Consider the following 72,089-nt stretch of genomic DNA (forward strand, 5'->3'; position numbering starts at 1 on the left):
AATCCAGATTTTTTTGACACTTGGAAAAAAAATCCCCATTTTTGAAGAAAATTCCCGACATTTTGACACTTTGAAAAAATACTGACTTTTTGACACTAAAAAAAAAATCCAGATTTTTTGACACTTAGAAAGAAATCCCAATTTTTTGACTCTTTGAAAAAATCCCCATTTTTGAACAAAAAATTCCCGACATTTTGACACTTCAAAAAAATTCTGACTTTTTGACACTCCGACTTTCAATCAATCAATCAATGTTTATTTATATAGCCCTAAATCACAAGTGTCTCAAAGGGCTGCACAAGCCACAACGGCATCCTCGGTTCAGAGCCCACATTTTGATAAAATCTTGACTTTTTGACAGAATATATTCAGACATTTTGACACTTAGAAAAAATCCAGATTTTTTCACATTTAGAAAAAATCCCAATTTTTTGACTCAAAATATTCCGACATTTTGACAGTAAATATTCCGACATTTTGACAGAAATGTTCCGTCATTTTGACAGAAATGTTCCGACATTGACACTTGGATAAAATCCCGACATTTTGACACTTAGAAAAAAATCCAGATTTTTTGACACTTATAAAAAAAATCCCCATTTTTTGACACTTGGAAAAAAATCCCCATTTTTGAACAAAATTCCCGACATTTTGACACTTTGAAAAAATCCTGACTTTTTGACACTTAAAAAAAATCCAGATTTTTTGACACTTGAAAAAAAATCCCCATTTTTTGACACTTGGAAAAAAATCCCCATTTTTTGACACTTGGAAAAAAAATCCCCATTTTTGAACAAAATTCCCGACATTTTGACACTTCGAAAAAATCCTGACTTTTTGACACTTAAAAAAATCCAGATTTTTTGACACTTAGAAAAAAATCCCCATTTTTTGACACTTGGAAAAAATCCCCATTTTTGAACAAAAAAATCCCGACATTTTGACACTTGAAAAAAAATTCTGACTTTTTGACACTCCGACTTTCAATCAATCAATCAATGTTTATTTATATAGCCCTAAATCACAAGTGTCTCAAAGGGCTGCACAAGCCACAACGACATCCTCGGTCCAGAGCCCACATTTAGATAAAATCTTGACTTTTTGACAGAATATATTCCGACATTTTGACACTTAGAAAAAAATCCAGATTTTTTCACATTTAGAAAAAAATCCCAATTTTTTGACTCAAAATATTCCGACATTTTGACAGTAAATATTCCGACATTTTGACAGAAATGTTCCGACATTTTGACAGAAATGTTCCGACATTGACACTTAGATAAAATCCCGACATTTTGACACTTAGAAAAAAAATCCAGATTTTTTCACATTTAGAAAAAATCCCAACTTTTTGACTCAAAATATTCTGACATTTTGACAGTAAATATTCCGACATTTTGACAGAAATGTTCCGACATTTTGACAGAAATGTTCCGACATTGACACTCAGATAAAATCCCGACATTTTGACACTTAGAAAAAAATCCAGATTTTTTCACATTTAGAAAAAATCCCAATTTTCTGACTCAAAATATTCTGACATTTTGACAGTAAATATTCCGACATTTTGACAGTAAATATTCCGACATTTTGACAGAAATGTTCCGACATTTTGACAGAAATGTTTCGACATTGACACTTAGATAAAATCCCGACATTTTGACACTTAGAAAAAATCCAGATTTTTTCACATTTAGAAAAAATCCCAACTTTTTGACTCAAAATATTCCGACATTTTGACAGAAATGTTCCGACATTTTGACAGAAATGTTCCAACATTGACACTTAGATAAAATGCCGACATTTTGACACTTATAAAAAAATCCAGATTTTTTCACATTTAGAAAAAATCCCAACTTTTTGACCCAAAATATTACGACATTTTGACAGAAATGTTCCGACATTTTGACAGAAATGTTCCGACATTGACACTTAGATAAAATCCCGACATTTTGACACTTATAAAAAATCCAGATTTTTTCACATTTAGAAAAAATCCCAATTTTTTGACTCAAAATATTCCGACATTTTGACAGTAAATATTCCGACATTTTGACAGAAATGTTCCGACATTTTGACAGAAATGTTCCGACATTGACACTTAGATAAAATCCCGACATTTTGACACTTAGAAAAAATCCAGATTTTTTCACATTTAGAAAAAATCCCAATTTTTTGACTCAAAATATTCCGACATTTTGACAGTAAATATTCCGACATTTTGACAGAAATGTTCCGACATTTTGACAGAAATGTTCCGACATTGACACTTAGATAAAATCCCGACATTTTGACACTTCAAAAAAATCCTGACTTTTTGACACTAAAAAAAAAATTTAGATTTTTTTGACACTTGGAAAATATCCCCATTTTTGAACAAAAAATTCCCGACATTTTGACACTTCAAAAAAATTCGGACTTTTTGACACTCCAACTTTCAATCAATCAATCAATGTTTATTTATATAGCCCTAAATCACAAGTGTCTCAAAGGGCTGCACAAGCCACAACGACATCCTCGGTTCAGAGCCCACATTTAGATAAAATCTTGACCTTTTTGACAGAATATATTCCGACATTTTGACACTTAGAAAAAATCCAGATTTTTTCACATTTAGAAAAAATCCCAACTTTTTGACTCAAAATATTCCGACATTTTGACAGTAAATATTCCGACATTTTGACAGAAATGTTCCGACATTTTGACAGAAATGTTCCGACATTGACACTTAGATAAAATCCCGACATTTTGACACTTAGAAAAAATACAGATTTTTTCACATTTAGAAAAAATCCAGATTTTTTCACATTTAGAAAAAAATCCCAATTTTTTGACTCAAAATATTCCGACATTTTGACAGTAAATATTCCGACATTTTGACAGCAATGTTCCGACATTGACACTTAGATAAAATCCCGACATTTTGACACTTCGAAAAAATCCTGACTTTTTGACACTTAAAAAAAAAATCCAGATTTTTTTGACACTTGGAAAAAAATCCCCATTTTTTGACACTTGGAAAATATCCCCATTTTTGAACAAAAAATTCCCGACATTTTGACACTTCAAAAAAATTCTGACTTTTTGACACTCCGACTTTCAATCAATCAATCAATGTTTATTTATATAGCCCTAAATCACAAGTGTCTCAAAGGGCTGCACAAGCCACAACGACATCCTCATTCAGAGCCCACATTTAGATAAAATCTTGACCTTTTTGACAGAATATATTCCGACATTTTGACAGTTAGAAAAAAATCCAGATTTTTTCACATTTAGAAAAAATCCCAACTTTTTGACTAAAAATATTCCGACATTTTGACAGTAAATATTCCGACATTTTGACAGAAATGTTCCGACATTTTGACAGAAATGTTCCGACATTGACACTTAGATAAAATCCCGACATTTTGACACTTAGAAAAAAATCCAGATTTTTTCACATTTAGAAAAAATCCCAATTTTTTGACTCAAAATATTCCGACATTTTGACAGTAAATATTCCGACATTTTGACAGAAATGTTCCGACATTTTGACAGAAATGTTCCGACATTGACACTTAGATAAAATCCCGACATTTTGACACTTCAAAAAAATCCTGACTTTTTGACACTAAAAAAAAAATTCAGATTTTTTGACACTTAGAAAAAAATCCCCATTTTTTGACACTTGGAAAATATCCCCATTTTTGAACAAAAAATTCCCGACATTTTGACACTTCAAAAAAATTCGGACTTTTTGACACTCCAACTTTCAATCAATCAATCAATGTTTATTTATATAGCCCTAAATCACAAGTGTCTCAAAGGGCTGCACAAGCCACAACGACATCCTCGGTTCAGAGCCCACATTTAGATAAAATCTTGACCTTTTTGACAGAATATATTCCGACATTGACACTTAGATAAAATCCCGACATTTTGACACTTAGAAAAAATACAGATTTTTTCACATTTAGAAAAAATCCAGATTTTTTCACATTTAGAAAAAATCCCAATTTTTTGACTCAAAATATTCCGACATTTTGACAGTAAATATTCCGACATTTTGACAGAAATGTTCCGACATTGACACTTAGATAAAATCCCGACATTTTGACACTTCGAAAAAAAATCCTGACTTTTTGACACTTAAAAAAAAATCCAGATTTTTTGACACTTGGAAAAAAATCCCCATTTTTTGACACTTGGAAAAAAATCCCCATTTTTGAACAAAAAATTCCCGACATTTTGACACTTCAAAAAAATTCCGACTTTTTGACACTCCGACTTTCAATCAAACAATCAATGTTTATTTATATAGCCCTAAATCACAAGTGTCTCAAAGGGCTGCACAAGCCACAACGACATCCTCATTCAGAGCCCACATTTAGATAAAATCTTGACCTTTTTGACAGAATATATTCCGACATTTTGACAGTTAGAAAAAAATCCAGATTTTTTCACATTTAGAAAAAATCCCAACTTTTTGACTAAAAATATTCCGACATTTTGACAGTAAATATTCCGACATTTTGACAGAAATGTTCCGACATTTTGACAGAAATGTTCCGACATTGACACTTAGATAAAATCCCGACATTTTGACACTTAGAAAAAAATCCAGATTTTTTCACATTTAGAAAAAATCCCAACTTTTTGACTCAAAATATTCCGACATTTTGACAGTAAATATTCCGACATTTTGACAGAAATGTTCCGACATTTTGACAGAAATGTTCCGACATTGACACTTAGATAAAATTCCGACATTTTGACAGAAATGTTCCGACATTGACACTTAGATAAAATCCCGTCATTTTGACACTTGGAAAAAAATCCCGATTTTTTTTGACAAAAAAAATCCCTGACTTTTTGACACTCAGAAAAAAATCCTGACTTTTTGACACTAGAAAAAAATCCAGACTTTTTGACACTAGGAAACAATCCCCACTTTTTGACAGTTGTAAAAAATCCCCACTTTTTGACACTTAGAAAAAAATCCCGATTTTTTGACACTTAGAAAAAAATCCCGATTTTTTGACACTTATAAAAAAATCCCGATTTTTTGACACTTAGAAAAAAATCCCGATTTTTTTGACACTTAGAAAAAAATCCCGATTTTTTGACACTTGGAAAAAAAATCCAGATTTTTTGACACTTAGAAAAAAATCCAGATTTTTTGACACTTAGAAAAAAATCCAGATATTTTGACACACAATTTTTTTTTCACATTTAGAAAAAAATCCCAACTTTTTGACTCAAAATATTCCGACATTTTGACAGTAAATATTCCGACATTTTGACAGAAATGTTCCGACATTGACACTTAGATAAAATCCCGACATTTTGACGCTTAGAAAAAAAATCCCGATTTTTTCACATTTAGAAAAAATCCCAATTTTTTGACTCAAAATATTCCGACATTTTGACAGTAAATATTCCGACATTTTGACAGAAATGTTCCGACATTTTGACAGAAATGTTCCGACATTTTGACAGAAATGTTCCGACATTGACACTTAGATAAAATCCCGACATTTTGACACTTAGGAAAAAATCCAGATTTTTTCACATTTAGAAAAAATCCCAACTTTTTGACTCAAAATATTCCGACATTTTGACAGAAATGTTCCGACATTTTGACAGAAATGTCCCGACATTGACACTTAGATAAAATCCCGACATTTTGACACTTAGAAAAAATCCAGATTTTTTTGACACTTGGAAAAAATTGGACAACGATAACGGCTTTGGTCACAATAACCGTGATGTGGAACGTTCATCCCGGTCAAGGCCAATAGACGTCACTCAAAGACGTGATAGTGAGGGACGTGGCCAGTTCTGCGACGCTGGTGGGTCGCCCTGGCAGGAAAACCACGGGCCTGTCCCTGGAGAGCATCAGGAAGCCATTGGAGCTAAAGCGCCCGGGAAGGCTACCGGCGTCGAGCCACACAAAAGGAGCAATGGCGGAGGAGTGGAGCTGGACCAGCAACCCCTCGCTAAATTCCTGCACTTTGGCCTGCAGGGGGGGGGAAACATCTCGTATAGGGTACGGCCAAATACACGGACAACGTTGCTTACCGTGATGTTGGGCCGCCGGAGGCCCTGGGCGTCTTTGAGCGAGCACAGGAAGTGGTGGTTGGCGGGCCCCTGCCGCCGCCCGCCGCCGTCTTCCAGCCAGAAGCTGAGCAGGCAGGTGAGGCGGGTGCAGTGACCGCACCCCGCCAGCAGGGCGGCGACCGGCTGCTTGAAAACGGGCACGGCGCTGCCTCCCGGCACCGGAAGCAGCTGGGACTTGAGGGTGCAAACGGGATCTTGATCACTCCACGTGTAAACGGACACCTGGTGGACCAACACAGATTGTAAATTAGGCATGTTAGGGTTTTTTTCTCTGTCAAATTTCTCTCAAGGTCCATAAAGACATGGATGACAGAGTCTGGTGTGGGTGAACTTGACTGGCCTGCGCAGAGTCCTGACCTGAACCCGATAGAACACCTTTGGGGATGAATTAGAACGGAGACTGAGATCCAGGCCTTCTCCACCAACATCAGTGTGTAACCTCACCAATGCGGTTTGGACACAACTACCTACGCAGTGGCCTAGTGGTTAGAGCGTCCGCCCAGAGATCGGTAGGTTGTGAGTTCAAACCCCGGCCGAGTCATACCAAAGACTATAAAAATGGGAGCCATTACCTCCCTGCTTGGCACTCAGCATCAAGGGTTGGAATTGGGGGGGTTAAATCACCAAAAATGATTCCCGGGCGTGGCCACCGCTGCTGCTCACTGCTCCCCTCACCTCCCAGGGGGTGAACAAGGGTGATGGGTCAAATGCAGAGGACAGATTTCACCACATCTAATCATTGGTACTTTATAACTTTAACTTTGGGAAGAATGGTGGAAAATTGCTATAAACACACTCCGCAACCTTGTGGACAGCCCTCCCAGAAGAGTTGAAGCTGTAATAGCTGCAAAAGGTGGACCAAAATCATATTGACTAGGTTACTTTTTTTTTTTTCTCTCAAATTTCTCTCAAGGTCCATAAAGACATGGATGACAGAGTCTGGTGTGGATGGACTTGACTGGCCTGCACAGAGTCCTGACCTGAACCCGATAGAACACCTTTGGGGATGAATTAGAACGGAGACTGAGAGCCAGGCCTTGTATGTGACCTCACTAATGCGGTTTGAGAAGAATGGTGGAAAATTGCTATGAACACACTCCGCAACCTTGTGGACAGCCCTCCCAGAAGAGTTGAAGCTGTAATAGCTGCAAAAGGTGGACCAAAATCATATTGACTAGGTTACGGGTTTTTTTCTCTCTCAAATTTCTCTCAAGGTCCGTAAAGACATGGATGACAGAGTCTGGTGTGGGTGAACTTGACTGGCCTGCACAGAGTCCTGACCTGAACCCGATAGAACACCTTTGGGGATGAATTAGAACGGAGACTGAGAGCCAGGCCTTGTATGTGACCTCACCAATGCGGTTTGGGAAGAATGGTGGAAAATTGCTATAAACACACTCCGCAACCTTGTGGACAGCCCTCAAAGAAGAGTTGAAGCTGTAATAGCTGCAAAAGGTGGACCCACATCATATTGAACATGTTACGTTTTTGTTTTTTTTCCTCAAATTTGAATGAAAATACATGTAGTCGTCAGTTGTTTGTCGGTTTCGGACACGTCCGCCGACGTCTTCAATGTGGCCCACGAGACATCATGATTTTAGTAAGGAATCCTTACTAAAATCAAGACAATGATCAGTAATTCTGCTTTGAAGTCCCCACAGCACAGAATTTATTTACATGACACAAACTGAACAACATTCCTTAGTCATGGTGCAAAAAAAAAAAAATGCGACTAACACAAAAAGTCAACAAACATGGTCACACATAACACAACTTGCTCACTGGACTTTGCGGGTACTACAAAAAAATCCAAAATCATCCATCCAACCATTTTCTACCGCTTTTCCTTTTATCAATCTCATTTAAATCCATTACAAGGGATGATGGGAAAAATGCAAAACACTCTTATTATTGTTTGTGGAGTCAGGTCTTTTGGTTGCTTTGTTGGGTCTGCTCCTGTCTCTGGCCATGCTCCCCACACCCCAGCAGCCACCACAGTGTATATGTTTTTTTTGTTGTCCTTTTACTTTTGTGGCTCTTTTTAATGTCTTTAATGTCCTTTGTGTTCTTTGGTGTTTCCCTCTTATGCAGTCTTTGGTCAGGGAGAAGGTCTCTAAACACGAGTACATTCTACAATAACGACCAGAAGAAGATGCTAGATTGCAAAGATGCCAATTTGGTGCTTGTTGTTTTTCATTTTAAAAAGTCATCAAAAGTCTGTAAACACTTGAAAAAATGTCCACAAAGTACATTGTACTAAAAGCAGCAACAATTTAAAATATGGTAACATGATAAAAAAATAAATATATGTTAATACTAATGAATAAAAACGGATTTGTTTTAAATGTATACATTTTTGAGCCTTTTTAAAGATAATCATATGTTCATAGCATACTATGCAAATTACTCGATGATGTCATTGTGACCACGCCCCCGGCGTGAGAGTCTGGTCTCATCGAGTGGCCAGTACTACTCTAGTATTGATATTTGCAGGGTAAATGCTTAATTAAGGCCAAAAATGTGGTAGAATATGCTTTCAAAAAAAAAATACCTGCAGTATTTGAAGTGCGACGTGGCAAGGGTCGACCGTATCAAACTTTCCCAGTTCTTTTATTTTCTAATAAGAAACATTAATCGCGTTATTTTTGAACCTACCACGGCCCTGACTTTGATGTCTCCACTCAGATCTGACACGGCGTAGATGAGCAGCATGTCGCTATCCTCGAAGCTAACGGGCAGGACGTCGGCGAAGAAGTCCTGAGCAAAGTAATGCAGCATTTTCCACTTCCCGCCAAATTCTGCAGGAGTCACACACAAACAGGAAGTCAGGAGTCCACACACAAACAGGAAGTCAAGAGTCCACACACAAACAGGATGTCAGGAGTCCACACACAAACAGGAAGTGAGGAGTCCACACACAAACAGGAAGTGAGGAGTGCACACACAAACAGGAAGTGAGGAGTGCACACACAAACAGGAAGTGAGGAGTGCACACACAAACAGGAAGTCAGGAGTCCACACACAAACAGGAAGTCAAGAGTGCACACACAAAAACAGGAAGTCAGGGGTCCACACACAAACAGGAAGTCAGGAGTGCACACACAAACAGGAAGTCAGGAGTCACAAACACAAACAGGAAGTCAGGAGTCCACACACAAATAGGAAGTCAGGAGTCACAAACACAAACAGGAAGTCGGGGGTCCCACACAAACAGGAAGTCGGGAGTCCACACACAAACAGGAAGTCGGGAATCCACACACAAACAGGAAGTCAAGAGTCCCACACACAAACAGGAAGTCAGGAGTCCCACCCAAACAGGAAGTCAGGAGTCCCACACAAACAGGAAGTCAGGAGTCCCACACAAACAGGAAGTCGGGAGTTCACACAAACAGGAAGTCAGGAGTCACAAACACAAACAGGAAGTCAGGAATCACAAACACAAACAGGAAGTGGGGAGTCACACACAAACAGGATGTGGGGAGTCACATACAAACAGGAAGTCAGGAGTCCAACACAAACAGGAAGTCAGGAGTCCCACCCAAACAGGAAGTCAGGAGTCCCACCCAAACAGGAAGTCGGGAGTTCACACAAACAGGAAGTCAGGAGTCCACACACAAACAGGAGTCAGGAGTCCAACACAAACAGGAAGTCGGGAGTCCAACACAAACAGGAAGTCGGGAGTCCCACCCAAACAGGAAGTCGGGAGTCCACACCCAAACAGGAAGTCGGGAGTCCACACCCAAACAGGAAGTCGAGAGTCCACACACAAACAGGAAGTCGGGAGTCCACACACAAACAGGAAGTCGGGAGTCCACACACAAACAGGAAGTCAAGAGTCCCACACACAAACAGGAAGTCAGGAGTCCCACACAAACAGGAAGTCAGGAGTCACAAACAGGAAGTCAGGAGTCCACACAAACAGGAAGTCAGGAGTCCACACACAAACAGGAAGTCAGGAGTCACAAACACAAACAGGAAGTCGTGAGTCCCACACAAACAGGAAGTCAGGAGTCAAACACAAACAGGAAGTCAGGAATCACAAACACAAACAGGAAGTGGGGAGTCACACACAAACAGGAAGTCAGGAGTCACAAACAGGAAGTCGGGAGTCCCACACAAACGGGAAGTCAGGAGTCAAAAACAAACAGAAAGTCAGGAGTCCAACACAAACAGGAAGTCGGGAGTCCCACCCAAACAGGAAGTCGGGAGTCCCACCCAAACAGGAAGTCAGGAGTCCAACACAAACAGGAAGTCAGGAGTCCAACACAAACAGGAAGTCAGGAGTCTCACCCAAACAGGAAGTCAGGAGTCCCACCTAAACAGGTAGTCGGGAGTCCCAAACAAACAGGAAGTCAGGAGTCACAAACACAAACAGGAAGTCAGGAGTCCACACACAAACAGGAAGTCAGGAGTCCCACACAAACAGGAAGTCAGGAGCCACAAACACAAACAGGAAGTCAGGAGCCACAAACACAAACAGGAAGTCAGGAGTCACAAACACAAACAGGAGTCAGGAGTCCACACACACAAACAGGAAGTCAGGAGTCCAACACAAACAGGAAGTCAGGAGTCCCACCCAAACAGGAAGTCAGGAGTCCCACCCAAACAGGAAGTCGGGAGTTCACACAAACAGGAAGTCAGGAGTCCACACACAAACAGGAAGTCAGGAGTCTCAAACACAAACAGGAAGTCGAGAGTCCCACACAAACAGGTAGTTGTGAGTCCCACACAAACAGGAAGTCAGGAGTCAAACACAAACAGGAAGTCAGGAGTCAAAAACAAACAGGAAGTCGGGAGTCCCACCCAAACAGGAAGTCGGGAGTCCCACCCAAACAGGAAGTCGGGAGTCCACACACAAACAGGAAGTCGGGAGTCCACACACAAACAGGAAGTCGGGAATCCACACACAAACAGGAAGTCAAGAGTCCCACACACAAACAGGAAGTCGGGAGTCCACACACAAACAGGAAGTCGGGAGTCCACACACAAACAGGATGTCGGGAGTCCACACACAAACAGGAAGTCGGGAATCCACACACAAACAGGAAGTCAAGAGTCCCACACAAACAGGAAGTCAGGAGTTCCACACAAACAGGAAGTCAGGAGTCACAAACACAAACAGGAAGTCAGGAGTCCCACACAAACAGGAAGTCAGGAGTCACAAACACAAACAGGAAGTCGGGAGTCCACACACAAACAGGAAGTCGGGAGTCCACACACAAACAGGAAGTCGGGAATCCACACACAAACAGGAAGTCAGGAGTCACAAACAGGAAGTCGGGAGTCCCACACAAACAGGAAGTCGTGAGTCCCACACAAACAGGAAGTCAGGAGTCAAACACAAACAGGAAGTCAGGAGTCCAACACAAACAGGAAGTCAGGAGTCCAACACAAACAGGAAGTCGGGAGTCCCACCCAAACAGGAAGTCGGGAGTCCACACACAAACAGGAAGTCGTGAGTCCACACACAAACAGGAAGTCGTGAGTCCACACACAAACAGGAAGTCAGGAGTCCCACACAAACAGGAAGTCAGGAGTCCAACACAAACAGGAAGTCAGGAGTCCAACACAAACAGGAAGTCGGGAGTCCCACCCAAACAGGAAGTCGGGAGTCCACACACAAACAGGAAGTCGGGAGTCCCACACAAACAGGAAGTCAAGAGTCCCACACGCAAACAGGAAGTCAGGAGTCCCACACAAACATGAAGTCAGGAGTCCCACACAAACAGGAAGTCAGGAGTCACAAACACAAACAGGAAGTCAGGAGTCACAAACACAAACAGGAAGTCAGGAGTCACAAACACAAACAGGAAGTCAGGAGTCCATACACAAACAGGAAGTCAGGAGTCACAAACACAAACAGGAAGTCAGGAGTCACAAACACAAACAGGAAGTCAGGAGTCACAAACACAAACAGGAAGTCAGGAGTCCACACACAAACAGGAAGTCAGGAGTGCACACACAAACAGGAAGTCAGGAGTCCCACACAAACAGGAAGTCAGGAGCCACAAACACAAACAGGAAGTCAGGAGTCACAAACACAAACAGGAAGTCAGGAGTCACAAACACAAACAGGAGTCAGGAGTCCACACACAAACAGGAAGTCGGGAGTCCCACCCAAACAGGAAGTCGGGAGTCCACACACAAACAGGAAGTCGGGAGTCCACACACAAACAGGAAGTCGGGAACCCACACACAAACAGGAAGTCAAGAGTCCCACACACAAACAGGAAGTCAGGAGTCCCACCCAAACAGGAAGTCGGGAGTCCACACACAAACAGGAAGTCAGGAGTCAAACACAAACAGGAAGTCAGGAGTCCAACACAAACAGGAAGTCGGGAGTCCCACCCAAACAGGAAGTCGGGAGTCCACACACAAACAGGAAGTCGGGAGTCCCACACAAACAGGAAGTCGGGAGTCCCACACAAACAGGAAGTCAGGAGTGCACACACAAACAGGAAGTCGGGAGTCCACACACAAACAGGAAGTCGGGAATCCACACACAAACAGGAATTCAGGAGTCCAACACAAACAGGAAGTCGGGAGTCCCACCCAAACAGGAAGTCAGGAGTCCAACACAAACAGGAAGTCAGGAGTCCAACACAAACAGGAAGTCAGGAGTCCAACACAAACAGGAAGTCGGGAGTCCCACCCAAACAGGAAGTCGGGAGTCCACACACAAACAGGAAGTCGGGAGTCCACACACAAACAGGAAGTCGGGAGTCCACACACAAACAGGAAGTCGGGAGTCCACACACAAACAGGAAGTCGGGAGTCACACAAACAGGAAGTCGGGAGTCCCACACAAACAGGAAGTCAGGAGTCCCACCCAAACAGGAAGTCAGGAGTCAAACACAAACAGGAAGTCAGGAGTCCCACACAAACAGGAAGTCAGGAGTCAAACACAAACAGGAAGTCAGGAGTCCCACCCAAACAGGAAGTCGGGAGTCCACACACAAACAGGAAGTCGGGAGTCCACACACAAACAGGAAGTCAGGAGTCCACACACAAACAGGAAGTCGGGAGTCCACACACAAACAGGAAGTCGGGAGTCACACAAACAGGAAGTCGGGAGTCCCACACGAACAGGAAGTCAGGAGTCCCACCCAAACAGGAAGTCAGGAGTCAAACACAAACAGGAAGTCAGGAGTCCCACACAAACAGGAAGTCAGGAGTCAAACACAAACAGGAAGTCAGGAGTCAAACACAAACAGGAAGTCAGGAGTCCCACCCAAACAGGAAGTCGGGAGTCCCACCCAAACAGGAAGTCGGGAGTCCCACCCAAACAGGAAGTCGGGAGTCCACACACAAACAGGAAGTCGGGAGTCCACACACAAACAGGAAGTCGGGAATCCACACACAAACAGGAAGTCAGGAGTCAAACACAAACAGGAAGTGGGGAGTCACAAACACAAACAGGAAGTGGGGAGTCACGCACACAAAAAGGAAGTCAGGAGTCAAAAACACAAACAGGAAGTCGGGAGTTCCACACAAACAGGAAGTCGTGAGTCCCACACAAACAAGAAGTCGTGAGTCCCACACAAACAGGAAGTCAGGAGTTCCACACAAACAGGAAGTCAGGAGTTCCACACAAACAGGAAGTCAGGAGTCCCACACAAACAGGAAGTCAGGAGTCACAAACACAAACAGGAAGTCAGGAGCCACAAACACAAACAGGAAGTCAGGAGTCACAAACAGGAGTCAGGAGTCACAAACACAAGCAGGAAGTCAGTAGTCCACACACAAACAGGAAGTAGGAAGTCCCACAACAAATGCAAAATAAAGCAACATAGACGACACTTTTTGAGTATTACTTCCAACTTTGCTCACCAATTGAGGACCAAGAGGGCGCCTGCCAAACATCGTTGAGCTGCCAGTAGAGGGCGCCCATGGTGTGACCTTTGCCATCAATGATCTCGCTCCGGCTTCGACGGTAAAAGTCCGTCTGAGTCTTCACGCATTGAGCCTGCATCACCTGCATGCACAACACGCTTTTACCGCCACCTGCAGGACGGGAGTGACTTCCCAACCTGAGTGTTACCTGTGTCAGGTAGAGCGTGTCCTTAAACCTCCTGAGGGGATCAGTGGAGTTGGGCAGGTGGAAGTGTATGGCGGCCTGCTGCAACATCTGCTCGTTGCCATCCGGGTGGTGCTGGCGGTGCAAAGAGAAGCTGCTGCCGTAGCTCCAGTCTTCCGGAACGGAAACCTGCACCATCGCAAACACGTCACTAAAAAAATGATCATTGGTGAACTTTTAAGTTTGTTCAGGACTGCACCCTCACAAGTATAGGACAAATCGAGCCGAGTCATTTTAATAGTCTGACCATATTAAAGCTGCTATTATGTCGCCATCTGGTGGACAACATGAGTAAATCAGGTCAATGACCGTTAACCTCTTACGGCCCAAGCTGTTTGTTTACATGCTTTTTTTATTTCTCTTTGCTATTTGGGTTTATTGGACCCTAATTAGAATAAAAACTAAGAATCATCTTTTGATACGATGTACACAAACGTGTACTTCATGTTTAGTGACATGCTAATTCTTATTTCCCCCCAAATTCCATTGTATGTTATACTCTTCTGACACCACCAGATGGCAGTATAAGTGTCCACATAAGCGGCCATAAGACTCCAATTCAGTAGTGTACACACTTTTGGAAATAAGAGCTAAAAGGTGCTGTCCACGCATGTGGCCACTAAGCCTTTAGAGGTTTTAATTACGCTTAAATTGCGAGCGCAGCATTTATTTATATGACCCAATGCAAACAACCTTCCCTAGTCATAGTGCAAAAAAAAGAAAATGCACCCAAATGTCAAAAGACAAACACAACCTGCTCACCGAACTTTGTGGACATTATAAATGATAAAATATGTCCGTGAACCAGAAGAAATTCAAAATTTAATGCAAACAACCTTCCCTAGTTATAGTACAAAAAAAAATAATAATAAATGCACCCAACACAAAATGTCAAAAGACAAACAGACATAACACAACCTGCTCACCGAACTTTGTGGACATTATAAATGATAAAATATGTCCGTGAACCATAAGAAATTCTAAATGTAATGCAAACAACCTTACCTAATCATAGTACAAAAAAATTAAAAAATAAATGCACCCAACACAAAATGTCAAAAGACAAACAGACATAACAACCTGCTCACCGAGCTTTGTGGACATTATAAATGATAAAATATGTCCGTGAACCATAAGAAATTCAAAATGTAATGCAAACAACCTTCCCTAGTCATAGTACAAAAAACTGAAAAAATAAATGCACCCAACACAAAATGTCAAAAGACAAACAGACATAACACAACCTGCTCACCGAACTTAGTGGACATAATAAATGATAAAATATGTCCGTGAACCATAAGAAATTCTAAATGTAATGCAAACAACCTTCCCTAGTCATAGTACAAAAAAATTTAAAAATAAATGCACCCAACACAAAATGTCAAAAGACAAAAGGACATAACCTGCTCACCGAACTTTGTGGACATAATAAATGATAAAATATGTCCGTGAACCAGAAGAAATTCTAAATGTAATGCAAACAACCTTACCTAATCATAGTACAAAAAAATAAAAAAAATAAATGCACCCAACACAAAATGTCAAAAGACAAAAGGACATAACAACCTGCTCACCGAACTTTGTGGACATAATAAATGATCAAATATGTCCGTGAACCAGAAGAAATTCTAAATGTAATGCAAACAACCTTACCTAATCATAGTACAAAAAAATAAAAAAATAAATGCACCCAACACAAAATGTCAAAAGACAAACAGACATAACACAACCTGCTCACCGAACTTTGTGGACATAATAAATGATAAAATATGTCCGTGAACCATAAGAAATTCTAAATGTAATGCAAACAACCTTCCCTAGTCATAGTGCAAAAAAAAAAAATAATAAAATAAAATAAAATGCACCCAACACAAAATGTCAAAAGACAGACAGACATAATAACCTGCTCACCAAACTTTGTGGACATTATAAATGATAAAATATGTCCGTGAACCATAAGAAATTCAAAATTTAAATCCATTTTAAAAGTTAACGAGATGGAAAAATGGCGTGTAGTTGTAAATTAAATATTCCAAAAAATTAGCCAAGTTATTTTTAGCATGAAGTATACAGTTAGACTACATTATAGGCCTGAGAACCCATTTGGCCCCCATTGACTCCCTTTATAATGGCCATTGTTTACATATTACAAACCTGCTATTTTATGATGACCAAATAAACCCAGGCATATTCTTTTGAAATGAAGATTCCGAAAGCCAAAAAAGGACCCGAAAAGGTCCTGGGTCACATTGGGCAGGCTCATCTGGCTAAGGGCCGGTCAGAGGCCCCTAGAGAATTTGAAGATGAAAGATATCTACCGGCTGCAGTGTGGAGAAAGAAGGCCAGGACTGGAAGCCGTACTCGGAGGCGAAGCGAGTCCGAGGGAACGTGGGCCAGTGCCAGCAGTCGTGGAGGTAGCTGTAAAAGTGGGTGTCGCCATAGTGGGGGTCGTAGGGGTCGGCCGCGACGTAGCCCTCCCTCTCCGACTTGGCCCCGTTGGTGGGACTGGAGACCAGGAAAGGACGACTGGGGTCCTCCTGAGGGACACACCCATCCCCAACATTTCACTCTGACCTGAGGCTCTAATTCGGGATTTTCTTTCCTACCTCTTTGACGATGGCCCTGATGTTGTCCACGTAGAGCGTCACGTAGTCCTTCAGGTACGTGGGCCTCTGCGAGGGCGGGATGTGGAACCAGTCGCCCGCCAGCGCCGCTTCGTTCTCGTTGTTGGCGCTCCAGACGATCACAGACGGGTGAGACTTGAGGCGCCATACCTGGGAATACATGATGTCACTGCTTGGACTGTGCAATTGAGGAGTTGAAAGATAGCCTTTTTTGGGGGTCCAGGGAGCAACGCCCCCCTGAAGTTGAAGAGATTTGACAGTTTTTAAGATGAATGGAAGGCATTGCCTACGTAGAAATTCTGTAATAATGCAACAAAACGAACCAATCTATAAGATGCTATAGTCTAATCTATTATTATAGAACTAAATCTATTAGATGCTATAGTCTAATCTATTATTATAGAACCAATCTATAAGATGCTATAGTCTAATCTATTATTATAGAACCAAATCTATTAGATGCTATAGTCTAATCTATTATTATAGAACTAAATCTATTAGATGCTATAGTCTAATCTATTATTATAGAACCAATCTATAAGATGCTATAGTCTAATCTATTATTATAGAACCAAATCTATTAGATGCTATAGTCTAATCTATTATTATAGAACCAAATCTATTAGATGCTATAGTCCAGGGGTACCCACATTTTTTGACCCGGGGGCCACATTGGGTTACATACACACACACATATACACACATATACATATATATATATATATATATATATATATATATATATATATATGAACCCTAAAGAGTATCTTATTCACCATTTGATTGGCAGCAGTTAACGGGTTATGTTTAAAAGCTCATACCAGCATTCTTCCCTGCTTGGAATTGGGGGTTAAATCACCAAAAATTATTCCCGGGCGCGGTGCCGCTGCTGCCCACTGCTCCCCTCACCTCCCAGGGGGTGATCAAGGGATGGGTCAAATGCAGAGGACAAATTTCACCACACCTAGTGTGTGTGTGACAATCATTGGTACTTTAACTTAATTTTAACTTTACACATACAAACTGTAGCACACAAAAAAGCACATTTAATTAAAAAAACGTTATTATGGTCTTACCTTTACTTATAAGTGCGGGAACAGTGGTGTTGGTGTTGGAGGAGTTGTGAATGAATGAAATATGAAATCCGTGCTGCAGTCTGCAGGTGTACCTAATGTTGTGTCCCTGCAGTCGTTCACTGCTTCTCTTTTTGCACTTTTTGGCTTCTTGTTAAGTGACTTTTTTTTGGGTGGATTCGGTATTGCACGTGGAGGGTTTGGGTGTGGGCTTTGGTTGGTGTGGCGCTCCCGTCGGGGGGTGCATTCTGCGGCGGGGGTGCATTAACCGGCACCAGGAGGCGGGATTACTGCGAGCCTCACACAGTGCGTCTTCGCAGCAGTTTTATGATCGCTCAGCACAAGAAATACGTTACACACATACAGTTGTTGACAAAATACACTGTACATTATATACCTCAGCTAACTAAACTATGGAAATGTATAATATAGTTCATATAGCAATACGGTCTCACTGCACAGCAGGCCAGCAGTTAGCCGAGTCTGCAATCCATGTTGAGGCACTGAGTGACGTGCCTCAACTGGCTGCTGATCACCGCACCGTCTCTTCTCAGTATTTGAACGGCAAATGTGAAAATTCAGCGATTTTGAATAAAAATAACCTAAAACTGGTGAAGTTAAATGGAAAATAACTTTATAGTATAATCACTGAATACATATAACAATTAAAATTTTTTTTTTTCTTTTTACATTTATTTTCTTTCCATGATGGCAGGTGAGGCCCCGCCTCACCTGCCTCTAGTGACAGCACGTCACTGATATATATATATATATATATATATATATATATATATATTTTTTTTTTTACATACAGTACACATTATTATATATACACCCTGCTTGGCACTCAGCATAAAGGGTTGGAATTGGGGGTTAAATCACCAAAAATGATTCCCGGGCACAGCCACCGCTGCTGCTCACTGCTCCCCTGTGGGGATGGGTCAAAGAGGATAATTTCACCGCACCTAGTGTGTGTGTGACAATCATTGGCACTTTAACAAATATACATATATACACATATACATATATACATACATATACAGTACATAGATATACATATATCGATTGAGGTCATAGACCCGAGGTTTCTGACAAAATACATATTAGTACGGTATACCAGTAATATTATAGTATCGCAGTACTAAGGAATCAAAAACGGTACTATACTCCGTTCGAAAAGTACCGGTTCGCCATATTATTTTTTTTTTTAACTGGTTTTAGGAGCAGAGGAGCATGTTCGGCAGCGCGCACACACAGAGTACTTACAAGCAGACACAGCGTGTAGACAGAAAAGGGAGAACGGACGCATTTTGGTGTAAAAACTAAAGATAAAGGTGACGTTATAACACTGAAACACCGCAGTCGGCAGTGTTTTAGTTACTTCTGAATCACTAATCATGGCCTCCATGGCGACAGATAAAGTATGTTTCTTACAAGTATTATTATCACTGGAGGACGAGGAATAGCTAAACATGCTTCACTACACACCGTAGGAGGATACAATAGCTCACCGCTAACAAAAGCTAGCACCACCCATGGGTGGATCGACACCTGACATCCACTGTAATGATACCAAGTACAGTAGCGTATCTAGTCGATACTACAATGATTACATCGATATCTTTTTATCGTCACAAAATCTTTTTTTTATAAACTCAGTAAATACGTCCATGGACACATGAGGACTTTGAATATGACAAATGTATGATCCTGTAACTACTTGGTATCAGATCGATACCTACATGTGTGGTATCATCCAAAACTAATGTAAAGTATCAAAGAAGAGAAGAATAAGTGATTATTACATTTTAACAGAAGTGTAGATAGAACATGTTAAAACTGAAAGTAAGCAGATATTAACAGTAAATGAACAAGTGGGTTAATAATCATTTTTTACAGTTTGTCCCTCATAATGTGTACAAAATAATAGGTGTATAAATGACACAATATGTTACTGCATAGACTAATTAGGAGTCTTTGTTTGTTTACTTACTACTAAAGGACAAGTTGTCTAGTATGTTCACTATTTTATTTAAGGACTAAATGACAATAATAAACATATGTTTCATGTACACTAACATTTTTTGTCCAAAAAAATGACAATATTACCTGTTGAATGACTTCTTCTCGTACGGTGTTTATGAAGTCGTCATCTGTTGGATATGTTGCACAAGCAAACATGAAATCCTGCCACACCTAAAAGACCAAATAGAACATCTGAGAAGTCACCAATGTACAGTTTTTCCTATTTTTTTTTTTTATTGGTCCTCAAAAATATTGTAAAAATAAATGTGTTTAATGTGTACACTTGTATTTGTGTTGGACTTTCCCTTCTACTGTTACAAGCTTCGCTGGGCCCGAGCATTTATCAACAACACCCAGAAACGCCGCCGGCTCGAGCTCATCTAAGATGGACTGATACAAAGTGGAAAAATGTTCTGTGGTCTGACGAGTCCACATTTCAGATTGTTTTTGGAAACTGTGGACGTCGTGTCCTCCGGACCAAAGAGGAAAAGAACCATCCTAACCGTTCTAGGTGCAAAGTGTAAAAGGCAGCATCTGTGATGGTATGGGGGTGTATTAGTGCCCAAGACATGGGTAACTTACACATCTGTGAAGGCACCATTAATGCTGAAAGGTACATACAGGTTTTGGAGCAACATATGTTGCCATCCAAGCAACGTTATCATGGACGCCCCTGCTTATTTCAGCGAGACGATGCCAAGCCACGTGTTACGACAGCGTGGCTTCGTAGTAAAAGAGTGTGGGCCTGCCTGTAGTCCAGACCTGTCTCCCATTGAAAATGTGTGAAGGCTAAAATATGAGAAGGGAGACTGTTGAACAACTTAAGCTGTACATCAAGCAAGAATGTGAAATAATTCCACTTAAAAAATGTGTCTCCTCAGTTCCCAAACCTTCACTGAGTGTTGTTAAAAGGAAAGGCCATGTAACACAGTGGTAAAAATGCCTTTTTTTGCAATGTGTTGCTGCCATTAAATTCTAAGTTCATGATTATTTGCAAAAAAAACATGACATATCTTGTCTTTGCAGTCTATTCAATTGAATATAAGTTGAAAAATGATTTGCATATCATTGTATTCTCTTTTTATTTACTATTAACTTCGCTAGTTTTGGGTTTTGTACTTTGACATTGGTTACCTATGGGTAGCAATGTTTCATTGTGTCAAATAAATACATAAATAAAATAATAAATACAATTTTGTCCAATTTAATGTGAAAAAAGTGTTAAAACGTCATACATCAAGCAAGAATGGGAAATAATTCCACTTCAAAAATGTGTCTCCTCAGTTCCCAAACCTTCACTGAGTGTTGTTAAAAGGAAAGGCCATGTAACACAGTGGTGAAAATGCCTTTTTTGCAATGTGTCGCTGCCATTAAATTCTAAGTTCATGATTATTTGGGTTTTGTACTTTGACATTGGTTACCTATGGGTAGCAATGTTTCATTGTGTCAAATAAATACATAAATAAAATAATAAATACAATTTTGTCCAATTTAATGTGAAAACAAGTGTTAAAAAAATCATACATCAAGCAAGAATGGGAAAGAATTCCACTTCAAAAATGTGTCTCCTCAGTTCCCAAACCTTTACTGAGTGTTGTTAAAAGGAAAGGCCATGTTACACAGTGGTGAAAATGGCTTTTTTGCAATGTGTTGCTGCCAATAAATTCTAAGTTCATGATTATTTTGGTTACCTATGGGTAGCACTATGTTTCATTGTACTGTCCCTGTCAAATAAATACATAAATAAAATAATAAATACAATTTTGTCCAATTTAATGTGAAAAAAGTGTTAAAAAAAATCATACATCAAGCAAGAATGGGAAAGATTTCCACTTCAAAAATGTGTCTCCTCAGTTCCCAAACCTTTACTGAGTGTTGTTAAAAGGAAAGGCCATGTAACACAGTGGTGAAAATGCCTTTTTTGCAATGTGTTGCTGCCAATAAATTCTAAGTTCATGATTATTTGGCAAAAAACATGAAATATCTTGTCTTTGCAGTCTATTCAATTGAATATAAGTTGAAAAAGGATTTGCAAATCATTGTATTCTCTTTTTATTCACCATTAACTTCGCTGGTTTTGTACTTTGACATTGGTTACCTATGGGTAGGAACGTTTCATTGTACTGACCCTGTCAAATAAATACATAAATAAAATAATAAATACAATTTTGTCCAATTTAATGTGAAAACAAGTGTTAAAAAATCATACCTTGATGTATGATTTTTTAACACTTGTTTTCACATTAAATTGGACAAAATTGTATTTATTATTTTAATTTACCGAGTGGCTGTTGAGTTTTGAAGCAATTAATATTTAAATGTAAATTAATATATATATATATGTATATATATATATATATATATACCGTATATATATATATATATATAATATATGTATACATATATATATATGTGTATATATATATATATATTATAAGTACGGTATATATATATATGTGTGTAGATATATATATATATATGTAGATATATATGTATATATGTAGATATATACGTGTATATATATATATATATATATATATATATATATATATATATATATAAATGTAGATATATATATATATATATATATATATATATATATATATATATATATATATATATATATATATCAAGAATGGGAAATAATTCCACTTCAAAAATGTGTCTCCTCAGTTCCCAAACCTTCACTGAGTGTTGTTAAAAGAAAAGGCCATGTAACACAGTGGTAAAAATGCCTTTTTTGCAATGTGTCGCCGCCATTAAATTCTAATTTCATGAATATTTGGGTTTTGTACTTTGACATTGGTTACCTATGGGTAGCAATATGTTTCATTGTACTGTCCCTGTCAAATAAATACATAAATAAAATAATAAATACAATTTTGTCCTATTTAATGTGAAAAATAGTGTTAAAAATCATTTAAAAAAACACTGTCCTACATATTATTATAATATTGACATAACTGCTTACACCAATTGCAGCGTGTCCTTTAACTATACGCCGCCCTTTAGTACAACGTAGTGTACTTTATTTGTAGACATTACATTTATAGGCCAAGCCGTTCCGTTGAATCTGGAATGTAGAATGTACCTACCATCAGTCCCATCTCGTCACACATGCTGTAGAAGACATCCTGTTCGTAAACTCCGCCCCCCCAGACCCGCAGGGCGTTCATGTTGGCGTCCACGGCCGACTGCAGCAGGTTCTTCAAGCTGGGACAGAGCACCCGTCAAGTCACGTGTTTAGACAGAGGACCACCTGGCCATGGACTCACGCGTCAGGCGTGACCTGGTCCTGGAAGGCGTGGGCTGGGATCCAGTTGGAGCCTTTGAGGAAAACTGGCTGACCGTTGACGCGGAAGTAGAAACTCAGGCCGGGAGAGTCGGCGACGGGCTCCTGAACAAGATCCACTGTGCGGAAATATACCTGAACAAAGTGAACACTAGTAAGGTTGCAAATACTGTATAGAGTAGGCTAACCCATGTGGTTCCTGTGGATGTAAACACACTCTAGTGACTATATAACATAGTGACTGAAACAGACAAAGTCATGTGTAAATAATGTCAATAACTAGATGAACCATCTGTGGCTGTGAAGTGAACACTAGTAAGGTTGTAAATACTGTATAGAGTAGGCTAACCCATGTGGTTCCTGTGGATGTGAACACAATTACTGTAGTGACTAAATAACATAGTGACTGAAACAGACAAAGTCATGTGTAAATAATGTCAATAACTAGATGAACCATCTGTGGCTGTGAAGTGAACACTAGTAAGGTTGTAAATACTGTATAGAGTAGGCTAACCCATGTGGTTCCTGTGGATGTGAACACAATTACTGTAGTGACTAAATAACATAGTGACTGAAACAGACATAGTAATGTGTAAATAATGTCAATAACTAGATGAACCATCTGTGGCTGTGAAGTGAACACTAGTAAGGTTGTAAATACTGTATAGAGTAGGCTAACCCATGTGGTTCCTGTGGATGTGAACACAATTACTGTAGTGACTAAATAACATAGTGACTGAAACAGACATTTATTCACATTTATAATAACTAGATAAACCATCTGTGGCTGTGAAGTCAACACTAGTAAGGTTGTAAATACTGTATACAGTAGACTAACCCATGTGGTTCCTGTGGATGTGAACACAATTACTGTAGTGACTAAATAACAGTGACTGAAACAGACAAAGTCATGTGTAAATAATGTCAATAACTAGATGAACCATCTGTGGTTGTGAAGTGAACACTAGTAAGGTTGTAAATACTGTATAGAGTAGGCTAACCCATGTGGTTCCTGTGGATGTGAACACAATACTGTAGTGAATAAATGTCTGTTTCAGTCACTATGTTATTTAGTCACTACAGTGATTGTGTTTACATCCACAGGAACCACATGGGTTAGCCTACTCTATACAGTATTTACAACCTTACTAGTGTTCACTTCACAGCCACAGATGGCTCACCTTGTTATTGACATTATTTACACATTACTATGTCTGTTTCAGTCACTTTGTTATTTAGTCACTACAGTAATTGTGTTCACATCCACAGGAACCACATGGGTTAGCCTACTCTATACAGTATTTACAACCTTACTAGTGTTCACTTCACAGCCACAGATGGTTCATCTAGTTATTGACATTATTTACACATGACTTTGTTTCAATCACTATGTTATTTAGTCACTACATTAATTACAACTTGTGTTTACATCCACAGGAACCACATGGGTTAGCCTACTCTATACAGTATTTACAACCTTACTAGTGTTCACTTCACAGCCACAGATGGTTCATCTAGTTATTGACATTATTTACACATTATTTTGTCTGTTTCAGTCACCATGTTATTGAGTCACTACAGTAATTGTGTTCACATCCACAGGAACCACATGGGTTAGCCTACTCTATACAGTATTTACAACCTTACTAGTGTTCACTTCACAGACACAGATGGTTAATGTAGTTATTGACATTATTTACACAACAATTTGTTTCAGTCACTATATTGATTACAACTTGTGTTTACATCCACAGGAACCACATGGGTTAGCCTACTCTATACAGTATTTACAACCTTACTAGTGTTCACTTCACAGGCACAGATGGTTCATCTAGTTATTGACATTATTTACACATTACTATGTCTGTTTCAGTCACTATGTTATTTAGTCACTACAGTAATGTTTTCACATCCACAGGAACCACATGGGTTAGCCTACTCTATATAGTATTTACAACCTTACTAGTGTTCACTTCACAGCCACAGATGGTTCATCTAGTTATTGACATTATTTACACATTACTATGTCTGTTTCAGTCACTACCGTATTTTCCGCACTATTAGCCGCACCTAAAAACCACAAATTTACTCAAAAGCTGACAGTGCGGCTTTTAACCCGGTGCGCTTTATATATGGATTAATATTAAGATTCATTTTCATAAAGTTTCGGTCTCGCAACTACGGTAAACAGCCGCCATCTTTTTTCCCCGTAGAAGAGGAAGTGCTTCTTCTTCTACGCAAGCAACCGCCAAGGTAAGCACCCGCCCCCATAGAACAGGAAGCGCTTCTTCTTCTACTGTAAGCAACCACCCGCCCGCGTAGAAGAAGAAAAAGCGCGCGGATATTACCGTACGTTTCATTTCCTTTGTGTGTTTACATCTGTAAAGACCACAAAATGGCTCCTACTAAGCGACAGGGATCCGGTTCATGAAAAGACGCAATCTCTCCATCCGCACACGGATTACTATTTCACAGCAACTGCCTAAAGACTTTCAAGAAAAGCTGGCTACTTTCCGTGCATATTGTAAAAACAAGATAGCTGAAAAAAAGATCCGGCCAGAGAACATTATCAACATGGACGAGGTTCCACTGACTTTTGATATTCCTGTGAACCGCACTGTGGATACAACGGGAGCACCTACGGTGAATATTCGCACCACAGGGAATGAGAAGTCATCCTTCACTGTGGTTCTAGCTTGCCATGCTAATGGCCAGAAACTTCCACCCATGGTGATATTCAAAAGGAAGACCTTGCCAAAAGAGACCTTTCCAACCGGCGTCATCATAAAAGCTAACTCGAAGGGATGGATGAAGAAAAGATGAGCGAGTGGTTAAGGTAAGTTTAAGTTTACGAGAAGAGGCCGGGTGGCTTTTTTCACGCAGCTTCGTCCATGTTGATATACGACTCCATGCGCGCCCACATCACGCTGGTTTTAATATATTATTAAAGTTTGACTGACCTATTTGACTGTTTTTTTGACATTCCTTTAGCGCAGTTAGATGCGGCTTACAACACGGGGCGGCTTATAGGTGGACAAAGTTTTGAAATATGCCGTTCATTGAAGGCGCGGCTTATAACCCAGGGCGCCTTATGGTGCGGAAAATACGGTATTGACATTATTTACACATTACTATGTCTGTTTCAGTCACTATGTTATTTAGTCACTACCAGTGTTGGGTTAGTTACTGAAAACCAGTAACTAGTTACAGTTACTAGTTACTTTATTTCAAAAGTAACTCAGTTACTAACTCAGTTACTTACACCAAAAAGTAATGCGTTACTGTGAAAAGTAACTATTTAGTTACTTCTTTTTTTCTTCTTTTTTTTTTAAAGCTCCCATTAATGCCCTTTTTGCCTTCATTTCAGTACTGTTATTGCACTGGAGAATAATACAATCTGTTGATCAACTTGACACGCATTTTTATTTTCCTTTTAACATAATTAATGAAAAACAGTGCAACATAAAAAGGCATTCCTCCTTTCTTTAAACTTGGACCAATGACCATTAATAAAAAACAAGTTTAAGTGCAACATAAGAAGAAACATCATCTTCCTTGAAACATAGGTAGTGAAATAAAGCCTGACGAGTGATGCTGCTGTCTTCCACACTTGGAGCCATGGATTTTAGAATACTTGTTTTCAGTGGCAGGATCATTGACACAGATGGTGAAGTTTTAGTGCTCAGTAGAGATGGAACACTTTTGAGGGGTTTAAGCACCTGGAGGACCTCATCTGCCACTCTCACATCATCATCAGACAGGGTGACATTTGTCTTCAGGGTGTTGTGGGTCAATGCAGAGTATATATAGCTGCTCCAACATATCATAAGTGGAGTTCCACCTCGTTGGGACATCATGTATGAGCAGGCAGCTTTGGCATTTCTTGCTTTGTCTTAAGCACATGAGCAGCTGTTGTGCTTGGGTGGAAGTAGGAAACCTTCCTGATCCTCCCAAAGAGGCGCTCCATTCTATTGACTGAGATTCCCTTCTGTGATGCCAAATTCACTACATGTGCAAAGCACCTATCTGTGGTCCCAGTCCTGCCTCATTCTCTGTAATTATTTGATTTTTGGCATTATCACGTGTGACTGGGATATCTTTATCTTCCATTCCTCCACTGCTTGTGTCAGTACCTGCGCAAGGCGACTCTCGTAGAGGGGGCGTGTCTTCTCATCTCCCAGTCTGCTGTGATGAAGTGAGCGCTTATAGTTCCCCTGGACTTCCACCCGTCTGTCATGAGCGCAACAGATGATGCTCGGGATAGTTTTTTCTTCTCCTGCTCATAAAGATCTGGCACAATCTTATTGCTGAAGTGGGTGCGTGACGGGATGTCGTAACGTGGTTCAAGCACGTTCAGCATGTGTTTAAAACCCTCGTTTTGCACAACCGAGTCTGCACCTATAAACACACCGATTAAATGGCGCGGGGCGTTCAAGCTCCTCCGTTACTCCGCTGTGTGTGGACTGAACGTGCCAACAACTTTTTTTTTTTGTTTCATATATCAAACCGCGGATCACTTATTGTGTGCCTCCCCACACCCACACCCACACACACATAGACCGCGCCTCTTTTCTTCTCTCCGGCTTGTGACAGAGGAAGATTCAGAAGAACGACACTGCAGCGCTTCTGTTTCTAGCCGATACTACATCAAAAGTAACGTAAAATAACGCAGTAACGCATCATGTAGTAACGGTAACTAAATTACTGAATAAAAAAAAATAACGCGTTAGATTACTAGTTACCGCCGAAACTAACGGCGTTACTTTGTAACGCGTTAGTCCCAACACTGGTCACTACAGTAATGTGTTCACATCCACAGGAACCACATGGGTTAGCCTACTCTATACAGTATTTACAACCTTACTAGTGTTCACTTCACAGCCACAGATGGTTCATGTAGTTATTGACATTATTTACACATTACTATGTCTGTTTCAGTCACTATGTTATTTAGTCACTACAGTAATGTGTTCACATCCACAGGAACCACATGGGTTAGCCTACTCTATACAGTATTTACAACCTTACTAGTGTTCACTTCACAGCCACAGATGGTTCATCTAGTTATTGACATTATTTACATATTACTATGTCTGTTTCAGTCACTATGTTATTTAGTCACTACAACTTGTGTTTACATCCACAGGAACCACATGGGTTAGCCTACTCTATACAGTATTTACAACCTTACTAGTGTTCACTTCACAGCCACAGATGGTTCATCTAGTTATTGACATTATTTACACATTACTATGTCTGTTTCAGTCACTATGTTATTTAGTCACTACAGTAATTGTGTTCACATCCACAGGAACCACATGGGTTAGCACACTGTGTACAGTATTTACAACCTTACTAGGTTCCTGGTGTTTTGATATAGACGGCCTCTGACCTTTGACTCTGTGTCCAAGAGTGGCAGTCCATCCTGAGACGACGCAGTGACGAGGAGGCGGTATGACGGCCGCTCGCCGAGTCCGCTGGGCCACCACAGCCTGACTTGACTACTCTGCGGGTGGAAGGAAGGAAGGAACTAAACACAAGTAATCCTCATGGACTTGGGTTGTGTCGATACCAATATTTTAGTACCGGTACCAAAATGTATTTTGCTACTTTTCTAAATAAAGGAGACCATAAAATAATTATTTATTGTCTTTATTTGGAAAAAAAATCTTAGGGTACATGAAACATATGTTTATTATTGTCATTCAGGGGGCGCGGGGGTGTATGGTATTTATTAGGGCCCGCATGGCCCATTGCATAAGGACTCCCAAAGGGAGTCCTTATGCAATGGGACATAAGGACCTATTGAATTTCTAAGGTTTTATTCTTTATTCTTTCGCCGCCACATTAAACTATAATTTGACCCACTTAACATGCTTCAAAACTCACCATATTTGACCCACACAAAATTGCCTTTTTAAAAAAAAAACGAACCACAAAACTCAAAATTGCGCTCTAGCGCCCCCTAGAAAAAAACAAAACTAGACTGCCTGTAACTCCCACTAGGAAGGTCGGAGAGACATGAAACAAAAACCTCTATGTAGGTGTGACTTAGACCTACATTTCATAATAGTACATTCTCGGGCTAAAATCAACAGGAAGTTGGCAATTCCCCCTTCAAGACAAAAAAGTACTAAAAACAGTCACTTTTGCCTCTTTGAGCTGTGATTTGACCCCCTTAACATGCTTCAAAACTCACCAAACTGAACGCACACATCAGGACTGGCAAAAATTGTGATCTAATAAAAAAACCTAACCCCAAATCTCAAAATTGTGCTCGCACAAAAAACTGCTCCTCGGATGAAAAAACTGACAAAACTGCCTGTAACTCCCACTGGGAAGGTCGGAGAGACATGAAACAAAAACCTCTCCGTAGGTCTCACTTAGACCTATATTTCATAAATTGACAACCCCCAGCAAAAATCAACAGGAAGTTTGCTATTCCCCCTTCAAAACAACATTTTTGTAAAAACCGGTCACCTTTCTTCAAAATCTATCTCCTCTGAGCGCGTTTGTCGTTTCGGCTTCAAACTAACACAGGAGAGAGATTAAACCCTTGTGTATAAAATAACAGAACAGCGTTTTAATACCTGCTCCGGTTTTGATTTTATGACCCTTCAAAGACCCGCTGCGCTGATGCTGCTGCGCTGCTGTTTTTTTAAGATGGCTGCTTAAAAGCAGGAAGAACCAGCGTGCCTACACAATGCAGACAAGGTAGGTACACTAGACAAAAGTATTGGGACACTTATGACTACCACCGGACAAAAGTATTGGGACACTTAGGCCGAAAACTGGACAAAAGTATTGGGACACTTAGACCGAAAACTGGACAAAAGTATTGGGACACTTGGGACTACAACTTGACAAATGTATTGGGACACTTAGGACTACAACTTGCCAAAAGTATTGGGACACTTGGGACTAAAACTGGACAAAAGTATTGGGACACTTAGGCCGAAAACTGGACAAAAGTATTGGGACACTTAGGCCGAAAACTGGACAAAAGTATTGGGACACTTGGGACTACAACTTGACAAAAGTATTGGGACACTTGGGACTAAAACTGGACAAAAGTATTGGGACACTTAGGCCGAAAACTGGACAAAAGTATTGGGACACTTAGGCCGAAAACTGGACAAAAGTATTGGGACACTTGGGACTACAACTTGACAAAAGTATTGGGACACTTGGGACTAAAACTGGACAAAAGTATTGGGACACTTAGGACTAGCACCTGTCAAATACGCGGGCCCGACCAACGCTGCTTGCAGCTTTAATTAATTTTTGTTTTTGTCAAAAATAAATACAATCATGTGTGCTTACGGACTGTATCCCTGCAGAATGTATTGATCTATATTGATATATAACGTGTATATATTGTGTTTTTTATGTTGATTTAATAAAAATAAAAAATACAAATATATATTATTTTTTTATTTCTTGTGCGGCCCGGTACCAATCGGTCCACGGACCGGTTGGGGACCACTGTACTGGACAACTTGTCTTTTAGTAGTAAGTAAACAAAAAAAGACTCCTAATTAGTCTATGCAGTAACATATTGTGTCATTTATACACCTATTATTTTGTACACATTATGAGGGACAAACTGTAAAAAATGTATTATTAATCTACTTGTTCATTTACTGTTAATATCTGCTTACTTTCTGTTTTAACATGTTCTATCTACACTTCTGTTCAAATGTAATAATCACTTATTCTTCTCATTAGTTTTGGACAGGGGTCAGCAACCCGCGGCTCATGCGGCTCTTTAGCGCCGCCCTAGTGGCTCTCTGGAGCTTTTTCAGAAATGTATGAAAAATGGAAAAAGATGAGGGGAAAACAATCTATTTTTTGTTTTAATATGGTTTCTGTAGGAGGACAAACATGACACAAACCTCCCTAATTGTTATAAAGCACACTGTTTATAATAAACATGCTTCACTGATTCGAGTATTTGGCGAGCGCCGTTTTGTCCTACAAATTTTGGCGGTCCTTGAACTCACCGTAGTTTGTTTACATGTATCACTTTCTAGGACGTGTTTTATGCCACTTATTTTTCTGTCTCATTTTGTCCACCAAACGTTTAAGGTTGTGCATGAAAGGTGAGTTTTGTTGATGTTATTGACTTGTGTGGAGTGCTAATCAGACATATTTGGTCACTGCATGACTGCGAGCTAATCGATGCTAACATGCTATTTAGGCTAGCTATATGTACTAGTGATGGGTTGATGAGGCGTCATGAAGCGTTTCGACACATTGCAAAACTGTATTGATACTGTGTCGATACTGTGTCACTAAATACTGACATCTGCTGGACATTAAAAATCCCTACAGGCAACCTATGGACCGACTCAACTGACACTGATTTGATGCCCTAGTACAGGGGTCACCAACCTTTTTGAAACCAAAAACTACTTCTTGGGTACTGATTAATGCGAAGGGCTACCAGTTTGATACACACTTAAATAAGTAAATATATTGTCATTTGTAAGTTACACGTAAGTGTGATTTAAACAAGAATAGCTAAATAAATACATTTATATATATAAAAAAATGGGTATCTCTGTCTGTCATTCCGTCGTACATTTTTTTTTCCTTTTACGGAAGGTTTTTTGTAGAGAATAAATGATGAAAAAAACACTTAATTGAACGGTTCAAAAGAGGAGAAAATACGAAAAAAATTAAAATAAAATTTTGAAACATAGTTTATCTTCAATTTCGACTCTTTAAAATTCAAAATTCAACCGACAAAAAGAAGAGAAAAACTAGCTAATTTGAATCTTTTTGAAAAAGTTAAAAATATTTTAAAAAATGGGTATTTCTGTCTGTCATTCCGTCGTACATTTTTTTCCCCTTTTACGGAAGGTTTTTTGTAGAGAATAAATGATGAAAAAAACACTTAATTGAACGGTTTAAAAGAGGAGAAAATACGAAAAAAATTAAAATAAAATTTTGAAACATAGTTTATCTTCAATTTCGACTCTTTAAAATTCAAAATTCAACCGACAAAAAGAAGAGAAAAACTAGATAATTTGAATCTTTTTGAAAAAGTTAAAAAAAAAAAATTTATGGAACATCATTAGTAATTTTTCCTGATTAAGATACATTTTAGAATTTTGATGACATGTTTTAAATTGGTTAAAATCCAATCTGCACTTTGTTAGAATATTTAACAAATTGGACCAAGCTATATTTCTAACAAAGACAAATCAGTATTTCTTCCTAGATTTTCCAGAACAACAATTTTAAAAGAAATTCAAAATACTTTGAAATAAGATTTAAATTTATTCTACAAATTTTCTAGATTTGCCAGAATAATTTTTTCGAATTTTAATCATAGTACCGTATTTTCCACACTATTAGCCGCACCTAAAAACCACAAATTTACTCAAAAGCTAACAGTGCGGCTTATAACCCGGTGCGCTTTATATATGGATTAATATTAAGATTCATTTTCATAAAGTTTCGGTCTCGTAACTACGGTAAACAGTCGCCATCTTTTTTCCCCGTAGAAGAGGAAGTGCTTCTTCTTCTACGCAAGCAACCGCCAAGGTAAGCACCCGCCCCCATAGAAGAGGAAGCGCTTCTTCTTCTACTGTAAGCAACCACCCGCCCGCGTAGAAGAAGAAGAAGAAGCGCGCGGATATTACGTTTCATTTCCTTTGTGTGTTTACATCTGTAAAGACCACAAAATGGCTCCTACTAAGCGACAGGTTTCCGGTTCATGAAAAGACGCAATCTCTCCATCCGCACACGGACTACTATTTCACAGCAACTGCCTAAAGACTTTCAAGAAAAGCTGGCTACTTTCCGTGCATATTGTAAAAACAAGATAGCTGAAAAAAGATCCGGCCAGAGAACATTATCAACATGGACGAGGTTCCACTGACTTTTGATATTCCTGTGAACCGCACTGTGGATACAACGGGAGCACGTACGGTGAATATTCGCACCACAGGGAATGAGAAGTCATCCTTCACTGTGGTTCCAGCTTGCCATGCTAATGGCCAGAAACTTCCACCCATGGTGATATTCAAAAGGAAGACCTTGCCAAAAGAGACCTTTCCAGCCGGCGTCATCATAAAAGCTAACTCGAAGGGATGGATGGATGAAGAAAAGATGAGCGAGTGGTTAAGGGAAGTTTACGCGAAGAGGCCGGGTGGCTTTTTTCACGCAGCTCCGTCCATGTTGATATACGACTCCATGCGCGCCCACATCACGCTGGTTTTTAATATATTATTAAAGTTTGACTGACCTATCTGACTGTTTTTTTGACATTCCTTTAGCGCAGTTAGATGCGGCTTATAACACGGGGCGGCTTATAGGTGGACAAAGTTTTGAAATATGCCGTTCATTGAAGGCGCGGCTTATAACCCAGGGCGGCTTATGGTGCGGAAAATACGGTAAGTTTGAAGAAATATTTCACAAATATTCTTCGTCGAAAAACCAGAAGCTAAAATATTTATTATTCTTTACAATAATAAAACAATTTTTTACTTGAACATTGATTTAAATTGTCAGGAAAGAAGAGGAAGAAATTTAAAAGGTAAAAAGGTAGATAGATTTGTTTAAAAATCCTAAAATCATTTTTAAGGTTGTATTTTTTTCTCTAAAATTGTATTTCTAAAAGTAATAAGAAGCAAAGTAAAAAAATAAATGAATTTATTTAAACAAGTGAAGACCCATCCATCCATCCATTTTCTACCGCTTATTCCAAGTGAAGACCAAGTCTTTAAAATATTTTCTTGGATTTTCAAATTCTATTTGCTATTTTTAGAACAGGCCAGCGGGCGACTGATCTGGTCCTTACGGGCTACCTGGTGCCCGCGGGCACCGCGTTGGTGACCCCTGCCCTAGTATATACAATAATATAAACCAAGTCATTGTATTTCATTTAGGATTATTTCATATCTTCAGTCTGCGGGCTGTAGAGCGTTTTCTATTCGGGCTCCAGCACTATGGAATGCCCTCCCGGTAACAGTTAGAGATGCTACCTCAGTAGAAACATTTAAGTCCCATCTCAAAACTCATTTGTATACTCTAGCCTTTGAATAGCCCCCCTTTTTTTAGACCAGTTGATCTGCCGTTTCTATTCTTTTCTCCTCTGCTCCCCCCTATCCCTTGTGGAAGGGGAGACACACATGGGGTGCTGGCTGTCCGGGGTCGGGACCCGGGGTGGACCGCTCGCCTGTATATCGGTTGGGAACATCTCTGCGCTGCTGACCCGTCTCCGCTCGGCATGGTTTCCTGCTGACCCCACTGTGGACTGGACTCTTACTGTTATGCTGGATCCACTATGGACTGGACTCTCACAATATTATGTTAGACCCACTCGACATCCATTGCATTCGGTCTCCCTAGAGGGGGGGGGGGTTACCCACATATGCGGTCCTCTCCAAGGTTTCTCATAGTCATTCACATCGACGTCCCACTGGGGTGAGTTTTTCCTTGCCCTTATGTGGGCTTTGTACCGAGGATGTCGTTGTGGCTTGTGCAGCCCTTTGAGACACTTGTGATTTAGGGCTATAGGGTGAGAAGCTCTGCCATCCGGGAGGAGCTCAAAGTAAAGCCGCTGCTCCTCCACATGGAGAGGAGCCAGATGAGGTGGTTCGGGCATCTGGTCAGGATGCCACCCGAACGCCTCCCTAGGGAGGTGTTTAGGGCACGTCCCACCGGTAGGAGGCCGCGGGGAAGACCCAGGACACGTTGGGAAGACTATGTCTCCCGGCTGGCCTGGGAACGCCTCGGGGTCCCACAGGAAGAGCTGGACGAAGTGGCTGGGGAGAGGGAAGTCTGGGCTTCCCTGCTTAGGCTGCTGCCCCCGCGACCCGACCTCGGATAAGCGGAAGAAGATGGATGGATGGACGGATGGATGGACGCATTTTGGCGTAAAAAGTAAAGATAAAGGTGAAGTTATAACACTGAAACAAAAGCTAGCGGCTAACGTCCATCCGCAGTGTTTTAGCCACTTCTAAATCACTAATCCTTGTCTCCAATGCCGACGAATAAAGTGAGTTTCTTACAAGTACCATTATCACTGGAGGACGAGGAATAGCTAAACATGCTTCACTACACATCGACGTCCCACTGGGGTGAGTTTTTCCTTGCCCTTATGTGGGCTTTGTACCGAGGATGTCGTTGTGGCTTGTGCAGCCCTTTGAGACACTTGTGATTTAGGGCTATATAAATAAACATTGATTGATTGATTGATTGATTTAAATAAAAATATATTTTTATCTTTTTTTAGATACAGTCAATAAATAATGTGAACATGTATCATAACATGGAAATCTAAGAGAACGTGTTGTGGATGATTGTGGACTGGGAATTGTTTTAATTTTATTTTTTTACACATTTTTATAAAAAAATAAAATAAAAATAAAAGTTTTTCCGACGTATTACATTTTAGACGATTTCTCTTCTTAGTTATTATTTCTCCGGCTGTAGAAAAGACCCGCTCACAGGGCACAGAGGAGGTGTCAGTGCGACACAGTTGGCGTATCGGTCACGTGACCAAAACAGCTCATGATCGGTCACGTGACTTTCTAAAACCGACACAGGGTTTTGCTCTATGAGCTCGACGCATGCGCCGATGCATCGGTGTTGCCGGACCCATCACTACCCACGTGCAAGTATTGGTTTCATTTGTCAAGTTTGTACTTCCGCCTTGTGCGCGCCTTTAGTTTGTTCTTTTTGTAGTTATAGTGTTTAAATAAATCATGTCTTCACCTTCACGCCATGTCTGGTCCAAATGTTCATTTGCACGCGGTACGCGCACCGACACAGGGTTTCGCTCTATGAGCTCGACGCATGCGCCGATGCATCGGTGTTGCCGGACCCATCACTAATATGTACATATTGCATCATAATGCCTCATTTGTAGCTATATTTGAGCTCATTTAGTTTCCTTTAAGTCCTCTTAAGTCAATTGATATCTCATGACACACTATCTGTATGTAATATGGCTTTTAATTTTTTGCGGCTCTTTCAACATTTTGGGTTGCCGACCCCTGGTTTTGGATGATAGCACACATTTAGCAGCTTATAGTGGGTGATTGATGGTCCTTGTTAATAAACACACACGTACCGTGTTGACGTGTAGTGTGAAGACGTGTCTGGTGGTCCCTGGAAGAAACCTCGAGGGCACCGTGAGCTGCGAGAACAGCTCGGGTATGGCGAGCGTGACCTTGACACGCGCAGGACGCAGCGCCTCCACCAGGAGCTCCACCCGCACGGTCCACTGGGAGAGGCTCGCGTCTGGAACACGTTAGGTCGGTTGTCGTTATCCACCCCGGTGTGCTCGAGGAACAGAACAAATGACAGGGAGGAGGAGGCCTGGCGTACTGCGTAGAGGGACAGCTGAAAACCGGACCAGTCGCACGGCGTCGAACGCCTCCAGGCGGACTCCCTTCCACAGCCCCATGGTGGGAAAGGACGGGCCCCAGTCCCAACTGAACGAGCTCTGCTCCTGCAACAAAACATAGTGGCACTTTAAACATTGTCAAGAACTGAATGGGGTTGTACGGTATACCGGTACTAGTGTAGTATCGTGGTACTAATCAATCAAAAAGGGTACTATACTCTGTTTGAAAAGTACTGGTTCGTCATATTTTTTTCTTCTTACAGGCGTGGTGACATTGCTAGTATTACAAGCAGAGGAGCATGTTCGGCAGCGCACACACACAGAGTACTTACAAGCAGACACAGTGTGTAGACAGAAAAGGGAGAACGGACGCATTTTGGTGTTCTGCTGACCTCGACTGCGGATGTTGTGGATCGGTGGAGGGAATACTTCGAAGACCTCCTCAATCCCACCAACACGTCTTCCTATGAGGAAGCAGTGCCTGGGGAGTCTGTGGTGGGCTCTCCTATTTCTGGGGCTGAGGTTGCTGAGGTAGTTAAAAAGCTCCTCGGTGGCAAGGCCCCGGGGGTAGATGAGATCCGCCCGGAGTTCCTTAAGGCTCTGGATGATGTGGGGCTATCTTGGTTGACAAGACTCTGCAGCATCGCGTGGACATCGGGGGCGGTACCTCTGGATTGGCAGACCGGGGTGGTGGTTCCTCTCTTTAAGAAGGGGAACCGGAGGGTGTGTTCTAACTATCGTGGGATCACACTCCTCAGCCTTCCCGGTAAGGTCTATTCAGGTGTACTGGAGAGGAGGCTACGCCGGATAGTCGAACCTCGGATTCAGGAGGAACAGTGTGGTTTTCGTCCTGGTCGTGGAACTGTGGACCAGCTCTATACTCTCGGCAGGGTCCTTGAGGGTGCATGGGAGTTTGCCCAACCAGTCTACGTGTGTTTTGTGGACTTGGAGAAGGCATTCGACCGTGTCCCTCGGGAAGTCCTGTGGGGAGTGCTCAGAGAGTACGGGGTATCGGACTGTCTGATTGTGGCAGTCCGCTCCCTGTATGATCAGTGCCAGAGCTTGGTCCGCATTGCCGGTAGTAAGTCGGACACGTTTCCAGTGAGGGTTGGACTCCGCCAAGGCTGCCCTTTGTCACCCATTCTGTTCATAACTTTTATGGACAGAATTTCTAGGCGCAGTCAAGGCGTTGAGGGGATCTGGTTTGGTGGCTGCAGGATTAGGTCTCTGCTTTTTGCAGATGATGTGGTCCTGATGGCTTCATCTGGCCAGGATCTTCAGCTCTCACTGGATCGGTTCGCAGCTGAGTGTGAAGCGACTGGGATGAGAATCAGCACCTCCGAGTCCGAGTCCATGGTTCTCGCCAGGAAAAGGGTGGAGTGCCATCTCCGGGTTGGGGAGGAGATCTTGCCCCAAGTGGAGGAGTTCAAGTACCTCGGAGTCTTGTTCACGAGTGGGGGAAGAGTGGATCGTGAGATCGACAGGCGGATCGGTGCGGCGTCTTCAGTAATGCGGACGCTGTATCGATCCGTTGTGGTGAAGAAGGAGCTGAGCCGGAAGGCAAAGCTCTCAATTTACCGGTCGATCTACGTTCCCATCCTCACCTATGGTCATGAGCTTTGGGTTATGACCGAAAGGACAAGATCACGGGTACAAGCGGCCGAAATGAGTTTCCTCCGCCGGGTGGCGGGGCTCTCCCTTAGAGATAGGGTGAGAAGCTCTGCCATCCGGGAGGAGCTCAAAGTAAAGCCGCTGCTCCTCCACATGGAGAGGAGCCAGATGAGGTGGTTCGGGCATCTGGTCAGGATGCCACCCGAACGCCTCCCTAGGGAGGTGTTTAGGGCACGTCCGACCGGTAGGAGGCCACGGGGAAGACCCAGGACACATTGGGAAGACTATGTCTCCCGGCTGGCCTGGGAACGCCTCGGGGTCCCACAGGAAGAGCTGGACGAAGTGGCTGGGGAGAGGGAAGTCTGGGCTTCCCTGCTTAGGCTGCTGCCCACGCGACCCGACCTCGGATAAGCGGAAGAAGATGGATGGATGGATGGATGGATGGACGCATTTTGGTGTAAAAAGTAAAGATAAAGGTGAAGTTATAACACTGAAACAAAAGCTAGCGGCTAACGTCCATCCGCAGTGTTTTAGCCACTTCTAAACCACTAATCCTTGTCTCCAATGCCGACGAATAAAGTACGTTTCTTACAGGTACCATTATCACTGGAGGACGAGGAATAGCTAAACATGCTTCACTACACATCGACGTCCCACTGGGGTGAGTTTTTCCTTGCCCTTATGTGGGCTTTGTACCGAAGATGTCGTTGTGGCTTGTGCAGCCCTTTGAGACACTTGTGATTTAGGGCTATATAAATAAACATTGATTGATTGATTGATTGATACACACCGTAGGAGGATACAATAGCTGACCGGCAACACAATGTAAACAAATGCCATGGGTGGTTCTACACCTGACATCCACTGTAATGATACCAAGTACAAGAGCGTATCTAGTCGATACTACTATGATTACATAGGGGCGGTATAGCTCGGTTGGTAGAGTGGCCGTGCCAGCAACTTGAGGGTTCCAGGTTCGATCCCCGCTTCCGCCATCCTAGTTGGGCAAGACACTTCACCCACCTGCTCCCAGTGCCACCCACACTGCTTTAAATGTAACTTAGATATTGGGTTTCACTATGTAAAGCGCTTTGAGTCACTAGAGAAAAAGCGCTATATAAATATAAGTCACTTCACAATTACATTGATATTTTTTACAGTCACAAAAACTTTTTTCTTTTTAAAAGACAATACATATGTAGCATCATCTACAAAGATACAAAGAGTTGCTATTGCGACATCTAGTGGACACATTTAGAACAGCAGTTTCTTTTATTCAATAATTTCCGCTCGTTTTTATACTTCGCAAACTCATCCCGCGTGTCAGAAAAATTGTATGTAAATGATCAAAAAAACTTTCCGTTCTCTGGGTTCCCAGTGAAGAGACGAAAGCTGTTTTTGTTGCACCAAGCCAAAGGCTTGGAAAATTCCACTGTGTACGATGGGAGGAGACAGGAGGGGTTTATCTATTGTGATCCAAGACTTGCCTAAGCTCGATCCAGGACCAGTCCAAGCCAGAGGCATCTTTTTCTTTTGTGTTAATGTGACTGAAAACAATGGCTGTTTACATCCCCCCCCCATTCCTTTAGAAACAGCTGTTGTTATGTAAACAGGGAATATCCAAATAAAAGAGGAGAGGTGAACCTTTTTTCGTTAGAGCGTGGTTGACACTCTAAGACATGGGTGTCAAACTCTGGCCCCCGTGTAATTTCACTTGGCCCTTGAGGACATATCAAATTAACCCTAGAGCTGGCCCGTTGATTATATACAGCGGCGGTGCCGCGGTACACCGCTAATTCTCATACTTGCCAAACCTCCCGGGAGACTCCCAAATTTCAGTACCCCTCCCAAAAATCGTCACGTCCCCTTTTCATCCAGCCCAAAGAGTGCTGGCCCAAATATGTGCGGCTTTGGCACGCACACAGAAGTGAATGCAAGGCATACTTGAACTTCAGCGAAACAGTTTACACTGATGGTGCCGAAATAAACAACTTTAACATTGTTAGAAATATGCGCCACACTGTGAACCCACACCAAACAAGAATGACAAACACATTTTGGGAGAACATCCGCACCGTAACACAACATAAATACAACAGAACAAATACCCAGAACCCTTTGCAGCACTAACTCCATACCTGCCAACTTTTGAAATCAGAAAAACCTAGTAGCCAGGATCCAGGGGCCGCAGGCCCCGGTAGGTCCAGGACTAAGGCTGCAGCTAACGATTATTTTTCTATCGATTAATCTATAGATTATTTTTTTCGATTAATCGGTTAATCTATAGATTATTTTTTTTCGATTAATCTATAGATTATTTTTCCTTTTACCGATTATTTTTTTTATTTAAAATGAAGATGAAAAAATAAAAATTTAGGCCAGTTTTTTCAAAAGGCATGACTTATTTACAAAAAAAAAAGTATGGCCACTCAGTCAACATTGACAACAGCATGACAAAATATTCTGTAACAATGTAAACATTTAAAACTTTTAACATTTAACAAAATTAAAAGTAGCTTATTTGCTTTTTAATGTGCAAATATAAAAGTAAACATCCAGTGCAAATCTTAATATTCTGCAATAGTATAAGCATTTCAAAAGTAAAAGTATTGCTTATTTTGCTTTAAAATGTACAAAAATAAAGATAAACATCCAATACAAAAAAGTGCAAAAGGAAATATTCTGTAACAGTGTAAACATTTCAACAAAAGTAAAAGTATTGCTTATTTTGCTTAATAACACAACAATGATAGTATGATTAAAGTGAAAGTTAATTGTTGGTTTGTACATAGTATATGTAACTGTTAATGTTGTAAAAGGTATTTGCACAACTAATTAACGTTAGCGTCTTTGTAAACACTGAACAGGCACGCCAAACGCGCCTCTCAGAGCGAAACGGTGTTTTAGTTTATGAATTTACAACGCAGATACAAATGACACATTCATGTTTTTGTGTAATGATGACAACGTATACTCACGCGGACGATTGACTAGTTGATGGTGATGGCAAGAACGCTGTCGGGTGTTTTCTTTTCAAATGTTCGTTCATAGCCGTTGTGCTGCTATGATAGGCCATTTCCGCTCCACACAGTGTGCATACAACAACTGTCAAGTGTTTTGCTTTTTTCGCTGTGCTTATCCCACACTTGAAGGGATGTACCAATGCTAAATGTGGCTTCTGGATTTCACTCAAAAGACCAGACCGTAGTTACTTTTTCCTTTTATTTTCCTTTAGTTTGCAACAGTTTTTCCAACGAAGAAACAGCTTCTTTTTTCTTCTTTTTTTTAATTAATGAAAAACCGTATTTTTTATCACTGCAACCGTAACCCGGAATAGGTTGATGAAAACCGTACTAATTACGGGAAAACCGGAGTAGTTGGCAGGTATGTAACTCTTCCGGGACGCTACAAGGTGTGTGTGTGGGGGGGGGGTGTATTTTGTAGCGTGCCGAAGAGTTAATGCTGCAAAGGGTTCTGGGTATTTGTTCTTGTGTTTATGTTGTGTTAGTGTGCGGATGTTCTCCCAAAATGTGTTTGTCATTCTTGTTTGGTGTGGGTTCACAGTGTGGCGTATATTTCTAACAATGTTAAAGTTGCTTATACGGCCACTCTCAGTGTAAACTGTATCGCTGTTGATGAAGTATGCGTTTGCATTCGCGTATGTGTGCTTACAGGAGCCGCTCATATCTTGCGACTGGGCGGGCACGTTGTTAGAAAGGATGAAAAGCGGACGTGACGACAGCTCGTAGAGGACGTTAAAAGCAGTGGCTGTAAGGCACGCCCCCAAGACTGTGGACTACGAGGTATAATGACTGATGAAGAACTTTGTTCGATAATGAAGGTTGCCTCAGCCCTGACATTAATGAACTAGCATCCAAGAAAAGATGGCAGGTATCTGGCTTGGGCACATCAGATTAGATCATGTTTGTTGCAAACTGAGCAGTTTAAAGTCTTGAATGGTTGGTTTATTCATTATCTTATTTTTGACAGCTAAGATGGCGGCGCGTACTTCGGACCTCCTCGCTAGCATAGGAATACTTCACTGGCTACATCCAGCGGCCTCTGAAGCAGCGGAGTTAAGTGCCAGCGGGGACCGTCAACGGAAGACACGTAAGCGGTGTGAGCGGAAGCAGAAGCGGGGATGCCGAGCGGGGCTAACAACAAAGCGAAAGGCTAATCCTCAAAGAAGCCCTAGTCCGGGTGAGAAGTCAGTTAAAATAGAACTAGCCAGCGCCAGGCTGGATAATACCTGCACACATAGCAATTATTTTACAACAATATACAACTCACGAAATGTTTTTTCTGTGATGGCTTTATCAGACGTAGACATGCACTCTACTGAGGTGGCAAGTTATGATGCGTTCAGTTTATCACAACATCAAGCAAACAATCGGAAAATTCCCGTCATATCAATTCCTAGATATGGTCGAAATTATTTAAAGTGCACTACACATAATAAACGCAACATTATTAATATTGCTACTACGGATAATTTCAACAAAAACTCCTCAAAACAGCCCCCTACCTATAATATGGGCTTCTTAAACATAAGATCATTATCTTCCAAAACGTTATTAGTTAATGAGGTCATTAGAGACAATAATCTTGACGTCATTGGTCTCGCCGAGACCTGGCTCAAACCAGACGATTTCTTTGCGCTGGGTGAGGCGTCTCCTCCTGGCTATGCGGGAGCGCATATTGCCCGTCCCATTAAAAGGGGTGGGGGAGTTGCACTCATACACAATAAAAACTTTAATCTTACCCCGAACCTAAATAATAAATATAACTCGTTTGAGGTGCTTACTATGAGGTTTGTCACACCGCTGCCTCTCCACCTGGCTGTTATCTACCGCCCCCCCAGGACCCTATTCGGACTTCATCAGTGAATTTTCAGAGTTCGTTGCTGATTTAGTGACGCACGCCGACAATATAAACAATGGATGTCCGCTAACTTCTTGCAACTCAACACTAAGAAAACGGAAATGCTGATTATCGGTCCTGCTAAACACCGACATTTATTTGATAATACCACCTTAACATTTGACAACCAAACAATTACACAAAGCGACTGAGTAAAGAATCTGGGTATTATCTTCCACCCAACTCTCTCCTTTGAGTCACACATTAAGAGTGTTACTAAAACGGCCTTCTTTCATCTCCGTAATATCGCTAAAATTCGTTCCATTTTGTCGACTAGCGACGCTGAGATCATTATTCATGCGTTCGTTACGTCTCGTCTCGATTACTGTAACGTATTATTTTCGGGTCTCCCTATGTCTAGCATTAAAAGATTACAGTTGGTACAAAATGCGGCTGCTAGACTTTTGACAAGAACAAGAAAGTTTGATCATATTACGCCTATACTGTATATACCTTTATATACATATATACATATATATATATATACCTATACTGGCTCACCTGCACTGGCTTCCTGTGCACTTAAGATGTGACTTTAAGGTTTTACTACTTACGTATAAAATACTACACGGTCTAGCTCCAGCCTATCTTGCCGATTGCATTGTACCATATGTCCCGGCAAGAAATCTGCGTTCAAAGAACTCCGGCTTATTAGTGATTCCCAGAGCCCAAAAAAAGTCTGCGGGCTGTAGAGCGTTTTCTATTCGGGCTCCAGCACTATGGAATGCCCTACCGGTAACAGTTAGAGATGCTACCTCAGTAGAAACATTTAAGTCCCATCTCAAAACTCATTTGTATACTCTAGCCTTTGAATAGCCCCCCTTTTTTTAGACCAGTTGATCTGCCGTTTCTTTTCTTTTCTCCTCTGCTCCCCCCTATCCCTTGTGGAAGGGGAGACACACAGATCCGGTGGCCATGGATGGGGTGCTGGCTGTCCGGGGTCGGGACCCGGGGTGGACCGCTCGCCTGTATATCGGTTGGGAACATCTCTGCGCTGCTGACCCGTCTCCGCTCGGGATGGTGTCCTGCTGGCCCCACTATGGACTGGACTCTTACTATTATGTTGGATCCACTATGGACTAGACTCTCACAATATTATGTCAGACCCACTCGACATCCATTGCTTTCGGTCTCCCCTAGAGGGGGGGGGGGGGGTTACCCACATATGCGGTCCTCTCCAAGGTTTCTCATAGTCATTCACATCGACGTCCCACTGGGGTGAGTTTTTCCTTGCCCTTATGTGGGCTTTGTACCGAGGATGTCGTTGTGGCTTGTGCAGCCCTTTGAGACACTTGTGATTTAGGACTATATAAATAAACATTGATTGATTGATTGATTGATAATGGTGGACTTTAATATCCATATGAATACCCCATCGGACCCTCAGTGCATGGCGCTCCAGACTATAATTGATAGCTGTGGTCTTACACAAATAATAAATGAACCTACGCATCGCAACGGCAATACGATAGATCTAGTGCTGGTCAGGGGTGTCACCACGTTCAAAGTTACGATACTCCCGTATACTAAAGTAATGTCCGATCATTACCTTATAAAATTCGAAGTTCTGACTCATTGTCAACAAACTAATAATAATAATAATAACTGCTATAGCAGCCGCAACATTAATGCTGCCACAACGATGACTCTTGCTGGCCTACTGCCTTCGGTAATGGCACCATTCCCAAATTATGTCGGCTGTATTGATAACCTCACTAACAACTTTAACGACGCCCTGCGCGACACCATTGATAGTATAGCACCGCTAAAGCTAAAAAGAGCCCCTAAAAGGCGCACCCCATGGTTTACAGAAGAAACTAGAGCCCGTAAATGATCGTGTAGAAAGCTGGAACGCAAATGGCGTGCTACTAAACTTGAGGTTTTCCATCAAGCATGGAGTGATAGTTTAATAACTTATAAACACATGCTTACCTTAGCTAAAGAGGGGGGGGGGGGGGGGGGGTTACCCACATATGCGGTCCTCTCCAAGGTTTCTCATAGTCATTCACATCGACGTCCCACTGGGGTGAGTTTTTCCTTGCCCTTATGTGGGTTCTGTACCGAGGATGTCGTTGTGGCTTGTGCAGCCCTTTGAGACACTTGTGATTTAGGGCTATATAAATAAACATTGATTGATTGATTGATTTTCAAATTTATTAGCCTGTGGAAAAAGTTAATGTTGATATTTACCTCAGAAGGCTGCAAATAGAAAATAAGCATTCAATTTTTATTTAAATTGTATTTGATATGCCATTGATATTTTTTCATTATTATTATTTGAAACTGGATTTTGCATGTCACTATAAAGTTACATAAGCCTTGCTTGTTCAATATTCAATGCAAAACTTGTTTGGGTCCCTATTAGAGATGCGCGGATAGGCAATTATTTCATCCGCAACCGCATCACAAAAGTCGTCATCCCTCCGCCATCCACCCAACCAACATTTTATCAAAACCGCACCCGCCCGCCATCCGCCAGTTGTTATATATCTAATATAGACGATGCGAGGCATTAGTGAGGTTAGAAAGCTTTTGCCTGTTAAAGAAAGGAGACTGATCCAATGCAGCACAGACATTCAGTGCGTGATAATATTATTTATCATTATTATAGTATTATTGTCATTTCCATTAAGAAAGTGTTGACTATTGTTGCCAATGCCCTCAGATCAGGAGTGCGTTCCTCACACTTTGTGTGCGCAGTTGCAGCAAGCAGAACGAGGCTTTTAAGAAGTTAAACATTTTTTTTTAGAAAGACTAGGCCTATATTTTCGTTAGGTAAAAAAAAATTTCTGAATTTATTTCAATGAATATTAACTTGTTAACGTTATAATGCTCAAATAGGGACGAGGGCGGGGTGCACAGTGAAGCGGTGAACAATTTTGCGACAAAGATGAACCTTTATTGATTGATCTGCAGCCATGACAAAATATCAGACAATCTCCATTGTCAACGACAGGCAGGAAAATAAAGATAAGCACATAGCCTATGTTGTAGGCATAGGCTCATACCTTTTTAAGTTGAAATAAAAAAATAAATAAAAAATGTGCCTCATAAGCCTTAGGCTGTCAATCACGCGCACAAACTTAAATTATACAATAACATATGTATGTCATCTCTATTTAAACAAAAATAAATTCAATAAATAATAATAATAAATTAGCTGCAACTTATTGGCCAAGGCAAATAGCTGAAGGGGGGAAATCAAACCCATCAGACTGCACTTGAATTATAATGAAAATAGACGGTGGCGACAAACAAAGCAGGCTAAATATCCTTACATTGTCGCCAATCGGAGATGCGCTTCACTTGAAAGCGAGGCCAAATAATTATTCACACATAGTAGTATATCGCCAATAGAAAAAAAACACAATAAACAACGCAATTGCCTTAATTCCTTTGCATTGTAGTGCGCCCAAACAACACGTAACCATCAAAATAATTCAGCTGAGCGAACTCAATATAGGTTAGACATGGGCTTATTTGGTATAGCCTATAGGTAACGTAGACTAATTCCTTTAACATATCCAACCGTATGTCTACTTACTTTTTTTTGTTGTTAGCACTATGCAGGAATAAAATGGCATCTACAGTGCCAGGATTCAGGCGAGAGCGCCTGGCCTCTAAAATGCGCCCTGCTGCGCTGAAGGAGCGCTCACTTGCGCCACTTGTTGCTGGGACGCATAGGATTCTCTTGGCAAGGTGTTGTAGTCGTGGGAATGATTGTCCTTGTTTCCCCCAAAAGGAAAGTAGATTTTCCTCTGCTGATCTGTCGAGATGCAAGTTTGTAGAGGAATAATCCTCTACTTCATCAACAAACACAGGTGTATCCTCCTCCCATTCTGTGAAGTCAATCCTTTTCTTTTTCGGTGATGCACCATCAGCTCCACCTAAAGGACCGATAAAATCTATACGTTTTTCGTATGTGGGTAACAACATTTAACTATGTATATATATTTCCGAATTGGTTCAACCGCAACCCGCCCGCATCTACTTAAAATCTATTTTTTTCGTCATGTCACCCGCCCGACCCGCGGATTATCCGCGGACTCCGCGGTTGTGTCCACAAACCGCACATCTCTAGTCCCTATTAAAAGGTTAATTTGTTCAACCTTGGCCCGCGGCTTTGTTCAGTTTCAAATTTTGGCCCACTCTGTATTTGAGTTTGACACCCCTGGTCTAAGAGGTTACAGGTCCACACGTTTCTCCTCAAATTGAGCAAAATTGAATCATGTCTCTGTTTATTTCCTTGCTTCTTGTCTGGTTTAATAAATGTCATCAGTGTTTGAACCTGACAAAACCTGTTCGCGGGCCGCCGTACATTTGACACCCCTATTTTATATTGGTTTTATATTTATTTATTTATTGTTTTTATTGGTGGAGCTAAGGATAATATTTGAATATTATTTTTAATATTGTTGTGCAGCACTTTGGAAACATTTTTTGTTGTTTAAATGCGCTTTATGAATAAAGTGGATTGGACTGTGTTAAACTACGGTAGGGACTCATGTATGCTACGTTGTTCAAGACCCAGAAGTCGTACGTGAGGCTGACTGACCTTCCTGATGAAGTTGACGTGACACTGGCCCTTCTGGACATCAGGAGGACACTCGGGAGGAACTCTGTAGGCCGAATGAGCCTTTCTCCGGTTGTTAGCGTACAAGACCGGAGACAGGAGGTCCACCCTCAGCACGTTCTCCTCCTCCTCCTCCTTCAGCAGCTCTCGCACAGGGAAGACCTTGGCGCGACAGACAGACGGGACACGTATGAAGCGCCCGCGGCAGAGATGACGGCGAGACACAGACGCACGTATTGGCGAAACATGTTGTCGGCGTGGCCCACAAGCACGCCGTTGAGCCAGACCAACGCCGCCGTGTCCACGCCGTCCAAGATCAGGAGCACCTTCTGCGCGGACCTGTTGGTGACAGACTTGGACAGTTACGGGTTAAGTGTTCTGACGAGAGCTTCTCTGACCTCAGACGGTCGGACACGGCAAACGTGGTCACGTAGGTCCAGTTGTCCAGGGAGATCCACTGGTAGGCCAGATCATTGAACCTGAAATATGGGTCCTGGAAGACACACCACATGTGTGATTACTCTGGATTCTTCTTCCAGTGTGGATCGTATGCATTCTTGTCTCGGATGGCTGAAGGTTATTCAGAGATTATCCAGCAAGTTTATCATTATTTACTCCAAACATTATACATAACAAGTAGCCTGAAGCTCTTTTCAAACAGATTGGTTCTCATGCTGAGGTTCACCACTACAGCACCCGAGCTCCAACCCAAGGTCTACTTACCATGAATTGATTAACGTGGACTTAAACAAGCTGAAAAACTTATTGGGGTGTTGCCATTTAGTGGTCAATTGTACGGAATATGTACTGTACTGTGCAATCTACTAATAAAAGTTTCAATCAATCAAAAAAACTTGCATTGCCACAACTCATTCAATGAAAAGCACTGTTGTATACAAAGACATTTCACTATGGAATACTCTTCATTTAAATATTAGGACTATTCCCAGTAAAAAAAAAAAAAAGCATTTAAGAAACATGTGAAGTCACTTTTTAGACTTAAGAGTTAATCTTTCATGTTATCAGTTTGAGAACTTTTTTTCTTTTCTCTTTTTTTTATTGGAACTGGATTTGTGTATGTTCTGTAACTGGACCTGTGTACTAATAATAATAATAATAATAATAGATTTTATTTGTAAAAAGCACTTTACATTGAACAAACAATCTCAAAGAGCTACAGTGCATTTAAAAAAGAAAAAGAAAAAAAAGGTAGAACAACAAATAGCTGACCTCAACGAGTAAAATAAATAGTAAAATAAAATAAAAACTAGAACAGCCTAATAGCTGGAGCTAGCACACATAAATCTATCAAAAAAGAAGGGTTTTAAGCCTTTTTTAAAAGCATTTACCCTCAGGTGGTCAGGGAGAGTGTTCCACAGACTGGGAGCGGCGGAGCAGAAAGCCGGGTCTCCCATGGTTCATAGCTTTGTCCTCGGAGGTTGGAGGACAAAGCGTGTACTGATCATTTTTTTTTTATTATTTGGAAAATGTTATTTTTCTTTTCCCTTTCTTTTATTGTAACTGGATCTGCGTATGTTCTGTAACTGGATCTGTGTACTGTTATTTTTTATTATTATTTTGAGAATGTATTTTTTCTTTTCTTTTATTGTACTGTAACTGGATGTGTGTATGTTCTGTAACTGGATCTGTGTGCTGTTATTTTTTATTATTATTTTGAGAATTTTTTTTCTCTTTTCCCTTTCTTTTATTTGTAACTGGATTTGTGTATTGTTGTTTTTAGTATTTTGAGAATTTACTTTTTATTTTCCTTTTTCCTTTCTTTTATTGTAACTGGATGTGTGTATGTTCTGTAACTGGATCTGTGTACTGTTATTTTTTATTATTATTTTGAGAATGTATTTTTTCTTTTCTTTTATTGTACGGTAACTGGATGTGTGTATGTTCTGTAACTGGATCTGTGTGCTGTTATTTTTTATTATTATTTTGAGAATTTTTTTTCTCTTTTCCCTTTCTTTTATTTGTAACTGGATTTGTGTATTGTTGTTTTTAGTATTTTGAGAATTTACTTTTTATTTTCCTTTTTCCTTTCTTTTATTGTAACTGGATGTGTGTATGTTCTGTAACTGGATCTGTGTACTGTTATTTTTTATTATTATTTTGAGAATTTCCTTTTTCTTTTCCTTTTTCCTTTCTTTTATTTGTAACTGGATCTGTGTATGTTCTGTAACTGGATCTGTGTATTGTTATTTTTTTAAATTATTTTGAATATTTTCTTTTCCTTTTCCCTTTTTTTAATTTGTAACTGGATCTGCATATGTTCTGTAACTGGATCTGTGTACTGTTATTTTTTATTATTATTTTGAGAATTTTCTTTCTCTTTTCCTTTTTCCTTTCTTTTATTTGTAACTGGATTTGTGTATCTTCTGTAACTGGATCTGTGTACTGTTATTTTTTATTATTATTTTGAAAATAATAACTTTTCCTTTCTTTTATTTGTAACTGGGTACCCGCGACCCCGAAAGGGACAAGCGGTAGAAAATGGCTGGATGGATGGATTTGCGTATGTTCTGTAACTTGATCTGTGTACTGTTATTTTATATTATTTTGATGATTTCCTTTTTCTTTTCCTTTTTCCTTTCTTGTATTTGTAACTGGATGTGTGTATGTTCTGTAACTGTATCTGTGTACTGTTATTTTTTTAAATTATTTTGAAAATGTTATTTTTCTTTTCCTTTTATTGTAACTGGATCTGTGTACTGTTATTTTTTATTATTATTTTGAGAATTTACTTTTTCTTTTCCTTTATTTGTAACTGGATGTGTGTATGTTCTGTAACTGGATCTGTGTATTGTTATTTTTTTTAATTATTTTGAAAATGTTATTTTTCTTTTCCTTTTTCCTTTCTTTTATTTGTAACTGGATCTGTGTATTGTTTATTTTTTATTATTATTTTGAGAATTTTCTTTCTCTTTTCCTTTCTTTTATTTTTTTTAACTGGATCTGTGTATGTTCTGTAACTGGATCTGTGTACTGTTATTATATATTTTTTTCTCTTCTCATTTTCATTTCTTGTATTTGTAACTGGATCTGTGTATTGTTTTGTTTTTTTATTATTATTTTGAGAATTTCCTTTTTCTTTTCCCTTTCTTTTATTGTAACTGGATCTGCGTATGTTCTGTAACTGGATCTGTGACCTGTTATTTTATTTATTTTTTTAAGAATTTTTTTTCTCTTTTTCTTTTTCCTTTCTTGTATTTGTAACTGGATCTGTGTATTGTTTGGTTTTTTTTATTATTATTTTGAGAATTTACTTTTTCTTTTTCCTTTCTTTTATTTGTAACTGGATCTGTGTATGTTCTGTAACTGTCCATCCATCCATTTTCTACCGCTTATTCCCTTTGGGGTCGCGGGGGGCGCTGGAGCCTATCTCAGCTACAATCGGGCGGAAGGCGGGGTACACCCTGGACAAGTCGCCACCTCATCACAGGGCCAACACAGATAGACAGACAACATTCACACACTAGGGACCATTTAGTGTTGCCAATCAACTTATCCCCAGGTGCATGTCTTTGGAGGTGGGAGGAAGCCGGAGTACCCGGAGGGAACCCACGCAGTCACGGGGAGAACATGCAAACTCCACACAGAAAGATCCCGAGCCCGGGATTGAACCCAAGACTACTCAGGACCTTCGTATTATGAGGCAGATGTACTAACCCCTCTCCCACCGTGCTGCCCACTGTTCTGTAACAGATCCAGTTACAAATAAAAGAAAGGAAAAATGAAAAGAGAAAGAAAATTCTCAAAAAAAATAAAAAAAATAACAGTACACAGATCCAGTTACAAATAAAAGAAAGGAAAAAAAGAAAAGAGAAAGAAAATTCTCAAAATAATAAAAAATAAACAATACACAGATCTGTAACTGGATCTGTGTATTGTTTATTTTTTATTATACCCCTTGGTATTCTCAAAATAATAAAAAAAAATAAACAATACACAGATCTGTAACTGGATATGTGTATTGTTTATTTTGCATTATTTTGAGAATTTTCTTTCCCTTTTCTTTTTTCCTTTCTTTTATTTGTAACAGGATCTGTGTACTGTTATTTTATTTATTTTTTTGAGAATTTTCTTTCTCTTTTCATTTTTCCTTTCTTTTATTTGTAACTGGGTCTGTGTATGTTCTGTAACTGGACCTGTGTATTGTTTATTTTTTAGTATTTTGAGAATCTTTCTCTTTTCCTTTCTGTTATTTTTTTAACTGGATCTGTGTACTGTTATTTTATTTATTTTTTTGAGAATGTTCTTTCTCTTTTCATTTTTCCTTTCTTTTATTTGTAACTGGATGTGTGTATGTTCTGTAACTGTATCTGTGTACTGTTATTTTTTTAATTATTATTTTGAGAATTTACTTTTTCTTTTCTCTTTCTGTTATTGGTAACTGGATGTGTGTATGTTCTGTAACTGGATCTGTGTACTGTTATTTTTTATTATTATTTTGAGAATTTCCTTTTTTCTTTCTTTTATTTGTAACTGGATCTGTGTATGTTCTGTAACTGGATCTGTGTACTGTTATTTTTTATTATTATTTTGAGAATTTCCTTTTTTCTTTCTTTTATTTGTAACTGGATCTGTGTATGTTCTGTAACTGGATCTGTGTATTGTTATTTTTTTTAAATTATTTTGAAAATGTTATTTTTCTTTTCCTTTTCCCTTTTCTTAATTTGTAACTGGATTTGCGTATGTTCTGCAACTGGATCTGTGTACTGTTTTATTTTTTGAGAATTTTCTTTCTCTTTTCCTTTTTCCTTTCTTTTATTTTTTTTTAACTGGATCTGTGTACTGTTATTTTCTTATTTTTTTTCTCTTCTCATTTTCCTTTCTTGTATTTGTAACTGGATCTGTGTATTGTTTTTTTATTTTATTATTATTTTGAGAATTTCCTTTTTCTTTTCCCTTTCTTTTATTGTAACTGGATCTGTGTATGTTCTGTAACTCGATCTGTGACCTGTTATTTTATTTATTTTTTTAAGATTTTTTTTTTTCTCTTTTTCTTTTTCCTTTCTTGTATTTGTAACTGGATCTGTGTATTGTTTTTGTTTTTTTTATTATTATTTTGAAATTTTACTTTTTCTTTTTCCTTTCTTTTATTTGTAACTGTATCTGTGTATTGTTTATTTTTTATTATTTTGAGAATTTTCTTTCTTCCTTTCTTTTATTTGTAACTGGATCTGTGTATGTTCTGTAACTGGACCTGTGTATTGTTTATTTTTTAGTATTTTGAGAATCTTTCTCTTTTCCTTTCTGTTATTTTCTTAACTGGATCTGTGTACTGTTATTTTATTTATTTTTTTGAGAATTTTCTTTCTCTTTTCCTTTTTCCTTTCTTGTATTTGTAACTGGATGTGTGTATGTTCTGTAACTGGACCTGTGTACTGTTATTTTATTTTTTGAGAATGTTCTTTCTCTTTTCCTTTCTTTTATTTGTAACTGGATGTTTGTATGTTTTGTAACTGGACGTGAGTATTATTATTGTACTTGGAACTTTTGGAAAGGACCCCGGGAAGACTAGCCTTCCTCAATAAACAATAAACGGAGTCAATATTAGAGTTGTTGGTATTAAATACTGCTATTATTGGTCACCTGGATGAATCGTCGCTGGATCAGAGCGGAGTGCACGCAGCCTGGTACCCGCGCAGGGAGCGACAAAGTCCGGTTGGAGTTCCACAGGCGCCATTGGCCGTCCAGACTTTGGCGAAAAAGTTCGCTCGAAACGTCGCAAATGGTCGCCAAGGATATTAGGACACATGTGAACACGCGTGGAATCATCTTTGACGGACGGAAGTCATCTTTATGTCGGCAAACTTCAAATGGAGACGCTCGCTTTTCGGCGGGGTTACTTCTTGCTTGGTCACGTGACCAGGAGTCAGCTGACCCTGAGATCCAAACTGTCGTAATTTGAGGGAAATTGTCGTAAACGTAGACATCTTCTAGGTCTCAATTTACCTTTAACTCTATGTTATTATTAATAATCAATAATATTTATCTTTGCGGAAACACTGATCATCTTAACGATTTCTCACAATAAATATATATAGAAACAGATAAATATCAATATGCAACACTTTATTTTTATATTTAAGTGCACATTTTTCAAATTGAACATTTTCAAGTGATCACTTCTAAAGACAGTCTTGTGAAATTCACAATATCCCATTTTAACTAGTTAGCTGGAGGCAGGCCCTAACCAATCTGGCGCCCTAGGCAAGATTTTAGGTGGCGCCCCTCCACATCGGCAGTGAAGTGTATATACTCACAAGAAACCGAATAGCTTTGTCTTTGACCTTTTTTTTTTACTTAAAGAAAGCAAATTAACAATCAGAATAGTTAACAAGATAAAAAAAATATGAATAAATAAATGAATGCAAAAAATAAAAAATGAATATATGAAATACAATATTTTTTACATATATATTGCTTAATTAACATTAATGATGTGCACTTTAACAACTAGGCTTACAACTATACCTAATATATAAAGGGGTGGAAAAGTGACTATTACCTGCAGGGCAAACATTAGCTAACCAGAAGGCAATAACAATGTAAACAAAAAACACCTGCTTAAAAGATCTAATACAAATGTCCCTGAGGAATGTAAGGTGGGAGTACTGTAATTACCTAACGTTACATTATTATTTTCCATAACAATTTAGCCCCCTCCACAATATTAACCCGATGTTAAAACAGAACTAGCTATTTATTGATTAGCAATTGCCGAATCATGTAACATTAGCTTAATGCTAAAAAGCCAGGTTACTATCACATTCTGTAACAGACAAATAATTTCATGTAGGCTAACGTTACCTACCTGCTACCTCTGTCTTTTTCTCGTTTTTCCTCCTCTTCTTTTCTCTTTTTTCTTCCCTGGGCACCTGACAGTTTTGGCCGTTTTGACATCTTGTGTTGATTTTTTGATGTGGTGACGTCCAAAAAGAGTCATGATACGGGAAGGGAGGGGGCGGGGGGGGGGCGTAATGTTGTAACAAATAATATTTCTATTATATAGGCTTTACTTTGCATTTTAATTAACGTGGGATTATTTTTTGTATTTAGAAATAATAGTACCAACTTTTTTTTTTTTTTCTCCAACATTTGTGGCACTGGCGTGGCGCCCCCTGATGGACGGCGCCCTTAGCATTTGCCTATACGGCCTATGCCACGGGCCGGCCCTGGCTGGAGGTCATTTTGCAGTGTTACAGTTTCAATACTTGCCAACTCTCCCGAATTTTTCCGGGAGACTCCCGAAATTCAGCGCCTCTCCCGAAAACCTCCCGGGGACAAATATTCTCCAGAAAATCTCCCGATTTTCAGCCGGAGCTGGAGGCCACGCCCCCTCCAGCTCCATGCGGACCAGAGTGAGGACAACATGGTGACAAGAACTAAATCATCTAGACTAGAGATACATTGTATTATTATGTTTATCTTACCTAAAAATAAATATATTTATTAAATTTAAAAAAAAAAACTAAATACATTTTTACTATATTTTGCTAAAAACATCAAAATTAATTGTATTTGTATTTTTTCTGACTCCTTATTACATCCAGCCATAGAATTATACATTAAAATAAACATATTGGAAATAATACATTTTAAATTATCATAATAATTCATTTAAAATGACCATATTTAATTATTAAAATAATTGCTTGTTTATCAACAACTTTAGCATTTTATTCGTTATATCGGGTTCTTTTGGCTCATAGGACTCCTGAGGCAGCGGACAGGTACCGACAGGCCAAGCGGTGTGCGGCTTTAGCGGTCGCGGAGGCAAAAACTCGGACATGGGAGGAGTTCGGTGAGGCCATGGAAAACGACTTCCGGACGGCTTCGAAGCAATTCTGGACCACCATCCGCCGCCTCAGGAAGGGGAAGCAGTGCACTATCAACACCGTGTATGGCGAGGATGGTGCTCTGCTGACCTCGACTGCGGATGTTGTGGATCGGTGGAGGGAATACTTCGAAGACCTCCTCAATCCCACCAACACGTCTTCCTATGAGGAAGCAGTGCCTGGGGAGTCTGTGGTGGGCTCTCCTATTTCTGGGGCTGAGGTTGCTGAGGTAGTTAAAAAGCTCCTCGGTGGCAAGGCCCCGGGGGTAGATGAGATCCGCCCGGAGTTCCTTAAGGCTCTGGATGTTGTGGGGCTGTCTTGGTTGACAAGACTCTGCAGCATCGTGTGGACATCGGGGGCAGTACCTCTGGATTGGCAGACCGGGGTGGTGGTTCCTCTCTTTAAGAAGGGGAACCGGAGGGTGTGTTCTAACTATCGTGGGATCACACTCCTCAGCCTTCCCGGTAAGGTCTATTCAGGTGTACTGGAGAGGAGGCTACGCCGGATAGTCGAACCTCGGATTCAGGAGGAACAGTGTGGTTTTCGTCCTGGTCGTGGAACTGTGGACCATGAGCTCTATACTCTCGGCAGGGTCCTTGAGGGTGCATGGGAGTTTGCCCAACCAGTCTACATGTGTTTTGTGGACTTGGAGAAGGCATTCGACCGTGTCCCTCGGGAAGTCCTGTGGGGAGTGCTCAGAGAGTATGGGGTATCGGACTGTCTGATTGTGGCAGTCCGCTCCCTGTATGCTCAGTGCCAGAGCTTGGTCCGCATTGCCGGCAGTAAGTCGGACACGTTTCCAGTGAGGGTTGGACTCCGCCAAGGCTGCCCTTTGTCACCCATTCTGTTCATAACTTTTATGGACAGAGTTTCTAGGCGCAGTCAAGGCGTTGAGGGGATCTGGTTTAGTGGCTGCAGGATTAGGTCTCTGCTTTTTGCAGATGATGTGGTCCTGATGGCTTCATCTGGCCAGGATCTTCAGCTCTCGCTGGATCGGTTCGCAGCCGAGTGTGAAGCGACTGGGATGAGAATCAGCACCTCCAAGTCCGAGTCCATGGTTCTCTCCCGAAAAAGGGTGGAGTGCCATCTCCGGGTTGGGGAGAAGATCTTGCCCCAAGTGGAGGAGTTCAAGTACCTCGGAGTCTTGTTCACGAGTGAGGGAAGAGTGGATCGTGAGATCGACAGGCGGATCGGCGCGGCGTCTTCAGTAATGCGGACGCTGTATCGATCCGTTGTGGTGAAGAAGGAGCTGAGCCGGAAGGCAAAGCTCTCAATTTACCGGTCGATCTACGTTCCCATCCTCACCTATGGTCATGAGCTTTGGGTTATGACGGAAAGGACAAGATTACGGGTACAAGCGGCTGAAATGGGTTTCCTCCGCCAGGTGGCGGGTCTCTCCCTTAGAGATAGGGTGAGAAGCTCTGTCATTCGGGGGGAGCTCAAAGTAAAGCCGCTGCTCCTCCACATGGAGAGGAGCCAGATGAGGTGGTTCGGGCATCTGGTCAGGATGCCACCCGAACGCCTCCCTAGGGAGGTGTTTAGGGCACGTCCGACCGGTAGGAGGCCGCGGGGAAGACCCAGGACACGTTGGGAAGACTATGTCTCCCGGCTGGCCTGGGAACGCCTCGGGGTCCCCCGGGAGGAGCTGGATGAAGTGGCTGGGGAGAGGGAAGTCTGGGCTTCCCTGCTTAAGCTGCTACCCCCGCGACCCGACCTCGGATAAGCGGAAGAAGATGGATGGATGGATGGATCTTACCTAAAAATAAATATATTTATTAATTAAAAAAAAAAAAACTAAATACATTTTTACTATATTTTGCTAAAAACATCAAAATTAATTGTATTTTTATTTGTATTTTTTCCTGACTCCTTATTACATCCAGCCATAGAATTATACATTAAAATAAACATATTGGAAATAATACATTTTAAATTATCATAATAATTCATTTAAAATGACCATATTTAATTATTAAAATAATTGCTTGTTTATCAACAACTTTAGCATTTTATTCGTTGCATTTTGAAAATCTCAGAAGCCAAGTTATGTTATATTCCTTAAGATTTATTTATGCAAGTTTGAAGTATCAATTATCTAAACACAGTTTTGTTTGCATATTTTCAGGATATATATATATATATATATATATATATATATAAGCCCCCCTAAAATATTCTTAAGCCCCCCTAAATAATTTGGTGTTTTTTGGGTTTTTTTTTTTTACAAATAAATGCCGACATATTCATTATAAAGTGGCCCAAATATGAGTTTAAATAAATAATAATATAACCTGTTATTATTCACTCAGTTTCCCCTCACTTCGTAGCGTAAGGTAGAGAGCCCCTTTCGTGCGTCGGTATCCAATCCATTCCACTTGTTCATATAAAAAAATGCCCACATCACTCAAATTCCAGCCCGCATTTTCTCTGCGACCTTGCTTGCGGTCCTGCAGGTGTACGAAGCACATTATCTTCCTTTACAATGATGCACAAAACCTTGTGTGTGCAATTGTAAAATCATTTATTTTTTAAGTTTTGTGTTTCTTGTAGAATCTATATAAAGTAATATACTATTGTTAAAATAATGAAAAAAACATCATTAAATATATTTGTTTTATTGTATTGTTACATTAATAGCTGTTTTATTATTATAGGATGGCTTGTTAAACATTTAATAGGATTTTCAGAGGGAGGAAAAACCAAGACATTTAATATAAAATGTAAAATGAATAAATACATAAAAAGAAAAAGAAAATATATGGTTAAAAGCCATCGTCCCGGGGAGCATTTCATTTCGTCCCGTGCATTTAAAAAATAATAATAATAATAATAACAATGAATAATTTCTATGTCTTTGTTAGCCGTTTGTGAAGTTTTGTGCTCGTGCGTAACATTCACTCGCATCCTGTGCATCTCCTGGGGGCAAAGCCCCCCCGTGTCCTTAAAAGCTAGTGACGCCCCTGGGCGACAGTTTTACCTTTTTACCTAATATAAATGTTATATTAAACACAAAAAACACTTTACATTTTAAGTGTTTGTATATATATATATATATATATTGTCATTTGTAAGTTACATGTAAGTGTGATTTAAACAAGAAAAGCTAAATAAATAAATCTATATATATATATATATTAAAAAAAAGGGTATTGTCAGGACTAGGACTGTGGCTTGGTTTGTTCTCCCGTGGTGCAAATGAACTGGACTGGTCAAGGCTTGAAGGTGGGTACATGATTTATTTAAACTATCAAAAAAGGAATAAACGAAAAGTGCGCACAGGGGCGGAGGTACAAAACTAGACTATAAACACAAAACTTGCACATTGGCAGAAACTATGAACAATTAAACAAAACACTAACTGTGGCTTAATAAACAAAAACTTACTTGGCATGGAACCGGCATGAAAAAAAGAGTAGCAAGGGTCATCAGGGTGTGGAGAGTGTGCGGGAGCATAAATGCGGGGATGTCGTCAGGACGAACAACAGAAAATGAATGAACTTAAATACTATGGACATGATTAGTGAAAGCAGGTGCGTGACTCAAAACGTGAAACAGGTGCGTGACGTGACAGGTGAGAACTAATGGTTGCTATGGTGACAAACAAGAGTGCACAATGAGTCCAAACGTGGAACAGGTGAAACTAATGGGTAATCATGCAAACAAGACAAGGGAGCGAAAAGCCAGAAACTAAACAAAACATGACTTAAAACAAAACATGATTACACAGACATGACAGGTATTTCTGTCTGTCATTCCGTCGTACATTTTTTTTCCTTTTACGGAAGGTTTTTTGTAGAGAATAAATTATGAAAAAAAAACACAAAGAGGAGAAAACACGAAAAAAATGAAAATTAAATTTTGAAACATAGTTTATCTTCAATTTCGACTCTTTAAAATTCAAAATTCAACCGGGAAAAAAAGAAGAGAAAAACTAGCTAATTTGAATCTTTTTGAAAAAATTAAAAAAGGAATTTATGAAACATCATTTGTAATTTTTCCTGATTAAGATTAATTTTAGAATTTTGATGACATGTTTTAAATAGGTTTAAAATCCAATCTGCACTTTGTTAGAATATATAACAAATTGGACCAAGCTATATATACACCCGCTCAGTGTCAGGACTTGGACTATGGCGTGGTTTGTTCTCCCGTGGTGCAAATGAACATTTGGACCAGACATGGCGTGAAGGTGAAGACATGATTTATTTAAACACTATAACTACAAAAAGAACAAACTAAAGGCGCGCACAAGGCGGAAGTACAAACTTGACAAATGAAACCAATACTTGCACGTGGGTAGTGATGGGTCCGGCAACACCGATGCATCGGCGCATGCGTCGAGCTCATAGAGCAAAACCCTGTGTCGGTTTTAGAAAGTCACGTGACCGATCATGAGCTGGTTTGGTCACGTGACCGATACGCCAACTGTGTCGCACTGACGCCTCCTCTGTGCCCTGTGAGCGTGTCTTTTCTACAGCCGGAGAAACAATAACTAAGAAGAGAAATCGTCTAAAATGTAATACGTCGGAAAAACTTTTTTTTTTTTTTTTTTTTATAAAAATGTGTAAAAAATAAAATTAAAAAAATTCCCAGTCCACAATCATCCACAACACGTTCTCTTAGATTTCCATGTTATGATACATGTTCACATTATTTATTGACTGTATCTAAAAAAAGATAAAAATATATTTTTATTTAAATGAAGATATGAAATAATCCTAAATGACTTGGTTTATATTATTGTATATACTAGGGCAGGGGTCACCAACGCGGTGCCCGCGGTCACCAGGTAGCCCGTAAGGACCAGATCAGTCGCCCGCTGGCCTGTTCTAAAAATAGCTCAAAGAGCAGCACTTACCAGTGAGCTGCCTCTATTTTTTAAATGTTATTTATTTACTAGCAAGCTGGTCTCGCTTTGCTCGACATTTTTAATTCTAAAAGAGACAAAACTCAAATAGAATTTGAAAATCCAAGAAAATATTTTAAAGACTTGGTCTTCACTTGGAATAAGCGGTAGAAAATGGATGGATGGATGGGTCTTCACTTGTTTAAATAAATTCATTTATTTTTTTACTTTGCTTCTTATTACTTTTAGAAATACAATTTTAGAGAAAAAATACAACCTTAAAAATGATTTTAGGATTTTTAAACAAATATACCTTTTTACCTTTTAAATGTCTTCCTCTTCTTTCCTGACAATTTAAATCAATGTTCAAATTTTTTTTTATTGTAAAGAATAATAAATATTTTAGCTTCTGTTTTTTTGACGAAGAATATTTGTGAAATATTTCTTCAAACTTACTATGATTAAAATTCAAAAAAAATATTCTGGCAAATCTAGAAAATCTGTAGAATCAAATTTGAATCTTATTTCAAAGTATTTTGAATTTCTTTTAAAATTTTTGTTCTGGAAAATCTAGAAGAAATACTGATTTGTCTTTGTTAGAAATATAGCTTGGTCCAAATTGTTAAATATTCTAACAAAGTGCAGATTGGATTTTAACCAATTTAAAACATGTCATCAAAATTCTAAAATGTATCTTAATCAGGAAAAATGACTAATGATGTTCCATAAATTATTTTTTTAATTTTTTCAAAAAGATTCAAATAAGCTAGTTTTTCTCTTCTTTTTGTCGGTTGAATTTTGAATTATAAAGAGTCGAAATTGAAGATAAACTATGTTTCAAAATTTTATTTTAATTTTTTTCATGTTTTCTCCTCTTTTAAACCGTTCAATTAAGTGTTTTTTTCATCATTTATTCTCTACAAAAAACCTTCCGTAAAAGGGAAAAAAAATGTACGACGGAATGACAGACAGAAATACCCATTTTTTTTTATATATATAAATGTATTTATTTAGCTATTCTTGTTTAAATCACACTTACGTGTAACTTACAAATGACAATATATTTACTTATTTAAGTGTGTATCAAACTGGTAGCCCTTCGCATTAATCAGTACCCAAGAAGTAGTTTTTGGTTTCAAAAAGGTTGGTGACCCCTGTACTAGGGCATCAAATCAGTGTCAGTTGAGTCGGTCCATAGGTTGCCTGTAGGGATTTTTAATGTCCAGCAGATGTCAGTATTTAGTGACACAGTATCGACACAGTATCAATACAGTTTTGCAATGTGTCGAAACGCTTCATGACGCCTCATCAACCCATCACTACACGTGGGCAAAAAACTAAGGACATGAACAAAAGTGGCTAACTGTGGCATGAATCGAAAAAAACTTACTTGGACAGGGCATGAAGTGCGCAGAGGTAAACAGAGTGTGACAGGGGTATGAATCCGGATGTCGCCAGGACGACAAACTGAAAACAATGAACTTAAATACCGTATTTTCCGCACTATTAGCCGCACCTAAAAACCACAAATTTACTCAAAAGCTGACAGTGCGGCTAAAAACCCGGTGCGCTTTATATATGGATTAATATTAAGATTCATTTTCATAAAGTTTCGGTCTCGCAACTACGGTAAACAGCCGCCATCTTTTTTCCCCGTAGAAGAGGAAGTGCTTCTTCTTCTACGCAAGCAACCGCCAAGGTAAGCACCCGCCCCCATAGAACAGGAAGTGCTTCTTCTTCTACTGTAAGCAACCACCCGCCCGCGTAGAAGAAGAAGAAGCGCGCGGATATTACGCTTCATTTCCTTTGTGTGTTTACATCTGTAAAGACCACAAAATGGCTCCTACTAAGCGACAGGTTTCCGGTTCATGAAAAGACGCAATCTCTCCATCCGCACACGGACTACTATTTCACAGCAACTGCCTAAAGACTTTCAAGAAAAGCTGGCTACTTTCCGTGCATATTGTAAAAACAAGATAGCTGAAAAAAAGATCCGGCCAGAGAACATTATCAACATGGACGAGGTTCCACTGACTTTTGATATTCCTGTGAACCGCACTGTGGATACAACGGGAGCACGTACGGTGAATATTCGCACCACAGGGAATGAGAAGTCATCCTTCACTGTGGTTCTAGCTTGCCATGCTAATGGCCAGAAACTTCCACCCATGGTGATATTCAAAAGGAAGACCTTGCCAAAAGAGACCTTTCCAGCCGGCGTCATCATAAAAGCTAACTCAAAAGGATGGATGGATGAAGAAAAGATGAGCGAGTGGTTAAGGTAAGTTTATGCGAAGAGGCCGGGTGGCTTTTTTCACGCAGCTCCGTCCATGTTGATATACGACTCCATGCGCGCCCACATCACGCTGGTTTTTAATATATTATTAAAGTTTGACTGACCTATCTGACTGTTTTTTTGACATTCCTTTAGCGCAGTTAGATGCGGCTTATAACACGGGGCGGCTTATAGGTGGACAAAGTTTTGAAATATGCCGTTCATTGAAGGCGCGGCTTATAACCCAGGGCGCCTTATGGTGCGGAAAATACGGTACTAGTGACATGATTAGTGAAAACAGGTGCGTGACGTGACAGGTGAAAACTAATGGGTTGCTATGGTGACAAACAAGAGTGCACAATGAGTCCAAACGTGGAACAGGTGAAACTAATGGGTAACTATGGAAACAAGACAAGGGAGTGAAAAGCCAGAAACTAAAGAGTCCAATAACTAAACTAAACAAAACAAAACATGACTAAAACAAAACATGATTACACAGACGTGACAGCTCAGTGGATCTCAACCTTTTTTCAGTGATGTACCCCCTGTGAACATTTTTTTAAGTACCCCCTAATCAGAGCAAAGCATTTTTGGTTGAAAAAAAAGGAGATAAAGAAGTAAAATACAGCACTATGTCATCAGTTTCTGATTTATTAAATTGTATAACAGTGCAAAATATTGCTCATTTGTGGTGGTCTTTCTTGAACTATTTGGAAAAAAAGATATAAAAATAACTAAAAACTTGTTGAAAAATAAACAAGTGATTCAATTATAAATAAAGATGTCTACACATAGAAGTAATCATCAACTTAAAGTGCCCTCTTTGGGGATTGTATTAGAGATCCATCTGGATTCATGAACTTAATTCTAAACATTTCTTCACAAAAAAAATAAATCTTTAACATCAATATTTATGGAACATGTCCACAAAAAATCTAGCTGTCAACACTGAATATTGCATTTCTTTTTAACAATTCTTTTTGACAGACATTTTAGTGAGAAACCTGAGCTTGTGCTTCACTGAGTTTATGAACTTACATTCATATTTTGTTGAAGTATTATTCAATAAATATATTTATAAAGGATTTTTAAATTGTTGCTATTTTTAGAATATTTAAAAAAAATCTCACGTACCCCTTGGCATACCTTCAAGTACCCCCATTTGAGAACCACTGGCCTAGTGGTTAGAGTATCCGCCCTGAGATGGGTAGGTTGTGAGTTCAAACCCCGGCCGAGTCATACCAAAGACTATAAAAATGGGAGCCATTACATCCCTGCTTGGCACTCAGCATCAAGGGTTGGAATTGGGGGTTAAATCACCAATAGTTTTTTAAAAAATCAAGTTTTATCAAACTAGTTTAAAAAAAAAAATCAAGTTTTATCAAACTAGTTTTTAAAAAAAATCAAGTTTTATCAAACTAGTTTTAAAAAAAAAATCAAGTTTCATCAAACTAGTTCAAAAAAAAAATCCGATGAGGTGGCGACTTGTCCAGGGTGTACCCCGCCTTCCGCCCGATTGTAGCTGAGATAGGCTCCAGCGCCCCCCGCGACCCCAAAAGGGAATAAGCGGTAGAAAATGGATGGATGGATCACCAAAAACGATTCCCGGGCGTGGCCACCGCTGCTGCTCACTGCTCCCCTCACCTCCCAGGGGGAGATCAAGGGGATGGGTCAAGTGCAAAGGACAAATTTCACCACACCTAGTGTGTGGGTGACAATCATTGCTACTTTAACTTTAATTTTATATTTCTAACAAAGACAAATCATAATTTCTACTAGATTTTCCAGAACAAAACATTTCAAAGAAATTCAAAAGACTTTGAAATAAGATTTAAATTTGATTCTACAGATTTTCTAGATTTGCCAGAATATATTTTTTTAAAATTTTAATCATAATACGTTTGAAGAAATATTTCACAAATATTCTTCGTCGAAAAAACAGAAGCTAAAATGAAGAATTAAATTAAAATGTATTTATTATTCTTTACAATAAAAAAGAATAAATTTACATGAAGATTGATTTAAATTGTCAGGAAAGAAGAGGAAGGAATTAAAAAGGTAAAAAGGTTTAAAAATCCTAAAATCATTTTTAAGGTTGTGTTTTTTTCTCTAAAATTGTCTTTGTGAAAGTTATAAGAAGCAAAGTTAAAAAATAAATGAATTTATTTAAACAAGTGAAGACCAAGTCTTTTAAATATTTTCTTGGATTTTCAAATTCTTTTCGAGTTTTGTCTCTCTGAGAATTAAAAATGTCGAGCAAAACGAGACCAGCTTGCTAGTAAATAAATAAAATGTAAAAAATAGAGCACACCTGTCCCAAACCTGACTAAATAACAACTTCAATCTCCATCCATCCATCCATCCATTTTCTACCGCTTGTCCCTTTCAGGGTCGCGGGGGGTCGCTGGAGCCTATCTCAACTGCATGCAAGGCGGGGTACACCCTGGACAAGTCCCCACCTCATCACAGGGCCAACACAGATAGACAGACAACATTCTCTTATTATTATAATCAAATGACAGCAGTCATTTCCATTTCCAATATAAGTGTTTAGGCCCACTTATAATGACAATAACAACAAATATTGTTTTTCATGAACTGTGTACTTGTATTGTTTGTCTGGGTGGAGGTCCTGCTTTGGAAATCATTTGTACCCCTTTCAGACATTGCATTTAGTTCCCATTAAAACATTCACATGTTGCACAATGAGATGTAAGCAGGGGATCATGTGTACATTCCTGCAACTTCCTGTTTGTAAAAAATATATTTTTATTCGTATTTATTTAATATACTAACAGCATTTCATGATTAATATTTATAAATTAAGATTCCTAATAAATTACACCAGAATAAGCACACATTTAATTGGTAAATCATAGTGTAACGACCTGGAATGACACTTTATGTGTGGTGTTGGAGTTGTCCGACATTTTGTGTGGCTGTAAACGCATCACTGGCTAAGTGCCATATGTGTTGGCGCAAGTGAGAAAGAGCGAGCGGCTGCTGTTGATATAACAAAGTTGCTTTTGGTCTGGTTTGTACTGCAGAAAATGACCAGTTTTGCTGGATATATTTTTTTGTACTAATGTTTTGGTGATGTGTTTATGGCCGACAATAAAGAGTTTTGCTCAGTAAAGTGATGGATGGAATTCATGTCCTCAAAGCGTCTCGACAGACGTTACAATATTTGAACAATGATGACGAAACCTGTTTTTCTCTGTCGTGTCCGTGTGACGAAAATTGTTATGCGCTTATTTTTTATTTGATTTTGTGCGTGGCATAGATTTGCCGTGCGCAGAGGACGCTTGAGCAGTGCGCAATTGCACAGGCGCGCACCTTAAAGGGAACGTTGCTCACTGGTAAGTGCTGCTATTTTTAGAACAGCCCAGCGGGCGACTCATCTGGTCCTTACGGACGACCTGGTGCCCGTGACCCCTGTTCTAAGGGTACGCAGCATGGAGCGCTACTGCCTACTGGCGCTGACGAGACGCGGGGCCGCCATCTTGGAGTGGTGATCCGTCCCACTCAGTGCAATTCATTTGGCAGGAGCAATGAACATTTAATTCATCTTACCTCACTGAATACCACTGATTTTCACCCCCTTTTTTGTCATACGTGTAGCTATGATAAAGGACACAAGTTTTATTATTCATAGTTTGCTTAACAGTAATATAATATTCTTATATGCTATAAATGACCGGATCAAAACTGGCAATATAGAGTTTATTCTGTCTTGACACTTTGTATTGATATTTTCTATTACATTCTTCCCTTAAATGATCATGTTTACACTGATTGTTTTATATATATTTTTTATGTATGTCGCTTTGGATAAAAGCGTCTGCCAAATACTTCAACATAAACATATATAAACACCTGAAAGTCTTTATATCAGCTAAAACCACCAATCTGTTTCACTGGATTCAGAATAAAAGCAAATTCTGTCTTACCCAACAATGGTTTAAAAGGTTTAGTCAACAAATAAATAAACAAATATAAGTGTTTGTTGCTATAAATTATAAAAACATTCTATTTTATTATTTTGTTTTATTTATTTGATCTATTTAGAAGCTTGTTTTTACATTTATTTTTACAAATAGTTTAATCTTGTTTTTCCTGTAATTTTTTTTAGTGTTTGTTGCTATAATTTTTTCTCTCTATTTTATTAGTATTTTTTTTAATATATATTTGATCTATTTTCAAGCCTGTTTTTGTATGTATTTTTACAAATAGTTTAATCTTGTCATAATTATGGGTATTTAAAGTGATTATTTGTGCATTTTTACTCAAAAAAACACTATAGAAAAATGACTATAAAAAGCCAACTTTTTTCCTGTTAATTTCTTTTTAGTGTTTGTTGCTATAAAATATTATTTTTCTATTTTATTAGTATTTTTTATTTATTTGATCTATTTTCAAGCCTGTTTTTGTATGTATTTTTACAAATAGTATAATCTTGTCATAATTATGGGTATTTAAAGTGATTATTTGTGCATTTTTACACAAAAAAACACTATCAAAAAAATGACTAAATATAAAAAGTCAACTTTTTTCCTGTTAATTTCTTTTTAGTGTTTGTTGCTATAAAGTATTCTTTTTCTATTTTATTAGTATTTTTTATTGATTTGATCTATTTTCAAGCCTGTTTTTGTATGTATTTTTACAAATTTTGTCAGAATTATGGGTATTTAAAGTGATTATTTGTGCATTTTTACACAAAAAAACACTATAGAAAAAATGACTAACTATAAAAAGCCCACTTTTTTCCTGTTCATTTCTTTTTAGTGTTTGTTGCTATAAAGTATTTTTTTTCTATTTCATTAGTTTTTTTATTTTTTATTTGATCTATTTTCAAGCTTGTTTTTGTATGTATTTTTACAAATAGTTTAATCTTGTCATAATTATGGGTATTTAAAATTATTATTTGTGCGTTTTTACACAAAAAAACACTTTAGAAAAAATGACTAACTATAAAAAGCCAACTTTTTTCCTGTTAATTTCTTTTTAGTGTTTGTTGCTATAAAGTATTCATTTTCTATTTTATTAGTATTTTTTATTGATTTGATCTATTTTCAAGCCTGATTTTTTATGTATTTTTACAAATAGTTTGATCTTGTCATAATTATGGGTATTTAAAGTGATTATTTGTGCATTTTTACACAAAAAACACTATCGAAAAAATGACTAAATATAAAAAGTCAACTTTTTTCCTGTTAATTTCTTTTTAGTGTTTGTTGCTATAAAGTATTCTTTTTCTATTTTATTAGTATTTTTTATTTATTTGATCTATTTTCAAGCTTGTTTTTGTATGTATTTTTTTTTTTTACAAATTTTGTCATAATTATGGGTATTTAAAGTGATTATTTGTGCATTTTTACACAAAAAAACACTTTAGAAAAGATGACTAACTATAAAAAGCCAACTTTTTTTCCTGTTCATTTCTTTTTAGTGTTTGTTGCTATAAAGTATTTTTTTTCTATTTCATTAGTATTTTTTTTTAATTTGATCTATTTTCAAGCTTGTTTTTGTTTGTATTTTTACAAATAGTTTAATCTTGTCATAATTATGGGTATTTAAAATGATTATTTGTGCGTTTTTACACAAAAAAACACTATAGAAAAAATGACTAACTATAAAAAGCCAACTTTTTTCCTGTTAATTTCTTTTTAGTGTTTCTATAAAGTTTTTTTCTTTCTATTTTATTAGTATTTTTTATATATTTGATCTATTTTCAAGCCTGTTTTTGTATGGATTTTTACAAATAGTTTAATCTTGTCATAATTATGGGTATTTAAAGTGATTATTTGTGCATTTTTACACAACAAAAACACTATAGAAAAAATGAGTAACTATAAAAAAAACAACTTTTTTCCTGTTCATTTCTTTTTAGTGTTTGTTGCTATAAAATATTATTTTTCTATTTTATTAGTATTTTTTATATATTTGATCATTTTCAAGCCTGTTTTTGTATGTATTTTTACAAATAGTTTAATCTTGTCATAATTATGGGTATTTAAAGTGATTATTTGTGCATTTTTACACAAAAAAACACTATCGAAAAAATGACTAACTATAAAAAGCCAACTTTTTTCCTGTTCATTTCTTTTTAGTGTTTGTTGCTATAAAGTATTATTTTTCTATTGTATTAGTATTTTTTTTTTTGGGATCTATTTTCAAGCTTGTTTTTGTATGTATTTTTACAAATAGTTTAATCTTGTCATAATTATGGGTATTTAAAATGATTATTTGTGCGTTTTTACACAAAAAAACACTATAGAAAAAATGACTAACTATAAAAAGCCAACTTTCCTGTTAATTTCTTTTTAGTGTTTGTTGCTATAAAGTATTTTTTTTCTATTTTATTAGTATTTTTTTATATGTTTGATCTATTTTCAAGCCAGTTTTTGTGTGTATTTTTACAAATAGTTTAATGTTGTCATAATTATGGGTATTTAAAGTGATTTGTGCATTTTTACACAAAAAAACACTATAGAGAAAATGACTAACTATAAAAAGCCAACTTTTTTCCTGTTAATTTATTTTTAGTGTTTGTTGCTATAAAGTATTCTTTTTCTATTTTAATAGTATTTTTTATTTATTTGATCTATTTTCAAGCCTGTTTTTGTATGTATTTTTACAAATCTTGTCATAATTATGGGTATTTAAAGTGATTCTTTCTGCATTTTTACACAAAAAACACTATAGAAAAAATAACTATAAAAAGCCAACTTTTTTCCTGTTAATTTCTTTTTAGTGTTTGTTGCTATAAAATATTTTTTCTATTTTATTAGTATTTTTTATATATTTGATCTATTTTCAAGCCTGTTTTTGTATGTATTTTTACAAATAGTTTAATCTTGTCATAATTATGGGTATTTAAAGTGATTATTTGTGCATTTTTACACAAAAAACACTATCGAAAAAATGACTAAATATAAAAAGTCAACTTTTTTCCTGTTAATTTATTTTTAGTGTTTGTTGCTATAAAGTATTCTTTTTCTATTTTATTAGTATTTTTTTTTAATTTGATCTATTTTCAAGCCTGTTTTTGTATGTATTTTTTTTTACAAATTTTGTCATAATTATGGGTATTTAAAGTGATTATTTGTGCATTTTTACACATAAAAACACTTTAGAAAAGATGACTAACTATAAAAAGCCAACTTTTTTCCTGTTCATTTCTTTTTAGTGTTTGTTGCTATAAAGTATTCTTTTTCTATTTTATTAGTATTTTTTATTTATTTGATCTATTTTCAAGCCTGTTTTTGTATGTATTTTTACAAATAGTTTAATCTTGTCATAATTATGGGTATTTAAAGTGATTATTTGTGCATTTTTACACACAAAAACACTATAGAAAAAATTACTAACTATAAAAAGCCAACTTTTTTCCTGTTAATTTCTTTTTAGTGTTTGTTGCTATAAAGTATTTTTTTTCTATTTCATTAGTATTTTTTTTATTTATTTGATCTATTTTCAAGCTTGTTTTTGTATGTATTTTTACAAATAGTTTAATCTTGTCATAATTATGGGTATTTAAAGTGATTATTTGTGCATTTTTACACAAAAAAACACTTTAGAAAAAATGACTAACTATAAAAAGCCAACTTTTTTCCTGTTAATTTCTTTTTAGTGTTTGTTGCTATAAAGTATTTTTTTCTATTTTATTAGTATTTTTTTTATATATTTGATCTATTTTCAAGCCTGTTTTTGTATGTATTTTTACAAATAGTTTAATCTTGTCATAATTATGGGTAATTAAAGTGATTATTTGTGCATTTTTACACAAAAAAACACTATAGAAAAAATGACTAACTAAAAAAAGCCAACTTTGTTCCTGTTCATTTCTTTTTAGTGTTTGTTGCTATAAAGTATTTTTTTCTATTTTATTAGTATTTTTTATATATTTGATCTATTTTCAAGCCTGTTTTTGTATGTATTTTTACAAATAGTTTAATTTTGTCATAATTATGGGTAATTAAAGTGATTATTTGTGCATTTTTACACAAAAAAAACACTTTAGAAAAAATGACTAACTATAAAAAGCCAATTTTTTTCCTGTTAATTTCTTTTTAGTGTTTGTTGCTATAAAATATTTTTTCTATTTTATTAGTATTTTTTATATATTTGATCTATTTTCAAGCCTGTTTTTGTATGTATTTTTACAAATAGTTTAATCTTGTCATAATTATGGGTATTTAAAGTGATTATTTGTGCATTTTTACACAAAAAAACACTATAGAGAAAATGACTAACTATAAAAAGCCAACTTTTTTCCTGTTAATTTCTTTTTAGTGTTTGTTGCTATAAAGTATTCTTTTTCTATTTTATTAGTATTTTTTATTTATTTGATCTATTTTCAAGCCTGTTTTTGTATGTATTTTTACAAATCTTGTCATAATTTTGGGTATTTAAAGTGATTATTTGTGCATTTTTACACAAAAAAAACACTATAGAGAAAATGACTAACTATAAAAAGCCAACTTTTTTCCTGTTCATTTCTTTTTAGTGTTTGTTGCTATAAAGTATTTTTTTTCTATTTCATTAGTATTTTTATTTATTTATTTGATCTATTTTCAAGCTTGTTTTTGTATGTATTTTTACAAATAGTTTAATCTTGTCATAATTATGGGTATTTAAAGTGATTATTTGTGCATTTTTACACACAAAAACACTATAGAAAAAATGACTAACTATAAAAAGCCAACTTTTTTCCTGTTCATTTCTTTTTAGTGTTTGTTGCTATAAAGTATTCTTTTTCTGTTTTATTAGTATTTTTTATTTATTTGATTTATTTTCAAGCCTGTTTTTGTATGTATTTTTATAAATAGTTTAATCTTGTCATAATTATGGGTATTTAAAGTGATTATTTGTGCATTTTTACACAAAAAAACACTTTAGAAAAAATGACTAACTATAAAAAGCCCACTTTTTTCCTGTTCATTTTGTTTTTAGTGTTTGTTGCTATAAAGTATTTTTTTTCCATTTCATTAGTATTTTATTTATTTATTTGATCTATTTTCAAGCTTGTTTTTGTATGTATTTTTACAAACAGTTTAATATTGTCATAATTATGGGTATTTAAAATGATTATTTGTGCGTTTTTACACAAAAAAACACTATAGAAAAAATGACTAACTATAAAAAGCCAACTTTTTTCCTGTTCATTTCTTTTTAGTGTTTGTTGCTATAAAGTATTTTTTTCTATTTTATTAGTATTTTTTATATATTTGATCTATTTTCAAGCCTGTTTTTGTATGTATTTTTACAAATAGTTTAATCTTGTCATAATTATGGGTAATTAAAGTGATTATTTGTGCATTTTTACACAAAAAAACACTATAGAAAAAATGACTAACTATAAAAAACCAACTTTTTTCCTGTTAATTTCTTTTTAGTGTTTGTTCCTATAAAGTATTTTTTTTTCTATTTTATTAGTATTTTTTATATATTTGATC

General features: G+C 38.4%; 1 protein-coding gene across 1 annotated transcript; it reads right to left on the reverse strand.

The window, feature by feature from the left end:
* Positions 1-5,368: 5,368 nt before the first annotated feature.
* Positions 5,369-53,532, reverse strand: manba (mannosidase, beta A, lysosomal). The gene is made up of 17 exons (XM_061987656.2): positions 53,262-53,532; positions 48,059-48,153; positions 47,894-47,999; positions 47,643-47,822; positions 36,538-36,661; positions 36,281-36,450; positions 28,586-28,699; positions 23,177-23,328; positions 22,997-23,114; positions 19,986-20,072; positions 16,786-16,953; positions 16,498-16,716; positions 14,144-14,308; positions 13,933-14,077; positions 8,758-8,900; positions 6,064-6,324; positions 5,369-6,001 (listed from the first exon to the last, which is right to left on the reverse strand). The coding sequence occupies exons 1-17, from the start codon at positions 53,445-53,447 to the stop codon at positions 5,771-5,773; spliced, it is 2,664 nt and encodes an 887-aa protein (XP_061843640.1). The 5' UTR covers positions 53,448-53,532; the 3' UTR covers positions 5,369-5,770.
* Positions 53,533-72,089: the final 18,557 nt, after the last annotated feature.

This window comes from Nerophis lumbriciformis, linkage group LG26 (genome assembly GCF_033978685.3).
Source record: "Nerophis lumbriciformis linkage group LG26, RoL_Nlum_v2.1, whole genome shotgun sequence".
Taxonomy (NCBI): Eukaryota; Metazoa; Chordata; class Actinopteri; order Syngnathiformes; family Syngnathidae; genus Nerophis; species Nerophis lumbriciformis.

Coding starts and splice junctions, on each gene's coding strand:
- manba (XM_061987656.2), bottom strand. CDS start 53,447: ATGATTCCACGCGTGTTCACATGTGTCCTAATATCCTTGGCGACCATT. Junction 48,154..53,261: donor TCCAGCGACGATTCATCCAG/GTGACCAATAAT, acceptor TGTGTCTTCCAG/GACCCATATTTCAGGTTCAA. Junction 20,073..22,996: donor GTGACGAGATGGGACTGATG/GTAGGTACATTC, acceptor TTGGTCTTTTAG/GTGTGGCAGGATTTCATGTT.